General features: G+C 34.6%; 5 protein-coding genes and 1 long non-coding RNA gene across 13 annotated transcripts; 2 read left to right on the forward strand and 4 right to left on the reverse strand.

Annotated features, from left to right (window-relative positions):
- Nucleotides 1–26,497: 26,497 nt before the first annotated feature.
- On the forward strand, nucleotides 26,498–35,356 carry LOC112289750 (golgin candidate 5). The gene is made up of 18 exons (XM_024535258.3): nucleotides 26,498–27,201; nucleotides 27,457–28,238; nucleotides 28,502–28,573; nucleotides 29,177–29,251; nucleotides 29,744–29,858; nucleotides 29,981–30,090; nucleotides 30,429–30,713; nucleotides 31,086–31,145; nucleotides 31,354–31,437; nucleotides 31,716–31,781; nucleotides 31,967–32,065; nucleotides 32,367–32,585; nucleotides 32,856–32,964; nucleotides 33,250–33,497; nucleotides 33,677–33,736; nucleotides 34,285–34,398; nucleotides 34,581–34,655; nucleotides 34,904–35,356. Exons 1-18 carry the CDS (start codon nucleotides 27,066–27,068, stop codon nucleotides 34,937–34,939), a joined length of 2,745 nt encoding a protein of 914 aa, XP_024391026.1. The 5' UTR covers nucleotides 26,498–27,065; the 3' UTR covers nucleotides 34,940–35,356.
- LOC112289751 (uncharacterized) lies at nucleotides 32,778–37,401 on the reverse strand. Of its 4 annotated transcripts, none has more exons than XR_016505702.1 (4): nucleotides 36,432–37,401; nucleotides 35,858–36,039; nucleotides 34,262–35,566; nucleotides 32,778–34,000 (listed from the first exon to the last, which is right to left on the reverse strand). XR_016505702.1 is itself a non-coding variant. In XM_073537778.2 (3 exons), the coding sequence occupies exons 1-3, from the start codon at nucleotides 36,735–36,737 to the stop codon at nucleotides 35,551–35,553; spliced, it is 504 nt and encodes a 167-aa protein (XP_073393879.1). In that variant the 5' UTR covers nucleotides 36,738–37,401; the 3' UTR covers nucleotides 32,778–35,550. The 4 variants fall into 4 exon arrangements, 2 of the variants coding, with proteins under 2 accessions (XP_073393879.1, XP_024391027.1); XR_016505701.1 differs by having other exon boundaries at nucleotides 32,778–34,007; XM_073537778.2 differs by having other exon boundaries at nucleotides 32,778–35,566.
- Nucleotides 37,402–40,203: 2,802 nt separating this feature from the next.
- Nucleotides 40,204–43,343, forward strand: LOC112290038 (NADPH-dependent aldo-keto reductase, chloroplastic). Its single transcript, XM_024535935.3, has 8 exons — nucleotides 40,204–40,530; nucleotides 40,988–41,142; nucleotides 41,377–41,438; nucleotides 41,585–41,650; nucleotides 41,846–41,933; nucleotides 42,118–42,393; nucleotides 42,633–42,881; nucleotides 43,050–43,343. Exons 2-8 carry the CDS (start codon nucleotides 40,999–41,001, stop codon nucleotides 43,137–43,139), a joined length of 975 nt encoding a protein of 324 aa, XP_024391703.1. The 5' UTR covers nucleotides 40,204–40,530; nucleotides 40,988–40,998; the 3' UTR covers nucleotides 43,140–43,343.
- Nucleotides 41,807–44,493, reverse strand: LOC112290039 (uncharacterized). Its single transcript, XM_024535936.3, has one exon. It carries the CDS (start codon nucleotides 43,987–43,989, stop codon nucleotides 43,336–43,338), a length of 654 nt encoding a protein of 217 aa, XP_024391704.1. The 5' UTR covers nucleotides 43,990–44,493; the 3' UTR covers nucleotides 41,807–43,335.
- A 4,569-nt stretch (nucleotides 44,494–49,062) lies between these two features.
- LOC112289894 (uncharacterized) lies at nucleotides 49,063–53,308 on the reverse strand. 5 transcript variants are annotated; one of them, XM_090254624.1, is made up of 7 exons: nucleotides 52,576–53,308; nucleotides 52,329–52,418; nucleotides 51,965–52,165; nucleotides 51,466–51,590; nucleotides 51,172–51,261; nucleotides 50,716–50,908; nucleotides 49,063–50,570 (listed from the first exon to the last, which is right to left on the reverse strand). In XM_090254624.1, the coding sequence occupies exons 1-7, from the start codon at nucleotides 53,306–53,308 to the stop codon at nucleotides 49,204–49,206; spliced, it is 2,799 nt and encodes a 932-aa protein (XP_090110750.1). In that variant the 3' UTR covers nucleotides 49,063–49,203. The 5 variants fall into 5 exon arrangements, with proteins under 5 accessions (XP_090110750.1, XP_090110753.1, XP_090110752.1 ...); XM_090254627.1 differs by having other exon boundaries at nucleotides 49,063–50,558; nucleotides 51,213–51,261; nucleotides 51,466–51,593; XM_090254626.1 differs by having other exon boundaries at nucleotides 51,213–51,261; nucleotides 51,466–51,593.
- Nucleotides 53,272–54,958, reverse strand: LOC149987998 (uncharacterized). Its single transcript, XR_016505703.1, has 2 exons — nucleotides 54,762–54,958; nucleotides 53,272–53,809 (listed from the first exon to the last, which is right to left on the reverse strand). It is a non-coding gene; the product is annotated as an uncharacterized LOC149987998 (long non-coding RNA).
- Between the last annotated feature and the right edge of the window lie 17,131 nt (nucleotides 54,959–72,089).

The following is a 72,089-nucleotide window of genomic DNA, read 5'->3' on the forward strand; positions in this document are numbered from 1 at the left end:
TGATGTTTTACAAAAGTTAGCAATGATCAATGGCTGGACATAGTAGCAAAGAAGCATTGTCGTATTTCATAAAGTCTTGCTTGAGTATGCATCAGGCACTTGGTTATTGAAGGTAGAAGAAAAATTGCAACAATAAGATCCTAATAACTCTAATAGAATTTTAAATAAACTCTAATTAAATCTTAATTATACTAATCAAACATATCTTAAATCTTAAACATATCTTAGATAAATTAACCTAATCATAAGGTAGTTTAGAATCTCAATATCTATTAAATATATTATTGTTGTATTACGTAAAGCCTTGCTTGAGAATGCACTAGGCACTTAGCTATAGGAGGTAGAAGGAATATTACAACAACAAGATTCTAATTCTAATAGAATCTTAAATAACTCCAATTAGACTTTAATAATGTTAATCAAGTTTCAATCAATTTAAAGAAACTTTTAAAAAAATAAAAAAAAGCATGAAGAAATTCTAAAGAAATTCAAAAGAAGTGTTAAAATAAAATCTAAAATATATGTTAAATAAATTCCAAACAAATCTTATTTTAATCCTAGTTAAAATCCTAATGATATTTATTTAAATCCTAAGTCAAATCCTAATTAAATCCTAAATAAATCCTAAATCCTAACCAATTCTTAAATTCTAAATCAAATCCTAATCAAATTAACTTAACTCTGGGGCAATTTAGAACCTCAAGATCTATCAATTATATTATTGATCTTACTTAAGAAGATCAAACTTACCAAATAGAAGATCAATTCTAAATTCTACTCAGGTATTGGCCAGCCTCCTACTCTAATATGAATGTTGAACTACTAGTGCCAATATCTCTTTTTTAAACCATTGAATTGCCTCAAAAATATACTTAAATTGTGAAAAATCAAGTCTAGTTTCCATACAAAAAAAAAATACTTTAATCCAATTAAAAAATTAATTAAGATCTTAAAAATATTTACTTATCTTCAAATTCCAATTTTTGAAACCTCAACCCACAAAAACCCTCATATACTTTGATCTAATTGTTTCATTGTCATCAAAATCTTCACACATATTAACAACTAGAACATCAATACACTGCCCAAAATTCACTTATATATACATTATAAAATTCATAAAATTCTTAATTTTATAAATATAATTTTATTTTAAAAATCTAATCCAATTAAGAACATCACTAATTTTAAAAATCTTCCAAAAACTAAATATTAATTTGATTGACATAAAATCAATGCTCAAAAATTTCTTTGCTAGTTCGCTCTCAAATTCCACTCTTTGTTCTATTCAAGAATCCTAGAGTTACCATAAGTATGTAGTTTTGTGCCTTAATATTTGATTTTGATCCAAGTTGACAACCGGTTCTCTCTGAGTATCAATATTTGATAATTTAAGATAATTTTTACTTGAATCTATTGATAACTTCGTTCTAAATATGTCTATATCAATTACTTATCTTATTTATTCTGATTTGAGGCATTTATGCTCCTATAAAGAAAATAGCAGGTCCTTCTCAAAAAAACAATATTAAAACTAAATCTTTTCTTACCTTCTTATCGTTTATCCATGTTTTTCTATCACATCTTCTTATTAGGTTCTTCTAAAATAACATCCATATTTTTATTTTTTATCATATAATTGTATTATTATATGATACCATTGATCTTGTTTAAAATTTTATCTACATCTCAACAACTAAGTTGGCAACAAGCACACAAAATTTGAAGAAGATCAAACTTACCAAATAGAAGTTCAATTTTAAATTCCACTCAAGTATTGGCCATCTTCCTATTCTAGTCTAAATATTGAACTTCTAGCACCAATATTTCCTTCGTGAACCATTGAATTGCTCCCAAAATTTACTTAAATTGTTAGAAATTAAGTCTAGTGTCAACACAAAAAAAATTACTTTAATCCAATTGAAAAATCTCTAAAGATCTTAAAAATACTTTTTGACCCTCAAACTCTAATTTTTGAGACTTTAATCTATAAAAACCTTTACATATTTTGATCTAATTATTTGATTGACTTAAAAATTTATACATATATTTATAATAAATATACCAATACTTTATCCAAAATTTATCTACATACATAACACAAAACTCAAGAGTTCTTTAATTTTATAAACATAGCTTTATTTTCCAATCAAGAACATTATTAACTTTGAAATTTCTCCAAAAAATGAATATTAACTTGATTGATATAAAATTAAGGTTCAAAAATCTTATTGTAAGTTTTTTCACAAATCCCACTTTCTAATCTACTTAAGAACCTTGAAGTTGCTATAGATGTGCAATTTTATGCCTCAAGATTTGATTTTGATCGAGATTGACAATTGGTCCTCTCCAAATATTAGTATTTGATAATTTGAAATAATTTTTACTTAAATCCATTGATAAATTTGTTTTAAACATATCTATATTAATTACTTATGTCATTTTCTTTGATTTAAGACTTTTATGTCTCAACAAAGCAAATAGAAGCCTCTTCTCTAAAAGATAGTATTAAGACTAAACCTTTTATTACCTTCCTATCATTTATCCTTGTTTTTCTATTACATCTTTCTATTAGACTCTTTTATAACAACAACCATATTTTTATTTTTCACCATATAGACATGTTACTGTATAACAACAACTTCCTATGACTCATGGCATTAATCCACAATAATAGATTCCATGCCTACATGAGGTAAGTATGATAACAAGATTGCACAATTATAAGATAACTTTGCAATCATAGAACCACGATAACAAGGTACTATGGTCAAAGGCCCATTTGCAATAATTAGACTCTACAATTACAAGTTCTATGGTCATAGGACCAAAGTAGTTATAGATCCGTTCCATAGTTATAAAACATTCTTAAAAAAAAAAAAAAAAAAAAAAAAAAACACATTTACATATATAAACACACTTATTGTTCAAAATTCTTAAAATTTCAAGTTTGGAAGCTTACTTCAAGTACATATGGAGTCTAAATTAGATTATCTTTGAAGCAATTTTATACAGAAGAGATCCAAGTAGTCCATTAGTATATTCAATTTTTGAAGTGGAGGTCATTTAGAGTGTTGAAGTGGCATTTATTAAATGTCAATAGTTTTCTAAGTAAATTTTTGATCTTCTTTTACTTATCCTTATTTCATTTTATTGTAATTGTCTTTAATTGTCATAGTTTTTTTAATTTGTAACTATCAATTGTACGCAGGTGCTACTTGCTTTGGTTTACTTTTGACTTTTACTTATGTATTATTAAGAATGACGATCTAATATCAATTTTTAGATTTTATTTTTGATACTTTTTCTTAACTGTAAGTATCGTTCTTAGAGGTTTTTTGTAGTTATTCCATTTTGTATTTGTATTAGTTTGTATTGATAGTTATATTATAAAAATGAGATCAAGTTAATGGCTGACAAGATTCTTTTATTTATAGATATATTGGATTCATAGCAATTTGGAAGTGATTATTAATAAATTACAAAACTTGATGATTTTGCAAGCACAAGTTGTTCTTTTAGCCTTTAGATAGTTGAAAGTATCCAAATAGTCCCTTTCATGGTACATATTAGGAGTCAATATTACTGATCTTGTTCACCAAACTACTTCAATAGTAACCACACTAAAGACTTTAGGCCAAGGATGAGTCTTAATGAGGTTTTTCAACCTATTTTAACATTAGATACCACTCAGAGGCCTTGGGTCTTGAGAATAGATACATTTTATAAAATAGAAGATGATCTTCATAACATGATGAAAGATAGATTCTGAGGAAGAGTCGAGGGCATTTCTTTGCTAGATTAAAAACTTAGGTTTCAAATATGGATGAAGAAGAAGCATCAAAGATCTTTCACTTTCTATGGATGGTATGCCTTTGAACTTTTACTATAATACTTAGAGTATGAAGCACTTCAAATCTTTGAAAAATGGAATGAAGAACACTTATTTGAGTTGCGTGAAGTAGAATATTATTGAGAGATGTACATAAAGCTTATTTTAGCTCTTAAAGAAGGTACTATCTTAAGCTTCATGCCTATAGTGAAGGAAGAAGATCCAATCCAAGGAGAAGTTGATACATCTTTAGAAGATACTAAAGGAAAAACATATCTACTTCCTTAACTAACACTCTAATTACTTTGTCTTACATGGTTCAAGTAATGAAGGTAGTTTTATCTATAATGAAAGAGCTACCATCATTTGAACATCTCCAAATATTTATTGAGCATTTAGAATAGAAATATGGTAGTTTTAGACATGATTAAATGTAATGTATTTAAGACTTTTGCCATGAAAAAGAAGATACTCCATGTACAATGTATACTCATTTGGTTTAATTGTAGTAGAATCAAGAGGTGTATTTGTTGAAAGCCAACCTATTAAGATTTATTTATCTAAGATTGATAAAAGACTCTTAGATTTAGCTACATTAATAATTATTCTCAACTATGATAGCAAGACAACAGTGACTTAAGCATTTGTTGAAGTTAAAAAATGCAATAAGGCACTTTATGAATATGATGTTAATGAGATAGTAGCTTGGATAATAGATGTATTTAAACTCTAAAAGGTTGCAGCTACTACAAATAGCTTAGCAAAAACTCAATTTTAAAAGACTATGCATTGTTGGAGGTGTGATGAATCTAATTACACAAAAAATAATCCCAACTATCTAAAAAAAAAAAAACCTTATACATGAAAAAGTCTAAGCCAAAAACAAAGATGGCTAAAGTAGAAGATAAATTAAAAAAAAAAAATTAAAGAGTATTCATTGTAGTAAGCTTAATCACAATGAAGATAATTACTTCATATTGCATTCATCCAAATAACCTATTTTAGATTAAAAAAGAAATGGATTAGAAGCTAAAATTACTGAGCTAAAAAAGAGATTTAATAGTATGGCCTTATTAGGCCAAGTCATTGGATGTCATATGACTTCTAAAACTGGAAGAAGTTCTTCTTCTCCAAAAAATTATATGTTTGGTGGATCAAGACAAATAGTGGTTGCAATTGCGTAATGTTATCGAGGTAGAAAGAGTTTGCTTCAAGAAAGTGCTAGGCTTCTAGCTACCACTAAATGCTCAGTCAAGTCTAAAATATTAAAGTTCCAAGTTTATATATATAATATTTTTTTTTAGGACGATTACATCAAAATATAAGCCTAAGTACAAAATAAAACACCCAATTATATGATAAAATATCTTAAAACCTTATATATTCTTATCAATTTTTTTTTCAAACTTTAGCAGTTCATATCTCATGATATAATTATTCAAAAAAACTAAAATTTTATATAAAATATTAATATACTTTTAAAAACAACTAAAACAAATTTCAATTGCAAATTTATTACAAAACTTGAGATATTGCCAAAATCCTAATAGTAGTTTCAAACCCTTGCTTACATACATCCACATGCAATTTTTTTCATATTTCACAAATTAAGTATTAAAATACCATGAAACTTTGATTTAAAGCTTTTTAAGCTAATAATATATACTTATGAAAGTTTTGAGCCAATAATTTGTTTAGAAACTCAAGATATGGCTCCAACCATTACTATCAATAAAACAACTCACTTACTATCTTTGAATGACATATGCTATCTTCAATGCCTTATAACTCTTTCATTCAAACTTAGAATTCATCAAAAAATATATGAAAATTATAGCCAAAAAAAGTGTTCTCTCTAAGCCTAGTTGCCAATCCTTTGTTGCTCTATGTAAGTATATGTTATGCCTCAAAGAGTGATAGTAGATATGAAATTAATACCTTAACTTTGAGTACTAATAACTCCTTCATAAAACTCCAAATCACACAAAATTTGCACCCAAACTGTATCCAAAAACCTAAACTTGCTGATCTTAGCCTCTAAAGCTCAAATAACCTTAGAAGAAAAATCCTAATTCTTAATAAGGCCTGAGGCAACTTCTTTAAAGCCTAGTAGGCATGACATTCGACCAATAGGGATAAAGATCTTTACCCCTTGCCTTCATCCAATCATACCTTGTTTTCATCCTTTTCAATAAGCCTCTTAATAGTTTAGATTTTCATCTTTAGATTCCAACCTTCTCTTAAGCTTTATACTAAATATCTAAACCTACATAATATGAACACTATAAATCAAAATAGATAAACTTTCAAATAGATTTTCTTATATCAACTTTCTTTAAATTTGCTTATTAACCACTCTAACCTATATCAAGACTTACAAACATAATATATATTTTAATTAATTTTTACATACTATAAGCAACTACAATATGACAACGTGCTCAAACAATAGCTAAAAATATTACACCTACATAAGTGAGATATTAGAATCTTTGTTTGACTGTCCTAATAATTGTCAAGTTCTAATATTCATGTGAGATTACTTTTATCATTTGGTCTTGTAGATGTTAATTCTACAACAAAGTCTTTTATTTTAAGTTTAATATAAAATAAAAATACTAGTATTAAAAATAAAGTACATACTTTAATTTATAAAATATTGAATATGCATGTATTTTTTAATATTAATTTATTGACTTCAGAATTTAAACTAAAAAAGATATTTTAATTGGATAATGAAATTTTGGAAGGCAAAGTATTTATGTTATCATTACATGGAACTCAAGCAGTCACAAAGCTTTCAATATAAGAGGATTTAGCTAAGTTATAAGCAAAGCTTGCAACTAAGTTGTTGCCATATTTGATGAAGATTACTCAAAGGTTACAAATATAAATCCTTCAAGTAGATATCATTGATTACAAAGATATTATTTTTATTTGATATTACAGCTAGACATATTCAAAAATATCAAAATTTATGTCCAAGAGTTATATGGTTAGTTAACAATAACAATATTGTGATTGTTAGCCATACTAATGGCAATACCACTTGTGCTATACTTTTGCACGTTATGCTAGATTTTAAGGCTCATCCAGTTATGATTGATAAACAACTTGTTAAAGAATTATGTCTTGCTCCTACATACATGGAACCTTTTTTTTTCACCATTGTTACTTCAATAGGGAGTAAGGAGCAAGCTACTAGTTATACCAAGTAACTTTTGTAATTAATATTTTTTACTAGATCTAATCTATTTTATTCACACTTGTCTCTAAAGTATGCAGTAATTAGTGCCACCAACTATAATATTTTAGTAGATCAAGAAGCTCTTTATCTATTTTATTTTGGCTTAGATAATTGGACTGAAGTAGCATAGATTAGCATATTATTTTTATCTTTAATTTTAGCAAGAATATTGGAGGTTGGGCTTATTGTTTGATAGTACATTCAAGTAGATACTGAAATTGCACCTAATCAAGTAGCCAAACAGCATCTCTAAAGATTATTGGCTATATATTCTAAATAATTATTACTTCCTACTATTTTTTGGTTATTTTAGCCAATTTTCTTATGGTATCACTTTTATTAGTGATGAAGATTTGAGAAGATTAGGCAACATAAACTTATTGATTGCTTGATGGCATTATGAAGGTCATTCATGTTATCATGTGGTAATATGATTATATAGTAAAAAATAAAAATATAGATGTTATTATAGAAGAACATAGCAAAAAGATATGTTAGAAAAATAAGAACAAATGATAGAAAGTAAAAGATTTAGGCTTAATGTTGCCTTTTGTAGAAAAAACTTTTATTTATTTTGTAGAAGTATAAATAAGCCAAATAAAAATAAATAAGATAATAAATTAATATAAGCATGTTTAAGAGAGAATTAATAATAGATTAGGATAAAAATTACCAAAAATTATCAAAAATTGATAGCTAAAGAGGATCAGTTCAACTTGGATCAAAATTAGATCTCGAGGCACAAAACTATACCTATATAGTGACTCCAAGGTTCTTTTGGAAATTAAAAAGTAAAATTTGAAAGCAAACTTAAGGAGAGATTTTTGGGCATTAGTTTTATATCATTTGAATTAATATTGAAAATTTGAAGGATTTTCAAAGTTAGTGATATTCTTGATGGATTTATGTTTTAAAAAATAAAAATATGTTTATAAATTTGAAGATTTCTTGAGTTCTATGGCATGTGTATAGGTGAAATTTGGTAATTTTTTTGGTGTTTTTATTATAAATATCCTTGCAAAATTTGAAGTCAATCAAATCATTAGATTAAAGCATATAAGTATTTTTGTGGATTGAGGTTTGAAAAATTGGAGTTTGAAGGTCAACAAGTGTTTGTAAGATCTCTAGTAATTTGCCAATTAGATTGAAATAAAAATTATTTGTATGGATTATAGACTTGATTTTTAATATTGATATGAAATTTTAAAATAATTCAATGATTTAAAAGGAGATATTGGTATTGAAAGTTTTGCATTAATGTTGGAGTAGAAAATTGCCAAATATTTGATTGGATTATCTTGCATTTCTTTCAATTTATAAGTGCAACCAATTTCATCTTTCTTGTGTTTATTTCTAATTAATTTATTAAGAAGTATATAAAATTTGAATTTATACCAATGATTCAATCATTAATTCTTGGAATTTTAATATGTTATAGAATTTGTTAAGAATTTGTTTATGTTTTAGAGTTTGATTAAGATTTGCTTAGGATTTGATTTAGGATTTGTTTAAGAATTTAGGATTTCATTAGGATTTTAGTTAGTATTTGACCTATGATTTGGTTAGTATTTATTAAGATTTCAATTATAATTAAATTAGGATTTTATTAGCATTTATTTAAGATTTCTATTTTTAATATTTTTTTAGGATTTTTTTATTATTTCTTTAAAATTTTCTATTTATAATATTTTAAAAAGGATTAATATTATTTCTTTAAAGATTTATTTTATATTTCTTTAAGATTCTTATTATTTTTCTTTGACATTAGTTTAGGAATTTTTTGTATTTTTTTTATAACTTCTTTTAAGTTTATTTTGGATTGATCAAAGTTTGATTAAGATTATTAAGATTTACTTAATGTTTATTTAAAATTCTATTAGACTTGATAGAATTGTTGTTGCATTTTTACTTACTTTTGTTAGATAGATGTTTGGTATATTCTCAAAAAAGAATACATATGATATAACATTGTTGTAGAGCAAGTCAAGGATTAGATGATCCTTGATCTAATTTATTTATAGATTTGATGCGGCTTATAAAATGGAGATTTATGTATCAAACTATTTTAGCTAGGTATATTTTTTAAATAAGTGACATTCAAACATAAGTGTTAGAGTCTTATCAATATATTAACCAAATATTTGGTCTTTCAACCTATATAGATGATGCAGCTTTGGACTCTTATGTCTATTGACCTTGTTTGATTTGGACCAACTTGGCATTATTTTATGTACTTACAATAACACTTTCTAAAATTAAACAACTTTTTGGATGCCATGTTGATGATATCTTGGATGATAATCAAATTTCTTTGGTTGTCACTAAAATTGATGAACCTATTTTTGCTTTAATTACTAAGATGGAGGCACCACGTGGTACATTTCTTACATTTGTAATATTTCTAACATTATTTATATTTTGAGTATGTAGATTTAATATGGTTTGGGATGTCAATTCATAAACCTATGAAGAATCTAATACCAATGAAAGGAGGAATGCTATAGATTTTTTAATTGGCACTACAGTTGCTTATGATCTCAATAAAAGATATCATTTTTTTATTTTTTTATTTTTTAGCTAGGCTATAGATCTTAATATTTTAATATGAATTTTTAGCATATGTCTTACTATTCAAAAGTATTTTTTTGACCATGTTTGTACTTTGAAGTTAGAGAACAATAGTCAAGAGATAGAAGATCTTGAATTTTTTAAGGTTGAGGAATCTAAGTCATTTCTTTGTTTAAAGAGGCATACAATTGATGAGCTACAAGTTCAATGTGTTTTTTGTGGTTTTAGCTAAAGACTTAAATAAAACAAATATTCAAGGAACTCTTTTACAAAATATTTTTTAAAAAGACACTTTATGTTCTATCAACTTTTTTAATTCTCACAAACATTATGGTGATGAAGTCCTTCATCTGGTTAAAAGTGAGGATGTTAAGGATATAGGAGTTTTTTCTTCAATAGATTAGTAGTTAAAGGTTGTGCTAGCATATACTAGTGCTCTATTGGTAAAGAAAGAGTTTGATGATTGGCCATTGGAATTAGGACCATATCTTATTAATGTTGAAGAACAAAAGACATGAGCTTTTATTTGCTTGTATTTCAAATGCTTTGCTTTAGTCTTGAAGATCTTAAAGGTTATAAGACAAACCTATTTACATTCAATTGAAAGACGATCATCCAATGTTTTGATGACCATAGAAAAAACTATTGTTTAAACTTATTGTCAAGAATTATTAGCTAAAGACTTGATTGAGCTTTCTAATAGTGAGCATGCTTGTGCCACAGTCATGCCTTTGAAAAAGGATGTTTTTGGCAACTGGATATAGAAGTGGATGTGTAGAAACTACCATCTAGTTAATTGTAAGATTAAGTGTGATTGACATATAATACTAATGCTAAAAAAATTATTCGGTGTAGTAAAATTCTCTCAAGTATTCAACACTTTGGATTTAAGATCTAATTATCACCAACTACTATTATTTTTTGAAGATTGGATAAAGACAATACTTTAAGAAGTTATTCAAAATAACAAAGATTAACTCTATTATTGGAAGTTCTTTCTATTTATTCTTAAGAATGTACTAGCTAAGTTTTAAGGGATGTATTCAATACATTGAAGCAAAAGTTGGGATCAACTTCAATGCTTTGATGTTTGGATGCCAATAGATCTTTTTAATTATACACAAATTCAAGTGCAGTAGGATTGGAAGTAGTTTCCATACAAAAGAATGATGTAGGAGGAAAATATGTTATTAAATTTACTTCTAGAAGTAACAACAATGCACAATCAAATCAGTCATCTTATAAAGGAGAAGCTTTAGGAATAGTTTGGACTATTACTCACTCTCGACCTTACTTATATGGTCAATATTTTATATTGATAATTGACCATCAACCTTTAAAGTGGCTTATGGAGTTAGACAAGCCTACTAATAAGCTTGTAAGATGGACTTTTTTGTTTCAAGAATACAACTTTGAGGTTGTGCATTGAATATGCATTATTAATTTGGATGCTAATAGATTTTCTTATAATCCATGTCCTTCAAAAGAAAACTTAATCAAAGCTTTGTGGCATAGAAATTGAGATTGAGAGACAATTTGTAGATGGCATGTAACAACATACTTGACTTTAATGTCAAATTCAACAACCATAGTTTTTGACCAAAATTTAGTTGAGGAATTGGACAAGAATCAAGTAATTAGTAATGCGTGGGAAGATCTTATAATCTTATACAAGCTTCAACAAAGAAAATTTCTTTCAACTATCTCTAACATGGAAAGAGATAGAATTAGTCATGAAATATAAGATTTTAGTTGGAAAAAAAATTTGTTACTTTGTATGTGGCCTGATAGAGTTAGATGCATAATTTGAAGGCTAGATCAAAGAACCTCTTTAATATGCGAAGTACACAAAGAACTTAAATATTTTGACAAGTGCAAGATATATTCTATATTCAATAATCAATATTGGTGGAGTGATATGTATCAACAAGTTGTTATATATATTTCTCAAGATGAAGTGTGATTGAATTAGATCAAGCTTTAATACCTTATTACGCCAATTAAAGTTGTTACCTATCAAAGATTTATATTATCATTGAACTTTGGACTTTGTTGGACTACTTGTTCTTACCTCACATAAAGCTAAATACTTATTGGTGATAGTAGGGCATTTTAATAAGTATATTGAAGTTGTGGCTTTACCACAAAATTCTTTAGATTTGACACATGTGGCTTTTTTAAATCAAGTGTTGGTACATTTTGAAACACTTCTTAAAATCTTAATAGATCATGGAAGAGATTTTTTTGGAAATTTTGAAGCTTTATTTACTAAAGCTTTAATAAATCATCATACCATATCTAGAAATCATCTTGAGATAGATGGCCTCATTGAGCAAGTTATTAGATTGTCAAACATAGTTTACTAAAATTAGATTACTGTTAGGGACATAGTCCTTAGAACCTTCTAGAGACAAGTTTCTAGAATCTTCTAGAAGCAAGTCTATGGAACCTTCTAGAAGCTTCTTAGTTAGTAGAAGATGTTAGAGACATAGTCCTTAGAACCTTCTAGAAGCAAGTCTCTAGAACCTTCTAGAAGCTTCCTAGTTGATAGAAGTTGTTTGAGAAGCTTCCTAAATAGGAGTATATATTGGAATCGAGGCTGAAGAGTTCTTCAGTCTCGACAACACATCTCTTGGAGCTCTAGCTCACCTCTCTGGTGTTATTCTTGTATTCATTTGATTAATCTAGTTCTTGCCAATTCTTCTTGAACTTCTTGTTAGATCTCGAGTCTGTATTTTTGTATCCGTGATAATTTGTCGAGACTATACTCACTTCAAATATCAGAGTTAGTTTCTTCCTCATTAGAGTGTGGATTATCCCTCTGCTTGGAAGTGTACTAGCATTTCAGAGGTTGCGGATTATCCTCTTCTAAACTGATACTTCTTTTGTTACAATATTGGAGTCTTATTCTTCTTGAAAAGAGTGGATTACCCCTTTTCTTGAAGCTCTTAATGCATTTTAGAGGTTGCGGAGTACCCTCCTCTAAACCAATATTGTCTTCTTGTAGAATTATTTCTGTCCTTCTCTTAGAATCGCCGGAGGTCAAGACATTAGTATGATGAAAAGTTCAGAGTTCAAGTTGGATGCTATCATGAATGTCCTTGCTACATTATCACAAAGAACTGTAGATATTGAAGGAGTCATGGCAAGGCTTCATAATGATGGAGCATCTGGGATGGCACAATCTAGGTTGCACCAGACTCAAACTTCTCCACTTGGAGAAGCAACTTTGCCTCAGGTTCGATAAGCACCGCTGGTTTTACAACATAAAGAGCCATGAGTTAGCCTTTCGAACAAGTTCGATGGTACACGTTCCAAGTTTCGAGGATTTGTCAATCAAATCAAGTTAATAACAGTTCTACAGCCCGAACGCTATCCAACAGAGGAGTCACGTGTTGGGCTTGTTGAAACCTTACTTACAGGGCAAGCTCTATCATGGTTTGCTCCTTTGTTTGAGAAATGATCGTCTATACTAAGCAACTTTGAAACCTTTTTGGAGGCGTTTGCGAAAGCATTTGGTGAACATGACAAGGTTCGATGGGCTACAACAAAGATTCGATCACTACGACAAGGGATGCGCTCTAGATCAGTCTATGCATCGAACTTCAGGCAATTAGCATGTAACATCAATTGGGACGAAGAAACATTGATGAGTCAATTCTATTGGAATTTAAGGGATGATGTGAAAGATTTACAATTAACTCTTCCTGATCCAGAAACGCTCAACGAAGCTATTAGCCAAGCTGTGAAGTACGATAATCGCCTATTCCAATACCGCCAAGACCAACGTTCAAGACAACATATGATTTGCCACGCCCCAACTATGTCGGCAAGCAGCGTGAATTCACATTCAAAGATAGAAGACATGCAAATTGATGCGATACATGTCAAATCTCTTATCCTAGAAGAAAGAAAGCGGCGTATGGAGAAAGGTCTATGCTTGTATTGCGTTGAAGAAGGCCACAAAGTTGAAAACTGTTCTAAGAAGAAAAATCGACATATTGTCAAGACTAGGGGCACGTTTGTTCAAGAAAATGAGGATGCCCAGCCACAATAGGAACTGTGCGGCTGGACAGTGAAATATCGCAACAACAACCAGGTTCCTTTTTTTCCACTCAACCTGCCCTTTGCTTTATAATCCCTTTGCTTATTGGCCCTCAAAAACTGAGAACCTTAGCATTATTAGATTTAGGAGCATCTGCTTGTTTCTTAGACAAAGAATTTGTGAAGTGTCATAAGATCCCTTAAGTACAAAAATCCAAACTTGTTCACGTTGAGGTCATAGATGGGCGATCTTTATTGTCTGGTAGTGTCACCCATGAATCAAAACCTATAGAAGTGACGTTTAAGGGCCATAGTAGTCATATTATTTTCAATATTATTAGAACCCTATCAAATCCTATTATTCTTGGTCTTTCCTGATTGAAAAAGCATAACCCATCCATAGATTGGAGGTTGCAAAAGATGACCAAAGAGCAAGCCTAGTAGAAACCACCTAAGAGCAAGCCTAGTAGAAAATCCCACATAGAGAAATCCTTATTCATTGGAGCAAGAGCGTTTATAAGATCGTCTAAGGAAGGCACACTATTTGTCATTTATGCAGCTCCAACTATCGGGGAGAAGATCTTGACAACAAGTATACCTGAGCAATATAAGGATTTTAAAGACGTGTTTCAAAAGAAGAATGCCGACATGCTACCGGAACACCGACCATATGATTGCGCCATAGACTTGCAGGAAGGAGCACAATCGCCTTTTGGCCCAATCTACAATCTATTGCAGACAGAGTTGGTGGAGTTGTGAAAGTACATCGATGAGAATCTAGCCAAGAACTTCATCCATCATTCAAATTCGTCAGCTGGAGCACCCAACTTATTTGTGAAGAAGAAAGATAGCTCGTTGCGGATGTGCATGGACTATCGAGGCCTCAACAAGATAACAAAGAAGAATCGTTATCTGTTACCTTTGATTTCTGATCTCTTAGAACAACTTGGACGTGCAAGGAACTTTACAAAAATTGATCTAAGGGGAGCTTACAACCTCGTACGAATCAAGGAAGGAGATGAGTGGATGACAACATTCCGTATAAGGTATGGCTATTTTGAGTATAATGTCATGCCTTTTGGTCTTACCAATGCTCCAGCAATCTTTCAACATATGATGAATGACATTTTTTGAGAGCACCTTGACGATTTTGTTGTCATCTATTTGGATGATATTTTGATATTCTCCAAAAACGAGGAAGAGCATGAAAAGTACGTTCGTTTGGTCTTGGAGAAACTATGCGAGCAAGGACTATATGCCAAGTTAGAGAAGTGTTTATTTCACTAAATAGAGATGGATTTTCTGGGATTTGTTGCGACTACGGAAGGCTTGAAGATGGACCTCAAGAAAGTGGAAGCAATCGTGTCCTGGGAGGTTCCGAAGACGGTTAGAGATGTACAATGCTTTCTTGGTTTTGCCAACTTCTATCAAATCTTCATCAAGAATTACTCTCAAGTTGCTATTCCTCTCACTCGGTTGACATGCAAGGATAAGCTGGAATGGGGACCTCTAGCAGAGAAGGCATTTCAAGACCTGAAGATCGCATTTACTACAACTCCAATCTTGATACATCTAGACTTTACAAAGGCCTTTTATTTAGAAACTGATGCTTCGGATTTTGCTTTGGGAGATATACTTTCACAAATGGGAGAAGACAAGAAGCTCCATCTGGTTGCATTCTATTCTCGAAAGTTCTCTGCTGTTGAAATCAATTATGAGATCCATGATAAAGAACTTCTTGCTATAGTGGATTCTTTCCAAGAATGGCGTCACTTTTTTGAAGGAGCTATACATCCAGTGACCATATACACAAATCACAAGAATTTGGAGTATTTCATGTCCGCTCGAGTTCTAAATCGACGTTAAGCTCGGTGGAGTATGTTGCTATCTAGGTTCGATTTTGTTATCACTTATCGACTTGGAAAGTAGCAAAGACTATCTAATGCCTTATCGAGGAGATCGTATCTTGTACCAAAGGCTGGAGAAGTAGCGCTTCATCAACAATGTACGACATTGTTGAAGCCAGAGCAATTTCAGCTTTGTGCTATTATTGTGCCAATTAATGCTGACTTCCTGAATCAGATACGTGCCATGACCATTGAAGATTCAATAGCCATTGATATTAAGCAACGTGCCAATGACGATTAGTTCAAGGTGGAGGGAGATCTTTAATACTTTGAGGAGCGGTTATATATCCCGAAAGGACCAGCATGACTCCGAGTTCTTCAATCTCGCCACGATTTTCCAACTGCGGGACATTTTGGATTCAACAAGACCTTGGAGCTTATTTCTCGAGATTTTTGGTGGCCTCAAATGTGGAAGGATGTGAAAGATTTTGTCCTCTCCTCCAACATCTGTTCATAATCCAAGAATCCTCGGCATCACTTTTATGGACTCCTACAGCCATTGCCGATTCTACGTCGACTGTGGTCTTTAATTTCTATAGACTTCATCATAGAACTGCCATCATCGAACTCATTTCACAGCATCTCTGTCGTAATAGATCGGCTTACAAAGATGGTGCACTTTGTCCCTTGCAAGAAGACATCGTCCAATGAAGTCACAACAAGGCTCTTTCTCGATAATGTGTCAAAGACAAAGACTCGATGAGGGAAAATATACACAAAAAGGCTATCTCGATATAATAAATCAAAATATAAACAAGTATGTATATTAAAAGGAAACTGGAATGGCTATTGCCAGAAGACAAGAAACTAAAGACTCTTGAACCTGGACTAGGAGCAAGAAAGGAGTTGACAAGAGTGAAGAAGCCTTTACTCTTGTCTCTATATATACTATCTAACTAGGGGCTACGTGGCGACGTTCTATAGGACCTCCAATATGTGTTGACTTTGTAGGACACATGCCTTGACTTACAAGGCAAGTTTTTCTACGTGTGAGGCACATAGTTAGCTTGATCTTCAAGCTAACAACATGTGTGGCACATGGCCAACTTCTTGACCACGTTTCTAATCCAAAAAGTCAATTAAAGACACCTATGAAGTCAAAGCAGCGTCTAGGAAGTTTCTAGGAAGCTTCTATATTAAATATTATACAATTAACTTACTTTTATCTACTTTTACTTACTTCTACCTATTTCTATATGTAATTATTAGCTTACATGATTATGGCCATGACATTATCCCCCCTTCTAGAGACGAGTTCCACGAGGAGCGGTCATCATATGTTGAGGAAATCTATGATGTGACGAATTGTATTCGCCACATACTCTGATCTCTGTTCTCTTCGAAGATGATTGATAGGGCCTCTCAACCATCGATAGTGTCCCATATCAGGGCGGGAAGACCACCCAGTTATTTGATCATTGTTGAGGCCTTCGTAACTTCCTTCGAATAGAATATTCGGAAGACCATCAGGAGTTGTTCCTACCTCTAGCAAAATCACCAAACATCGAGAGTCCCTTCCCAAATCGTGATACCAAACGCGTTGTATCTCACCATCTATCCGAGGAAGAACATGTCGTTCTTGAAGATCTTCATCTCGATTGCGTCGTCTCGAAGGTTGTGACAATCGTAATGTCTCCTCTGATAGGTCAGCAAACGAAGGTTCTTGAGTTGAATCCGCTGGTTGTTGGCTCTCCATCTAATTAGCGTCATAAATGCAAAGAAGTTACAAACAAGGATAGGAAATTGAATGTTATCTTGCCTCAATCTTGTCTCTTTTATAAGAGAGATTTTCATCTTGGTTTTGATGGATGTCGTTGATGAAAAACTTTGACTTTAGCTGATGCATTTGCTAGATTCTTGGATGGCTCCCATGTGCGTTCACTAATATCATATCCGCGACAATGAACAAGATATTCCAGCTTATTTCGGCGTCGCCTTGAGTCTAATATCTCTTCCACCTCAAATTCTTCATTATTATCTACTTCTATAGGAGGCGGTGGCATTTGTCTTCTTCCTTGTATATCCACTGTCTTATATGGTTCAAGAAGAGACACGTGGAATACAGGATGGATCTTCATTGACTCCGGTAGATGTAACCGATATGCAACTGGGTTGATCTGTTCAGAAACAGAAAAGGGGCCAAGCCTACAATAGTCCAACTTGTCACAAGGTCGAGTAGTCTTGATATTGCGACGAAGTAGCCATACCTTATCACCCACATTGAGTTGTGGTTGCTCCTTACGATATAGATCTACGTTTATCTTTTGTCGTTCTTGAGCTTCCTTCAATTACGTCTTCATTATTGCATGTAACTCTGACAACCGATTTGCCATATCTTCTGCTGCAGGATTATCAACTTTTGAAAAATCAAAAGTATCAAGTCATGGATGATAGCCATAATTGGCAAAGAAAAGTGTTTGTTGCATGGAAGAATGTACCGTATTATTATAAGCAAATTCTGCCAATGGCAGAAGGGTTGTCCAATCATCTTGTTGGTAGTTGATAGTACACCTTAAATATTGCTCCAAAACTTGGTTTACGCGCTCTGTTTGTCCATTAGTTTGAGGATGGAAAGCCGAAGATAGCTTTATGTCCACTTTTAAAATCTTGAAAAGGGTCCTCCAGAATCTTGACACAAATTGAGTTCCCCTATCCGATATGATATCTTTAGGTAATCCATGATAGCGATAGATATTATCAATGAAAAGCTTAGCTGTTTCTTCACCTGTGATAGATTTTGTACATGGCACAAAATGTGCCATCTTGGTGAAACGATCTACTATCACAAATATAGAATCATAAGATCTTGAGCTTGGAAGATCTGTAATGAAATCCATAGAAACAGAAGACCATGGTTGTTTTGGTATAGGTAATGGCTGAAGAAGTACGTAAGGTCGATGACGAGGAATTTTTGATCTTAAACAAATATCACATGATTGTACAAAGTCTTTGACTGACTTCCACATTTGTGGCCACCAAAAATCTCTTGATATGAGTTCCAAAGTCTTATTATATCCAAAGTGACCTGCTGCTGGAAAGTCATGACGTGCTTCTCCTTCTGGAACATATAGGCGTCCTTCAAAATATAATAGATTATTCTTAAACTCAAACTTAGAAGGATCATGAGACTTGGAAGAATTATTCTCGATATCATGAACAAGAGGGTCTGAGGACATACTGGACTGGATTTGCTTGAGAAAAGTTGAATCAACAGTCAATGTTGATTTCATTGCTCGGAGATGAAATTGCTCCGGTTTCAAGAGGACCGTTCTTTGTTGCTCAAAAACTGCATCTCCTTCTTTTGGTGCAAAATAAGAACTTCTAGATAGGGCATCGGACAAACCTTGTTGTTTTCCTGGCCGATAAGTGATAATGAACTCGAATCTTGACAAAGACATACTCCAACGAGCTTGATGACGATTCAACACGCGTGCTGACATGAAATACTCGAGGTTCTTGTGATCTGTATACACAGTGACTGGACTAGAAGCGCCTTCTAGATAATGACGCCATTCTTGAAAGGAATCCACGATCGCAAGAAGTTCTTTATCGTGGATCTCATAATTGATCTCGGCTGCTGAGAAGTTTCTTGAATGAAAAGCTATCCGATGAAGTTTGTCATCTATTCCCATTTGTGATAAAACTGCACCCAAGGCAAAATCTGATGCATCTGTTTCCATAAAAAATGCCTTGGAAAAGTCAACACGATATAAGACTGGTGCAGAGACAAACGATGTCTTCAAGGCTTCAAATGCTGCTTCCGCTTCTTGATTCCATTGGAATTTATCTTTACTAGTCAAGCGTGTAAGTGGAGCTGCAACTCGTGAGAAATCTTTGATGAAGATCCGATAGTAATTGGCAAATCCCAAGAAACATTGGACATCTCTTACTGTCCTTGGAATCTTCCAATCCATGATTATTTAGACTTTCTTAGAATCCATCATGAGACCATCATTTGAAATGATGTATCCTAAAAAATCAACTTGAGTAGTGTGAAATACACACTTTTCCATCTTGGCGTACAATCTTGCATCTCTAAGTTTTTGTAATACTTGACGAACATGTATTTCATGTTCTTCGACGTTCTTAGAATAGATCAAGATATCGTCTAGATAACAGACGACAAAATTGTCTAAGAATTCACAAAATACATCATTCATGAGATGTTGAAAAGCAGTTGGTGCATTCATGAGTCCAAAGGGCATGACATTATATTCGAAATGTCCATACCTGGTTCGAAACGCAGTCTTCCATTCATCTCCTTCTTTGATCCGTACTAGATTATATGCTCCTCTTAGATCTATTTTTGTATAGATCTTAGCTTGATTCAACTGGTCAAGGAGTCCTGATATCAAAGGTAATGGATACCTGTTCTTGATTGTGATCTTGTTGAGTCCTCCATAATCAACACACATTCGTAAAGATCCATTTTTTTTCTTTACGAATAGAATTGGAGCTCCTGCTGGAGATTTTGAATGGCATATGAAATTCTTCGCTAAATTCTCGTCAATATATGTCTTGAGTTCAGCCATCTCATCTTGCGATAAACTGTAAATTGGTCCAAATGGTGGCTGAGTTCCTTCCTTGAGGTCGATTGAACAATCATATGGGCGATGCTCAAGAAGAATATCTGCATTCTTTTTCTCAAAAACGTCTTCATACTCCTGATATTGACTTGGAATGCCACTTGAAGTCTTTGCGTTTTCAGAAATAGGTGCAGCATAAATAGCAAAAATTGATCCTTCTTTTGCTGCGTGTATAAATACTTTTGCACCTATCAGTACGGGTTTTACTATACTAGACTTATAATTTTTTACTTGGTTGGTAGAACTATTAATAACGCTCTGGGAAAAATCAAGTTTACGTAAATTCCAATCTATTCGAGGGTTATATTTTTCTAGCCAGGATAAACCTATAATAACTGGATTAGACGGAGATTTAATTATGTTAAAAGCTATGTAGCTATCATGACCGTCTATTGTTACTTCCATAGGATGAGTTTCATGAGTGACATCTCCAGAAGACAAGGGACGACCATCTATGACTTCTACATGTACTCGTTTAGGTTTTTGTACAAAGGGTATTTTACGACTTTTAACAAATTGTTCATCTAAAAAACATGCTGAGGCTCCCGAATCTAATAAAGCAGAGGCTTTGTAATTCTTAGGTCCTAAATATAAGTCTATTATAAAACAAAGAGAGGGTTCTGAGGAGAGGATAGGACCTTCATTAGGAATTGTACAAGGTTCCAGCTGCACGGTCCCTATTGTAGCTGGACGAATCCGTTTTCCGACATGTTGTCTTCTTTGACCGCCGTACCCCTCATTTTATAGTTGCGTCGTTTCTTTGGACAATGTTGAGCAGTGTACTTAGGTTCTTCGCAATATAAACATAATCCTTCTCGACGACGACGAATCTTTTCTTGCTCAGTTAGGGGTTTAAAACGTACCGCGTCAATTTGCATGTCTTCTACTTCTGAATGTACGTTTGGCAAAGATGTTGATGTTGCCATTGAGTAATAACGTTGAGGTTCCCGTGAATGATTCTCGGATCAAAATTCGAAAAGTTGATTATCACATTTTACCGCAAAATCGATTGCTTGATTCAAAGTTTGAGGATCAGGTAAGTTGAGCATCAATTTCTTTACTTCATATTGCAATCCATAAAAAAATTGACTGATAAGTGCAGCATCATCCCACTTGATGTCAATTGCAAGTTGTCGAAATTGTGAAGCATATACTGTTACTGAGCAATTTTCTTGTCGCAGAATTTGGATCTTATTTGTTGCAACACGAGTTGCATCGTGTTCACCATACATAGATTGAAACTCTGCCAAAAAAGCTTTCAAATTGTCCAATATTGGATTTCGTTGTTCAAGAAAAGACGAAAACCACGATAATACAGAACCAGAAAGTAGAGTGCCAATAAACCTGACTTGTGATCCTGGAGTTGGATAGCTTTGCGGTTGAAGTTCAATTGCCAATTGTACTTGATTGATGAACCCTCGAAACTTTGATCTCGTACCATCAAATTTCTCGGGTAAGGCAATTCTTGGTTCTCTAGTGCTTACAGGGTGTTGTACAATTGGAGAAGGAACGTGATTTGTTGTAGATGTTGAAGCAGCTCCGATCATCTCTATATCTCCACTTTCTGCTATTCTTGTTCTTTCCTGTGTTGGTGAATTGAGTTGATGCATCGCAAGCATTAACTCCCTCATTTGCTCTTGCATTTGTGCCATTGCACTCTTCATTTCAACAAGCTCTGCCATAATGACACTAAGAAGAAAAATTTGTTTGATACTGTTCAAGACAAAAGAAAAGAAAGACTTGATAACAAAGAAGATACTAAGAACAATATCAGTTTAGAAGTGGCTAATCCGCAAACTTCTAATACGCATATGTCTTGTCAAGAGAAAGGGGTAATCCACTCTTACTCAAGAAAAACAAAGCTTTGATATTGTAAGTGTACTCTTGTCAATCTGTCAAGGACAAAGACTCGATGAGGGAAAATATACACAAAAAGGCTATCTCGATATAATAAATCAAAATATAAACAAGTATGTATATTAAAAGGAAACTGGAATGGCTATTGCCAGAAGACAAGAAACTAAAGACTCTTGAACTTGGACTAGGAGCAAGAAAGGAGTTGACAAGAGTGAAGAAGCCTTTACTCTTGTCTCTATATATACTATCTAACTAAGGGCTACGTGGCGACGTTCTATAGGACCTGCAATATGTGTTGACTTTGTAGGACACATGCCTTGACTTACAAGGCAAGTTTTTCTACGTGTGAGGTACATAGTTAGCTTGATCTTCAAGCTAACAACATGTGTGGCACATGGCCAACTTGTTGACCACGTTTCTAATCCAAAAAGTCAATTAAAGACACCTATGAAGTCAAAGTAGCATCTAGGAAGTTTCTAGGAAACTTCTATATTAAATATTATAGAATTAACTTACTTTTATCTACTTTTACTTACTTCTATCTATTTCTATATGTAATTATTAGCTTACATGATTATGGCCGTGACATAATGTGTATCGATATCATGGACTACCAGATGATATCATATTTGATCGAGGTACCCAATTCGTGTCAAAGTTTTGGAGATCTCTCTTTGGAATATTGAAGGTGGATATCAAACTTTCTTCAGCTTTTCATCCTCAAACTGATGGCCAAACGGAACGGGTGAACCAAGTCTTGGAGCAGTACTTACGATGCAGCATCAACTATCAGCAAGACGATTGGACTACATATCTACTGCTAGCCGAGTTTGCATATAACAAAACCCTTTATGCGTCGACTCAACAAACACCATTCTTTTCCAACTATGGGTATCAACCGAAGCTTGATTTATTGAGTTCGACAACAAATAACAATCCAGCAGCTGAAGGATTTGCGAAACAACTATTAGAGCTTCAAAATACATTGAAGCTTCAATTACAATCCGCTCAAGAATTCACAAGGCGTTTGCAGATAGATTTCGAAATCAAGCACCTACTTTCAAAATTGGAGATAAAGCATGGCTTCTTCGACAGAATATCAAGACCAAGCAACGATGTGATAAGTTGGACTATCGAAGATTGGGACCATTTATCATCTAGAAGCAAAACAATCCAGTGGCGTACCGTCTGGAATTATTGGCTTCTATGAAGGTACATCCAGGTTTTCATATTTCTCTGTTGGAGCCTTATCAAGAGTCGTCTTTTCTTGAAAGAGTGCAATGTCCGCCACCTAGTATTGAGATTGAGAACCACGATGAATATGAGGTTGAAAAGGTGTTGGATTCACGGCGAAGGTGGGATAAGTTGGAGTATCTTGTTCATTGGTGCCGCTACGACACTAATGAGCAAACGTGGGAGCCAGTTAAAAATCTCGCCAATGCGCCGCAAAAGGTACAAGAGTTTCATCAACAACATCCTCATAAACCTAAGCCGGTTTGATGATAGCTTCCTTCTGAAGCTTGCTCACCTAAGAATATAAGAAAGGGGTAGAGCACCACCAAAATTCGTAGTTGATGTAGTTATTTTTTCCAAGATAAAATAGATTTTTTTCAGTAGCCATAGTTTGGTCTTGTGATATGGATAGCTAAGAGATAGATACTATACCAGTCAGATTATCTCAACCGACTAGCTCACGAAGGCGACCTCAAGATGAAGAACCGCCTACACCACGATGACGACGGAGGATACCGAGTAACAGATCACTGGTGATTGTATTTGAGTCCGAGCCTGCTTATGATGGTGAGCCAAAAGGCATATTTACAGGACAATTTCACAATGAAGACACAGAAGTTCATGCTTGGTCAGAAAATGAAGGAGTAGGCCACTACCGTTGGCTTCAAGGACTGATGAACTACTTGCCTCGTGAACAACAGTTGGAGTTCATAGCAGACGTTATGCGATAGATCTTCATTTTCTTGCGTTGGTACTGATTAACAACAACATTGCTTCTCAGAGACTTCGAAGCTAAAGGAGGGGGTGATGTTAGGGACATAGTCTTTAGAACCTTCTAGAGACAAGTTTTTAGAACCTTCTAGAAGCAGGTCTCTGGAACCTTCTAGAAGCTTCTTACTTGGTAGAAGATGTTAGGGAAATAGTCCTTAGAACCTTCTAGAGATAAGTTTCTAGAACCTTCTAGAAGCAAGTCTCTAGAACCTTCTAGAAGCTTCCTAGTTGATAGAAGTTATTTGAGAAGCTTCCTAAATAGGAGTATATATTGGAATCGAGGCTGAAGAGTTCTTCAATCTCGACAACACATCTCTTGGAGCTCTAGCTCACCTCTCTCGTGTTATTCTTGTATTCATTTGATTAATCTAGTTCTTGCCAATTCTTCTTGAACTTCTTGTTAGATCTCGAGTCTGTATTTCTATATCCGTGACAATTACTTTATGGCAACCATTATGATTGAAACTTAATATTGTCATAGATTGCGATAAATTATTGCTTTAATAGATAAGCATCTTAGATATCTTATAATCCTTATCAGTTGTTATATGGATAAGAGCCAATTCTACCTAACTCAATATGTAAGAATCTAACTCCAATTCTGGACGTAGATGATCTTGATATTTAGGCTCAATATCTACATGACCAAGTAAAGTTCTTTCAATAAGCTCTACCTATGGCTATGGAGAACTTATGTATTGCTCAATATTACGATTTTTTATGATATGCTTGCATCTATAGTGGAACTTATTGACCTTCATTGTAAAAATTCTCTAAAAGAAATTATGTATATTTATAATGTAAAGTGCCTAGAATACTTGATATTAAGGCACGGTGCAAAATTCTATATATAAAGAATGTATTGCCTAGTAGTATTTTGTTGTTGGAAGACAAAGATGGATAAGAATATTGGAAGCATTTAAAGAATTGTGTTTCTTGTCATCTTTCTATTCATGACTTAATACATTCTAAATTGATAGTTGTGCCAATTGGTCTTCTTTGTTTTATATGCGGTAAAAAGAAAATGACTGCTACCATACTTTTGTATAATCATTGCCAACATGGGTGGCATATGGCATATTTGACATATCTTTTTTTTGACTCTCTCATCAAGAGATTGGATTTGTCCTTGTTGTAAGAAGTCTTCTAGCCGTGCCTCATCTCTTGATAAGGATTAAAGATTTCTTCTATTGTGTATGTCTTATATTTCAATAGTCTAATTGCTATAATACTAGTTTGAAGGAGTATAATTTGGTAGTAATATAATTGTGGTATTTATCTTCAATGATGTATGTTTTGTGGTCCTAATTGATTGGAGGGATTCTAATCAACTAGAAAGGGTACTTGAGAGTGTTTTAGGTGTGCACTTATATTTGATTTAAATTAGTTACTTTATAATTGGTTTATAGCACTTGATATATTGTATGTAATAATCTTTGTTTACATAACAAATATCACAAAATATGGCATCAAGAGCCAAATCCTATCAAATATATGTTGTATAATTTGGTTAGTAGTTCTTCATCCATTAATAGTTTTTTCATTAATTGATTTTATTTATGTCAATTAAGATTTGACTACATAAGTGGAAAAAAATTCTTGACTTAACATTCTTGTCAAATCAAGTCTTATGAGTAATTTTGAAAGTAAAAGAACTTGTTATAAGGGTTTGCTTAGATATGGTGTTTTAGCCATTTTAGTAAAGCTTTAGAGTTTCTCTTATTTCACACTTGCATTCTTGAATTTTCCTTTGTGGTGTGAGAGATAGCTTGACTTAATTTGGTATAGATTTCTAATCTTTCCTTGACAGTGTATTAGATGTGCATTTGTATTTGGTTTAAATTACATATTTTATGATTGATTTGTAGGACTCAATGTGTTGTGTATAATGATCTTTGTTTATACAACAACAAAGATTCTTATTAAATATAGGCTAAATTAGGTTCATTATATTTCTTTTTTTATTAATTTATATAGATATAGTTTAAAACCTAAAAATTCTAAAAGTAAAAATTACTTATATATATATATATATATATATATATATCTCTCTACAGCCACTTAATGTGTTTTTGCTATATGTTAAACTGTTAGCATAATTTTAAAGTTACTCTATTTATGAATATTTAAGACTATCACATTCATCAATCCTTCAAATTATTTCAAATCAAGCTATTGCTTTAATATCTAGTGATGAGCAATACATTTTTGAAAATGGAAAAAATGAGAACTTATTTTTGAGTCTACGTAGAATTCATCTAGCGGTTGAAAGTTTTTTCTATGTCTGACCGCACTTGACTGCCCAGCCCGCAACTTGCAGGGACCACAGCCACAGATCCACTGAAGGGCAGCATCACCAAAATACAAAGGGCGTACGAAGTATATATGATACACCATATATGAATACCAATCAGCTACCAATTGGATTGATCCCGTTTCTCACAATTAATCATGCACTAATCAGATGCTTAGCGGAGACTAGACGGGGTAGATTAGAAAGCTGACGGTGATGGCCATTGCCTTTGTCTGCTCAGCTCCGCCTTGCTCTCGCACTTCCTCGCAAGCCTTGCTGTCCGCTGTTTGCATAATGCATTGAAGCTTTGTAACTCGTAACTCGGAACTGGCCTTGGACTAACCTCTCGCATCGCAACCCTACGCGCACGGCACTCCTTGTCGATGCCGCTAATCGGTAATCGGGAGGCGCGATCGGAGACGATTACTCGCGGGAGGGGAGTTTGTGTGAAGTGGTAGAGATTGTTGGGAGCTTGGAGCTGCGGTGAGGAGGAGCAGGAACAGGGGAGACGAGGGATTTGCGAGGAGGGGGGGACAAGGAGGGAGGGAGGAGATGAGAGATGAGACCTTGGAGAGGATTTGATGCGGTGGATGGAGAGGGTGAAGCTGGTGATGGCGATTTGAGGGTTGCGCGAGGGTGGAGGTGATTGGGGTTGAGCGGTGTAAGAGTGTTTATCCGGAGCCGGGAAGCAGAGTAAGAGGGAGTGTAGGGATTAGGAGGGGGAGCTATGGCGTGGCTGGGTAATTTCACGGTGAGCGACTTTGCAGGCGCGGTTACGAAGCTGAGCGAGAGTGTGAAGAACATTGAGAAGAATTTCGATTCGGCTCTGGGGTTTGAGAGTGTGGAGGGCAGTGGTCGCGATGGTACGTGTCGCGGATTCCTGTTTTCTTATACGTAATAAAGGGTTGTTTGTCTGGGGCGTGGTTTCTGGTAGGGTGTGATGCTGGGGACCATTGAGAGCTGAAGCTTGATGAGCAGATTTGGGATTTTGAGTCCAGATCTACGTGTTTGTTTGGTTGTGTTAATGGTGGGATTTAGGGTATTGTAGTTGTGATAGGATGAGATTTCAAGTGAGCTGACGCATTGTGAATACATTGCATTATTTCTTTGTGGAAAAGCTCAACCGGCGGGAGAAAGGGCTGCTAGTGTGTTCCAGTCGTTTATTCCCCCTTCGATTTTGTCCAAGACGTCTGAGACAATTCTTGGAACATCGGCAGCGTCTGAGAGTACGCCCTCGCATTTTGACAGCGGTTTGAAGCCAGAATTGTCGCGCCAATCTAGTAAAGTCGTCACAACCGAGTTACTTGAAAACAAGGATAAAGGTGGCAGTTCTGTGGAAGCTGGTGTTCGTGCGACGGAGGTTGGGTCGTTGGATGCTTGGCCTCACGTGGTCGAAACACAATCTTCGACTCTGCCGGACTCGTCAACAGAAGCTGGCATTTCTGGAAAGGAAGCGTTGATTTCCAGCGTGAGGGAAAATAGACCAGGTAGTGACGACGAAGTTGAACACTCTGTAACAGATGGCATTGTCCATAAGGAGGAATCATCGAATACTGAGGCCGAGGAAAAGTCGTCTGAACAACGGACAGAAGTATCGGAGATTGTAGTGGAAAAAGCCGAGGATCTTGGCAATGGTGTTAGTGAGGTACACGTATTTGACAATGATGTGCAAGTACCGTCAAAGGATCAGTCAAGTTCTGCTTTGGTTGCTCCTCCCTCCTCTGAAACTGTTGAAACGAGCAGCGGAACGCATGCAGCAGAAATGGATTCGTTACGATCTAAGGATATCGTCGAGAATCCTAGTCCCATTGTCGATACATCTATGCAGGGAGATGATAAGGCGCAAAAGGAGTTGAAAATGATGGAAGCTGCTCTTTTAGGTGCAGCGAGACAAGCTCAGGTACCTTATCGTCCAACTCTAGAGAATAGAAATTGCTTTTGGTGTTAAGATTATTTTGTAAGCTTTTAGAATCTTACTCAAGTAGTAGCTGGATTATGGAGCCCGATTAGTGTTATAGGATCAATATGGTTCAAGGATGTCGGTTTTGGTATTTCGCTGCGGAGTGCAGCAAAATCTCTTTCAGAATTTTAGGTCGAATATGCTTCTTCTAATGTTTGGAACGTAACGATGTCATGACCTACCAAGTGTTCAATTTTTGGCAGTCAAAAGCGGACGAGATTTCAAGGCTTATGGTAGAGAATGAAGAACTGAAATCTTCGCTTGAGGAGCTCAAGGTAACTGCTGATTTAGGATCTTTCGAGTTGTGAGTTAACAATGCACGGACACTTAAGACCAACCCTTTTTATGAAAAAAAGGCTCGTTTGCACTAGATCTTAATCAACTGCTTGAAATAGTTTGGAAGCTTTAATTCGCACTTGTGTCACTAGATGGAAGTGAGCAGCATCTTCATTAGCGTTAGCGGTGTTTTCTAACGAGTTTAATATCCGAAAATAAGTGGGAGGCAAATGATTGCAACATTCACTTAGTTGAGTCATCTCTAATTGCACCAACTCTTTAGTTGCATTTTGCCTAGGTGCAATGTTTTGGCACATTTGTGGGTGTAGCTAAATGGTGAATTGCTCGCTGACAGTTTTTAAACTGTGTGCTCAAATTGCTGTATGGTGCCATCTTTCTATATCTTATTGGATTTTGCAAGTGGGAGGAAGTTTTAAGACACAGGAATGTATTTTTTCTTGGTTTTTTTGGATGTATCAGGACTTTCATTGAGCGGTAAAACTTTTCATACAGATAAGCATTGCTTTCACTTTCTTTTTGGTATGAGTTATAAGGAATTAATGGAGGAGGTTTGTGTGGGTTTGTGTTTGCAAATGAAACAGAAGAAGTCAAATGAAGCAGATTTAGATGTATTGCGAGAAGAGTATCAACAGCGAATAAGTTCTGCAGAACGCAAGGTAAGTTAGAACCTTCACTAGCACAGTTGCCTCAAATATCAGAACGCAGGAATGCTGAAATGTATTGATCTATTATTCTTTTTACAGATGGTTTGTGAAATGCCCAGTGTGATAAGTCTTTTGTTTGGAGGTTTAACTTAACAGTTTAGTTTCTTGTTGAGAACAAAGTATTCAATTGGGTTCTTCAAGACAGGAGGGACTGTTAGTACAATGTAGACATGCTATAGGTACTGGTCTCTGTTATCTTCATAAGAAGTGGCCATAGAAATATGTGGCTAATTGATCAGTCTGACAGGACCTAAACTTATAGACCAGTGCACCAATCTGGAGTTACCTTAGTCATTTGACCACTGTTTCTTTTAACTTGCTAAGTTTCATGTGATTCTCATTTCCTGGCGTGTGGCATCGGAAGCAACTCTATTTTCTTTTTGCTTACGAATGCTGGGCCTCTTGAACGTGAAGAAATTGCTCATTTTTATGGTTGCTTTGCAGGTGTATGCACTGACAAAGGAAAGAGATATGCTGCGGAGGGAGCAGAACCGGAAAAGCGATTCCTCAATGTTGTTAAAAGAAAAAGACGAAATTATTAAGGCAGTCATGGCTGAAGGTTATTCTATCATAACATATCTCTTTGCACTCTAGTAACGATTCTCTTAAATACGTACACAGTTACGATCTGTTAACTCTTGTGATCCTGATGTTTGTGCTTATGCCGTCTGCTCTGTACAGGTGAAGAGTTGTCCAAAAAGCAGGCAGCAATAGAAGGGACAGTAAAGAAGCTCCGTGCTCAGGTTCGGGAGCTGGAGGAGGAGAAGAATCGGTTATCCTCTAAACTTCAGGTAAGTTTCAACAAAGAAAAACATTTTTTTCTTTCACCGTTCTGTGCCCCATAATTTTGCTCATAGAATTATGCTTGTTTTTTTTCCGAGTTAAAGCAATTGCGTTGTTTATGGACATTTGCTGTTGGAATGTTGGGTCGTGGTTTCAAAGCTTGAATTCAGTTACATGCTTATTTCATATTCAATCATGTTGCAATCAAGTTTGACCTCTGGAATATATAATTTTACAAATTGTTGAGGTGCTTTAGAATGACCAGGAGCTATATTTGGTTGGTGTTTGATGCAATTCTGAACAATTCCAGAACTTATAACAATCGCAATTGAATCTATTTTCGTAGGTAGAGGAGGCGAAGGTGGAGAGCATGAGGAAGGACAAGGCAGCCACTGAGAAAGCCCTGCAAGATGCTGTGGAAAAGGGCCAGACTGAGCTGGCTGCCCAGAAGGAGTTTTATACCACTGCTCTTAATGAAGCTAGGGAAGCTGCAGCATTAGCCGAGGCTCGAGTTGATTATGAAGCCCGAGCAGATCTAGATAGGCGGTTGAAAGAAGCTAGTGAGCGAGAAGCAACCCTTGTGCAGAACATTGATGAGCTTCGTCAGGCTCTAACACGCACTGAGCAACAGGTTCAATTCTTGTCTTATAGCATTATCTATGTTATTATAGTTTTGCTTGCGTGTGGCTCGTATTTTTTGAGTAGTGCTTACAATCGAGTTTTTCTGGGAATTCTTATATTTCATCTTATAATGAGAAAGCCATTATTCTTTAAGACCAGGAGAAAAAATGCACCACATGTGGTTACCATCTGCAAAGCAACTCGGTAGTCATACATCGTTACGTCCCAAACGGTATTATGGTAGATTATTGAATTCAATGATTTTTATGTACCATGAAGAGTAGCTTCCTTCAGTTTCAGCCGTCACCAAGGGTGATGTTTAATTTTGTTGGTATTTACCGAATTATTATTCGATTTTAATTGTTGATATTTTACACAACAGGCTGCATTCCGAGAGGACACATTTCGAAATGATATTGAGGATCTTGAGAAGCGTTGTCAGGTGACTTGAATCCCCAAACTATTTTTGGACTGTGTCAAGTATCCCTGTGTCTTGGAAGTTCTATAATGCCTTCTTTAGTAGCTACGCCTGGTTCATGGTAGAATGTTTTCTTGTAATTGGTACCGATTTGCTTCCTTTCTATTTCTATTTTTGTTTTTTTCTACAGTGATTACTGCTGGCTGGATATTAAATTTCAAGGTTAATGTAGGCTGCTGAGGCACGATATGAAGATCTCAGTTCGCGCATGCCAGAATCCACCCGACCTCTTCTCAGACATATTGAAGCACTGCAGGTATGTGTTTATACCTTTTCTTGAGAGGAACTTGTAGATAAAGAAATCAGCCCTTGGTCCTTGATTATGCTGGACCAAGTAGCCACCTATTTCTGTCTTATACATGGACAATGGGGAGTCTTGCATGTTTAGAAGGCTGAAAATTGTAAGTTGTTAGGATTGCAAGCATGTATTATGCAAGCAATTGTAGCAGGCGTCTGGCCTATACCTCCAAGTTGTACTTGTTTAATAGGTGTTTACGCTGACGAATCGTTATGTGGAACACGAAATGCATACAGGAATCAATGACAATGCGCACAGAGACATGGAATGGTGTGGAACGGTCATTGAATTCCCGCCTTCAGGCAAGCCAACTCTTCTACACGTTTTTAATGCTACCCATCATTTACTAGTGAAGATTTTTGGTCAAGTTTCCTTGTCTTCAACTGTACTGAAATTATCATGCGTACACTCTCTCGCTGGTGGATCTGTGATGTGTATTAAGTGCCTTCATATTCACTGGAAATTTCGAATTTTGATGGAATTGCAGCAAGCAGAAGCCAAAGCTGCAGCAGCCCAGGAGAAGGAGAGAGTGACTAATGAGCGTCTCAATCAAACCTTATCACGAATGGCTGTAATGGAAGCTCAGGTTTATGTTGCTCTCTGGAAATAATGGCAACCGTTCGCTTTTCTCCGTTTTTTGGTTTTTTGTTTTTGTTATCCTCGTATGTTTGCTCTTCACTTCGTGACTCTGCAACCTTTCTTCAATGTGGCATGTTTTCAGAAAAGTCTTATACATTGAGAGTTGGGAGATTTGTAGCTCCTTGGTCTGAATAGTGTCCTCTTGTTGGTTCTTTAGGTGAGTCATTGCAGTCTGTCTGGAAAATAAAATTAGGAATTAATTTTCTCCATTTCAGTTGGAACTTAACGTTTTTGTGGGCATAACGCAGGTAAGCTGTGTGAGAGCAGAACAAGCGCAGCTTCAACGCACTTTGGAGAAAGAGAGGCAACGGGCATCTGAAAATCGTCAAGAATATCTGGCTGCCACAGAGGCTGCTGCCACTCATGAAGGCCGTGCTCGTCAGCTTGAGGAAGAACTCAAAGCAATTCGCAAGCAATATAAGACTGAGCTCAATGAAGAGAAAGCTCGTAGGGAGGCTCTTGAACAGGTATTACTGATGTGCTGCTCGATATAGAGTTAATCTTGTGGTTAGTCATAAATTTCTTGCACGTCTTTGCCGCACGCACGCACTTTGCACTAATACATTAAAATGTTCAATTCTTGTTCTTGTGCTTGGACGTGGTATCCACTGCAGTTGACATAGTGCTTTTAATCGAGTTTTTACAGGTTATTGCTAATCTTTCATTTTGCGAATAGGTAGAGTCCAGAGCTACGGGCTCTTATAAAATGAATCGTTTTTGTATTATTATTTTTTCAGGAAATAGAGCAAGAGCGAGCAGCACTGGCAGAATACGAGAAACGCATTAGAGCGGAGGGTCGAGCAGCTGCAGAGAAAGCTGTTGCAGCCGCTCAACCCAACGATCCTGGTGTGTTCCTTACTCTTTTCTTCTTCATTATGTTATTACCAAGCTTGTGCTTAAGGTGCCCCAGCCGTGAGGAATTATCTCCAGAAAAAGATCAGGCATGATGTTAAAGTTTGCCTTCCATGTGTACATTTTGTATTTAAAGTAGTTAATTAATTAATTGTTTGATTATTATTCATCGAAAGATTCTCATCAAGGACTGCTTGTGCTGAAAGCTTTGAATTTTCATTGCTTTCATTTAGTTTAAAATAGTTTACTAATCACTTAGTAACGGAATCGGCCTTTCAGGAAAGGGTTTAAAACGGTGGCCCAGCATGAGTAGTCAGGGAAGCATGGAGGAGAGTCTTCTATTACAGACCTCATTCGACACACCTCAAGACAAGTATATTGGGCATAGTGATAGACATAGTGGCAGATTCAGTTTTAGTGATCGTCCTCCCTCCCCAGCAATTCAATTTGGGAAGTTCACGTACGAACAGCTTGAAAGTCATCTACGTCAGAAAGAAGGAGAAGTGGCCTCTTATGCTTCTCGATTGGTATGCCCATACATCAATGTTTTTGGTTAGATACATCCGAGTTTAATCAGATATGCTAATTGCAGTGCATTCTTTTTTGTTCTAGTGAACTAATCTTGTCGTTATTTTTGTTCTCGTTCTTGAATTGATAGCAATCAATTGAACTTTGGATCATCCTGTGTCGTATTTTGGATTAACAGGCTGCTCTGGAGTTGACTCGGGACTCGTTAGCTGAAGAGTTAGTTCATGCGACTACTCAGGTGCTGCCATGTTTCGTAATCATTGTGTTTGTCATGTTTATTCTCTGCTGCTCTGTTTCTCAGTGCATTTCCATATATCCATAATGTGATTTGCTAGCACAGTCGATGTGACAAGGTTTCACTTTGTTGATGGTGGTGGCACATAATCTCTCATTATTTTTCTTTACTTTTCATGTCGGTCTGTGATGATTACTGATGGTTTTCTCCTAAGGATAGGTCTATCCTCTAAACAGAGAATGTATTAAAGCTTAGGATGTAAGGAATCTGTGAGCTGCCATACAGTCAATTTGTAATTCATTGGTTAGTTCTCAGATATTCTACATAACACGAACATTCAAAGTTCCTGCCACAAAGTGGCGCCCTGAAATTAAGCTCACTAAGTAAACTCTTTCTGAGATTGTGACTGAAGTGTAAGAGTATGTGTGCATATCTTATTATTAGTTCCCTGTCTTATAAACCTTTGTTTCTTAATTTGTGCATTGTAGTACACCAAACCTGTGAGGTATAATTGCTGTGTGACCTGACCTTCTCTTATGTGGGTTTGACAGTGTGAGCAATTGAGAGCTGAGGCCAGTTTGTTGCCTGGTATGCGGGCTGAGCTAGAGTCTTTGCGCCGCAGGCACACATCAGCCTTGGAGCTCATGGGAGAGCGTGATGAAGAGGTTACTTTTAGATTATTCTTCAAACTTTCTTTCCTTCACCGCTTTGCTCCTCTTTACTTTTATGGCTCAGGATTTTGACAGTAGCTAAATAATCTTCATTTAGAAAGAATAAAAGTATCATTGGAAGCGCTTAAACTGCATTTTATGTCTTACGGATACAATTCATCTTGTATTTGTTGCAGGTGGAGGAGCTCAGAGCTGATTTGGTAGATGTTAAACACATGTATCGAGAACAGATTGATATGTTGGTGGGACAGGTAAATTTTCCGAGTTGATCCAAAATTGCCGCAGTTTTGTGATGCCCTTGATTCTGCAACTACTCATGTAGATAAGACTATTTTTTCACTGATTTGGATTCTGATGTCTAGATTTTAGCGATTTTGCTTCAGCATCTACTTTCACATTCTGATAAGTATGGTATCGATAGATTATTTTGCACTTAGTTATGTAAGAAACATAAATCTCTTGCTGCTCTGAACAGAAGTAAATCTGTGTTGGCATGCAGATTGAAAGGCTCAGTGCAGCTATGGGGCGTAAGTAACTTCATTTATCCCATATATATATATATATATGCCTGCAGATTCTGACCTATGTTGCTGCATTAACGTTGATAGTATCTCTAAGCGATTGCCAGTACATCCGTACTTCAATCCAAATCTCACGTCATTAAACTTGTACTCAAGGCTGTGATCTGCCTTAGCTCAAGTGGCAATACTGTTTTAAGATACAGGAATTGGTCCCTATGCACAGGAATTGGTCCCATATTATGACCGGCAGTAGGTTGGCGTAGCCTAAATTCCACCTCAGCAATTGTTTACAATGTAGTGCCCTGGTTAAAGCTGTAGTGCTTTTAGCTGTAAGGTAATTTAAACTCTGATTCTTTTAGAATTGCGCTATCGCCATTCGTGATGCATAACTTGTATTTCGTGTTAAAGCAAATGATCCTTGCGTTGGTGTCTAGCTGACTCAGAATGTGGATGGAAGCAAGTGAACTATTTTAGGCTTTTGGTATCACTTGTTTACCCAAGAAGGTGATGAGGTCTTGGAATATGAGACTTGTGGTCGAGAGTCTTTATGTTTCATGAATGGCTGTCAAATGATCCGTTAATCACCTTCGATGAATCGTCTTGCATGAGTTAAGCCTCTGCGTTCTCATTGGTTAGAGCTCCTGGTCATTGGAGAGTTCACAGATGATTTGGATTGGGAAACTGTCTGGTTCATTTTTTTTAGATGACAAAGTGCACTTTCAGAGTTTACTAGGATAGACTTTTGCAATCTATTTTGTATCTTATTGAGGTTTATTATTATCTGGCAGCTCTAATAAGTTGCCAGTGCGGATGTTTCAACCAGTTAAAAGCGAGAGGCTGATTTCACATTCTGTGAAAAAGCATAGTAAAGCGTTACTGTTAGGGTGAAGGAAAAGTGTTTGTGACTTTGGATGATGGTATTAGCTCCTGACCATGGCAGATCTACGTCCCCCCAAACTGTCTCTTTATCAGCTTCATCCGTCCAGTCGGGTATTACGTAATCACTTGCATTGTAGCGAAATGAGCACTCAGAGCGGAGGTTAATTCCACCCCAGCAGCCAGATTCTTCACAGCACAATTCATAAATGCTTCTGATTATAGCGTTTAGACAACTCTGCACGCACCACAAGACAAATCAACTCTAGCTGCTATGAAATGTGGCGAAGAATTTGATTTTCTTCTGGCTCAGCTACCAAAACCCACTGAAATGAGGCACATGCTGTTACATTTGACTACTTTCTCTAAGGAATTTCACTTTGGCATTTCACACAGATGAGTTGAAATGAGGGGGTCAACTTACTGCTGTTCAGAGCAGATTTCTGGGTGCTCCTGGTGAAAACTATACCTGGCCAGGTCCAGTTCTCAACAAAGACGCCCAAAAATCTTTTCAGAACGGTGGTAGCACCGAACACATTCTACTGACTTCACTTTCAACTCATTTGCCACCATATAAACCTCAGCAAACTGCATTTACAAATTGAATTCTGAAGGTAAAGTCAAACTCACCTCGCACATTTTTTGCGTATCGTTCAGGGTGCACCATGCCCACATGGTAATTTTCCGATTTGTGTCTTTGCTCACCATGGTGTAGCTTAGTTGTTTATCTGGTGCGTCGAAAGTAGTTGTTCTCACCACCAGAGACGTTTTCTGGAATGTTCTCAAGAAATCGAAGTTGAATTCTTTGATGACATTTGGCATGCTGCAGTTGTACTCCGCTCTAACGAGGGACAGCAAGCAAGCCCACACCAGGATCACATTCCACATTGACACTTGCTTACAATGGCAGCCACTCAAACCCTTTTGCTTCTCCATGCAAATCTGGTCCTCAGATGATTCCTAGCAACTAGATTCCTAAACAGAAGAGATTGAACGCAGAGTACTAGCCATCAATACACGTTCTTCGCAAGCGTCATTAAGAGAGCTTTTGGGCAGTGGCCCGTCGACAATCGAACGTGATCGTCTGCTTGGTCGATAAACAAGATTCTGCCGAGAGAGTGGATGCATTCCAAAACAGGCATGGCTGCTAAACTGCAGATTAGGGTTTCTCAAGCCGGACATCAAATTACGGCAACAAGGGGACCCACAAAGGCCTGCATGTGTGATAGAGTTGATGCGACGTATATCGCTTGCTTCGAAGATTGCATCGACTTGCGAAGCCCTGCAACGAGAAATTTAGCTGCCTGTCGGGTTGAAATTTAGCTGCCTGCCGATGGTGGTCGTCGTCTCCGCCGCGAGAGGGAGTTGTAACCGTAACAATGGCCCTTCCACATCACTTCCACATCACAACAGGAGGCAATATCAGAACTACTTCTGGTAACGATGACGTGAGCTCCCTGATAGAACTTACTTTTCACGTGGGAGTGTCAGGAGTCCTTCAGATAACGGTGGTTATTTTATTTTATTTATATTTTGAATAGTTTTTATGAATAAAACGAGTCAGAGTAGAATTGATAATGTAGACTGGAGTAAGCCTGTGGAAATATTACAACACATGGTTGGGTATATTAAATCTGTTTCTAGTCACAGAAAAAGAATGTTTTCACAATGGTTTAAAGATTGAAAATCTAGACTTATGTATTCAATAATGGATAATTTGTTTGACTTAGATAAGACATATACATATATATATATATAGATACATAGAGGGTATTACTAATAGCGCCATAGTTTGTGCTATTGCCACCACAACTTACCACACATTCAACATATTTTTTGAGTATTTTTTTTATTCCAATAAAAAAATATTGTTAGTCTTTCTAATATATGCATTGTTTTGGTAGCAATAAAAACAATTGTGGTGGCATTAGCATCTCTTTTTCTCTCTCTCTTTCTCTAACTATATATATATATATATATATATATATATATATATATTAAATAAAAATTATAGTGATGTATTTAAATTTACTGAGCGGTGATTGGACTTGTTAAAAAAATTTGAATAAGAAAAAAAATATTTTTAAAATTATAATTGAATTTATTTTTAAAAAAATTGTAAAACATTACTCAAGTTATTTTTTATATTATACAACCTTTTTTTTGGGTGAAATAACTAAATATATGCCAAAATTACTAAAAACATATACCTTTTCACATTGTAAAAAAATATGTTCTTCTTCTCTAGTTACTTGATTAGTGAAACCTTCTTATTGGTCAAGATAAAAATGTGTTCTTATTAGCCAAAAAAAATTTTTGCCTTTTTGTAAATTTAAAATTAATGTTGCTCTTTCACAATGTAAAAATGCATATTGTCCTTTTATACATGTTTTTCTTTCTTATTATTTGTTACCATTTTGCACATGTTTCCCTTTCTTATTATTTGTTGTTCTTTTGCATATGTTGTACTTTCTTACTGTATGTTGCCTTATTTTGTGTCAAATTATTTTTCACAATGTTGTCCTTGCACCATTTAAAAACAATTTTTTCTCTTTCACAATATAAAAAATTATATAGCCCTGTCACATATGTTGCCTTATTTTGTGTCAAGGATAGTTTTTTATGCCCAAGGATATGGAGTTTTTGCAAGTACATGTATACATATATATATATATATATATATATATATCTTTTAAAATTTCTATTTACATTTGATTCCTAAAAGGTTAAAAAATTAGTAATAATTTTTTGACTTTTTAATAATTATTATTATATTTTTAAAAATTGCAAAAGTATGTGTAGACTATTTCTAGTTAGAATCTAATTCCTTATCCACAACTTATAAAAGAATATATATTTTCTTAAACACTAAATAAGAAATTAAAAAACAAGAAAAAAAAAGACCATCTAAACATAGTAGAAGCTTGCTCACAGGGAAAAATCTTTTTAACAAATGAAATTTAAATTATAAGTGGTTGAAGATTTGTGTATACAAATTATATTAAAAGTTTTAATAAGTAATAAACAAAGCATAAATTTTAAATTCTTGTATTAGATTATAGAATATTAAAGAAGATACTATGAAGAGATATATGCTTTATTTAATTCAACTACAAGTCTAATGTTATTTATTTTAAGTAGAAATATAGTAATATTTAATTAAAATAAAATTAAAGACATTAAAGTAGGTATAGAGTATTAGCAAGGATAAGAGTTTTTATTTTATCAATAAATATTTTTTATTTTTATTCATTTTATCTATATCACAGACATACTGATATATTATAATATTTTCCAAGTTCAATCTATGATTTTTTGAAGTAATAATTAAAAATTAGTTTTTTAAAAAAAATTAATAATTTTTTTGGAGTATATTTATATATACATACGTGTATGTATTTTATGTACAAAATATTGCTAATATCACCACAACTTGCAATCCACTTGACATATTTCTTAAGATTTTTTAATCTCAATATTTTTTAAAATTAATATTTCTAATATATATATATATATATATATATATATATATACTCATATTTATTTAAAAATTAAATATGATTTTAACATAAAATAAATGAAAATTTAATAAGAATAAGTTATAGTAGCAGTAGAAAAATCTATGGTGGTATTAGCAACACCTTTTATGTGTGTATATATATATATATATATATATATACACAAAAAAAAACTTGCTATGCCTAATATCATACTTAGTATATCCTTAAATATAATCTATAAGATTGTTTACTAAAAGTAATAATGTTAACCATCACACACATATATATTTAGATACAATCTATTATCTACTTCTGTTGCTTTTTTATGAATAAAGTTTTGGTTTCAATAAAACCTACTTTGAATGATAACATGTTAAACTTTATAAAAATAGGATTTAAAAGATGTGGTTGAAAAAAATCACTTGAGAATTTATATTTTTAATTTTAAAATTAGTAATTATTATAGATGTGAAAGAACCAATAGGATTTCGTTTAAAATTATAATTAATCTTAACTTATTTATATTAAGACTATTCTAAGAAGATTTGATTTGACATAAGTGATGAATGTTAAATATCTAAGTTCTTTACATTAGAAAACATAGTATTAATTTTTAGAAGGAATTATAGCTTGGAGAGAATAGACTTTGTTACATTTCTTAGTATTGCATAATAGATACAAAAATAAAACAAAATAAATAAATAAAAGAAATCTCTCCTTCGACAGCTACGCCGATGTTATGTTGATGGTCTGTTCTGCATGAGACTGACTTGATGTGGCGTTCATGAAATATACGTGAACCAGCCTAGAATGCGACTTGAACGAAAAAGCTTTATTGATTATATTGCCAGTAAGCGGGAAAGAGACAGACCAAGTATAAGAGGCCACCTTGTGTGTTGTTAACTTACGTCTGAACAGGTATTACTCTGCAAACCTTTCTCTTAAGTGCCTCGTTCGCACTCAGAGTCATTACCTTCCATCTTTTTAAAAGAAAGTGAAGGCGTGCGTCCGCTTCGATTCGTCTGCTCGCAGCTTGTTCGGTTGGGATTTAGTTTTCCATGCATTTATTTAAAGAAGTGTGGATAGAATGAGGGAGCAGTCCGGACGTCTTGGTCTGTGAATATCAGCGAAGGCGTGCGCGTTCATCGCACTTGTCTCGGCTGCTGTACATCGTTGCATTGCTCTGCCAATTCCCGATCAGGGTCGCGGTCGCAGCATTGGTGAACACGGTATGTTCCTTCTTGTTGTGGATTGCACGTATTGTTCAATGGTTAGTGTGAATCATTCTCCAATCGGTAGATCAGGAGCAGCTGGTTCATGCGTTCGACTAACTAATCCATTTCATCGTGTCGCATGCACTTGAGTCTTAATTTGGAGAAATACTTCGTCATAATGTATCAATAACTAGAGTGTTGCCCGTAAACTGAAGCGTAAGCTTGTGTACAGCATCTGCGTAGATGGATCTCTTAACAGACCTGTTGCATGCATCCGGTTCCTCACGGTATTGTGTGGAGGCATATCCAAGACAGAGAGAAAGTGTGGCAGTTTGATGCAGCGTAATTCCGTTTCAATCCCTAGTCAGTGCTCCAGCAACAGGGTTTTAGGGAGATTGTGGTTTTCAGGTCACCCGGTTCAGCGCCGATGTGGAAATCTTATTCTTCAATTGGTGTTATTTCTCTACTGCAGGAAATTCCTGCATGAGAGCTGATTCTTTCGAATATGGATTGAAGAACATGCCCATGTTCAAGTTGAACACGGGTGGTTCCATCCCCGCTATTGGACTTGGAACCTGGCAGTCGGAGCCAGGCCTGGTTGGACAGGCAGTCAAGGAGGCTATAAAGGTGTGGTCTCGCAACCTGCTTGTAGCAGTGACGCTGTTTCGTAGCAATCACATTTAAATCGCTTGCTGCAGTCTTCGATTTTCTCATTTCTGTACACTACCGCCACGCACTAAGAGAAGGGAGGTTCGACAGATGTTTGATGGACGGATTTGCGAGGATTTCATGGTGTATTTCACACATTTCCTGAACAAGCTCTTCGCCAGCTGATGCTACACCTCTCGTGTAACCGTCCAGGTTGGATATCGTCACATCGACTGCGCCAAGGCTTACAACAATGAGAAGGAGGTAAGTCTCCAGTGACCGCAGAAGCATATATTATATCAAGGTTTCATGTCGTGGACGGACAGCAGTGTCAAGCTGTCGCACGGTGGTTAGCAGATTGTGTGCTGTTATTGAGCAGAACCATTGCGACTGAACGTTCTATGGAGGTTCTGTGATGTAGATTGGCGATGCCCTACAAGGAAGGCATTTTGAAGCGCGAAGACTTATTTATTACGTCAAAGCTTTGGTAGTGATTCTTGGCCCATTCAAAGATCACTCGTGTCCGCTCGTGTCTTAACGTGGAGTCTCACTTGCCTTGTTTTCAGCAACCAGAGGGAATTTGCATAGATGAACACAGAAACAAACTGGACGCTAGAAGGTTGTATTTTCCCAGATTGCAACATTGATTTGAAATGACCTTTATTGACTTGAGCCGTGTCAGGTGCTCGGATCACAATCCTACCGACGTCATCAAAGCCTTGGATAGATCAATCGAGCGTTTACAATGCGATTACATTGATTTGTATCTGGTATTTAATCGTCCACAGATTCTATATGCTAAATTGAAGACAATCCAGTTCATCTCCATGATGCCATGTGTCCCAAAATTGTCAAATGCTATATCTACACAAAATCCGTGTTTGAACGATCAAGTGAAGCCCCTTCAGGAATAAGTAATCTGATTCCAGAGGTGTTTTTTTTGTCTCGCATCAGATTCACTGGCTGGTGGCGTTCAAGAAGGACGCGCTCGGTTTTGCCCCTGAGAATTTCGCACCCCTCGATATCAAAGCGACATGGGCAGCCATGGAGCAGTGCTACGAAAGTGGGAAAGCTCGAGCTATTGGAATCAGCAATTTCTCTGTCGAGAAGACAAAGGATCTGCTGTCTCATTGTAAAGTAAGGCCTGCAGTCAACCAGGTGGAATGCCATCCTCACTGGCAACAAAAGAAGTTGGTGCCTTACTTGACGTCGGAGGATATCCACTTCAGTGTACGCAAACAAACTCTCTGCTAATGTTATTTCACTTGCTAGTATGCAAATTGGTCACTGCCCTCTACTTGCTGCGTGCCGTCAAGTGAGGCTTCAAATGACATGCTCGTTGCAAACACGTTACGACAATAATATAGTCACGGCGCGATCTCGAATTCTTGCACCTGGCTCGGAGTAGTATTGTGTCGCTTCCGAAGGCTCCTTGCAAATGACGACCCCGTACAATGGTCCACGTACAGGCTTACTCTCCAATTGGTTCCTCCAACAGTTCATTCGCAAAAATCAACGTCCTACAGCTGCCAATAATTACAACGCTTGCCGAGAAATATCAGAAGACACCTTCACGGATAGCTCTTCGGTGGAATGTGCAACAAGGACATAGTGTGTTGCCCAAGAGTACTCACGCTGACAGGCTTGCAACCAACATTGAGCTTTTCGATTTCGAAATCTCTAAAGAAGACCTTCATGAATTTGACAACATTGAGCAGGTAAGCCACAATTCCACACCCACGTACTTTTGCAACTGCTGCTGAATCATGGTGTCCTTCTTTGAACACCTGATTTCCATTCGGGAAACAACTAGTTGAACCTTTTTTTCTGAATTGATACCATACACTTTGAAGCCCTCGAATGACACTTCACCGATTGACATGCAGCATCGTCTTCTCTCGGGCGAAGGGACGTTCGTGAATGATACAACCAGTCCGCACAAGACGGTGGAGCAGCTTTGGGATGGGGACCTCTAGACCCTTGCCGTCTAAATCCTAAAACAAATGTATACAGCAGTTTTGAGCTTGCTCCAGCCCAATAGGATGTGTAGCGCATAAATAATACGCTAGGGCGTAGAAACCAAAATAAGTCGGCAACATTTCGCTGCTGGCGCATGAAGCGCGTTCCCCAACTGTACCCTGTCACAAACTGATAAATAAATCACAAAATGCCTCACTCAATGCCGCTGCTTCCCCCCTGCGATGCCAAAGCTTGTGTAATGAGAGACTGCGTGAGCTCCTTCGACATACCCATCACACTATCTATCGTCCCTACCATGGCTTCAACCAGGGGCGACACCAACGGATGTTCCACCAACAATCCCCCAGCGGAATAGAACACGCTCCCTTCCTCGATCAGAGCTTCGATCACCTCGTTCGGGATCTCATTGAAGTAAACCTCCGCCTTGTCCACCCCACCCACCCGCACTCCGGTGGCCAAATTCGTCACAAGAATGGCTCCGACGGTAGTTGCCGGCGACCTGGTGTACCCTCGGATCACCCGTCGCGCCTCCTCCGCGCTCTTGGGCTTCTCCAGGATGACGCCCTCGTGCACCACCACCTGGTCCGCGGTAATCAGCAGCACCGGAGCATTTTTGTCCGCCTGCTTTCTTTCAGGATTCAACGCCAACTTCACCAGAATGGCCTCCGCTTTCGCATGCGCCAACATCTCCACGAGATCCTCTGCCAAGGGCGCTCGGATAGCTCCCTCATCGATGTCCGCCGTGACGACTTCGAAGTTCGCGTATCCCATTTCTCGCAGAATCGCGTGTCGCGACTGCGACTGAGACCCCAATATGATGCGCACCGCAGCGGGCGCTGGAGCCATGGCTAAATCACGGGTTCTAGAGCGCTGAACGAGGTTAAAGAGCACGGACGAGCTCCACGTTCAGCAGTGCAGAAGACAGAGCTCCACCCTTATCGAACAGCTCTGCAAACACTGGACACGTCACCTTCCAACAGGTATTGCAAATGGAAATTTCTGTATCTCGACAGATCCTGACTGGCTTCCGACGATGCTGCGGCGGAAAGTACACACGGTGATGCTCCCAGAACGATGCAGTCGAGATGGAGAGAACAATATTGCGAGGGAAACGAGCGTGCCTGGCCGGGGCGGTTCAGCCACCACAGGTGTACCCTAGCAGGGGTGTGCACCACCGCGCTGGCTCACAATCTTCATCGTCACATCAAACTACACGGAGCCCATTACTCCTCTCACGCACTTTCACCAGGCCCGCCGGCCATCGGTGCACTGCCCCTACCATAGGTGGCAATAAGCTCCACTCACTCGCCTCACAGTTGGCAGGGAAGGGAGCAGATAGGGTGGTGCGAAGTGGTATCGAAGGTTTATGGGCAAATCCCTGGACATCCTTCGGAGTCACATAGCCACCGGAATAGTTCATAATATCAGGTATCAAAGTCAATCAGAGGTCGAGTCAAGTCCTGGAATGGAGTAGAGAATGTGGAAGTTTAATCATTGGTTTTTGTTGTTGTTTGCTGCATGGGTTGGCCTCTATGTATTAAATCTCATACAATTTTTGTTGGCATGTCATGTAATTTGGATAGGTTTTGGTACTTGTTATTGGGCAATATTTTCAATACACTTTTTCCTTTTATTTTTCTTTTGATTTCACTTACAGTAATTACATTGTTATTTGCAATTTTGACATGTTTTTATATAGAATAATTTATAAGTTGAAAGTGTTTTTGTGTTGTCTAAAAAGGTAGTGAAGTATTTCTGGGCAGTTTTAAATAAGTTGCATATGTTTTTCTTAAATATAAAATAAAGCATATTGCTTGTAGTGAATATATTATTTTTTTAAAAAAAAACTATTAAATATAATATCACTTTTAAAAATTAACCTTAATTTTTATATCACAAGCCATGTATGAAATTGATATTTTTAATATTAAATTATAAATATAAGACATTATATATAGATTTCCAACAAGCTCTAATGTATTATAGAGAATACAAAATTAAATTATGATATATACTTATTTATGTTAATTTTGAAATGAATCTTAATTTTTTTTTACATATTTAGTTTTAAAGTAGAAGAAGAGTCATGATTTTTTTTTTTTATTTTTGATATTTATTGCATAATAGGTGATGTTTTCAATTGTGTCTTATTTTTCTAAGACTAAAAAGAAATTGATTTTCACCTAGTTGGAAAAAAATATATAATTAACATTAAAATACAGTTTTACATGTAGTCAATTCATAATCAATTTGATATGATAGATAGGAAAAAAAAAAGTACAAACTAACTAGTAACTAATAATAAACAAAACGTGTGATTTGGAGTAACTCCAATTAGTCACATCATCATTTAGAACCTTATTAGAATTTTCTTTGTGTTAAAAGTTAAGTGAAAAATTCTTTATGTTTCCATTTGTATTAATTAGATATATAGACTAATTGATTGGATTACAATTAATGGGATTTTTAAGTTCCAACTTTCTAACTAGAATTGTTAGTAATTTTAATTAAATGTTGCATTAATTCAAAGAATTTGCTATCAATAACATATTGATTAATTTGTATTATTATTATTATTATTATTATTATTCTATAGAGTAGATTAGCTAGTTGAAGTCTACTGTTGTTTTATTTGTCTTACACTATGAAAAGTCTGAAAGAAGGGAAAGAAAGAATCAACTAATAAGAACAATATGTTTTAATTTTTTGTTGAATTATTAAATATATTTTTAATAATAAATTGGAATATAAAGAAAATATATATTGTATTTATCTCTTGTACTAGATTAGAAAATAATCAATTGATATTTTATTTTATTTCATGTTAGTTTCTTTTCCAATTGGATATTCAGTTGGATGAGAATTAAAGAAAACTTGTACTCAATTGGAACCAAAGAAACACACATAGTTAAATTACGTAAAAATAAATCAAGATGATTTTTAGGAAGGGAAATAGAGAATGCTCTTTAAATTATTAAGATTCTTTATTCCAATAAATGGGAAGCATTAGATTTAAAGCAAGAGAATCTTTTAGTGGTGGAATAATTAAAGTCCTTTCTTTATCTTTTATGTATATGTGTGAGATTAATTATATCAACATAAATAAATAAAAAGTATAACAACACTTTAATATTGAATCTTCTAGATAATGTTTTTAGAAATTAATATATTTTTATTTATTGAATCTTAAAACTATTATTAAATAGCGAATTTGTTGAATTGGAAATAAATCCAACATTCATGTATTTAAACTTACTATTTATTGGCTTAAACTATCATAAAAAATGTATTATAAAAAAACGAATCTTGCAATATATACATACGTATATATATATATATATATATATACACACACTTGTATATATTATTTTATTAATTTAATAAAAATAGTATTAAAATATTATATTGCTTTGAAATAAATTTTGATAGATTAAAACATAATATTTGTGTGCTAACTTGTAACAAAATATTTATAAATAAAAACATTAAAATCTTGATTTTTTTAAATAGATTAATAATAATAATAATAATAATAATAATAATAATAATAATAATAATAATAATAATGTGAATAAAAACTATATAAAATAATTAAAAAATTATATTATCACCTAAAGTGGAATTAAAAGTATATTTATAAAACAAAAATTAATAAATAATCTTTACATATTTTATATTAAATTTATTAAATATTATATAATACAATAGAATTTGATTCATGTGATGAGGCTCATTTACATGAACTACTTCTACAAAGTTGATGGTGTTTACAATATATTTACAACACTAATTACAATGTCTCTCTTGCTTCAACTCTGATTTGACTAATACTTGCAAGGTTGCATTTAGACTCTTTTTCTCCATAGGCATGGTATTGCACCACCTATGCATAGAGCTTCAAGTCCAATTAACTGATAATATAGTTCCTCCAACCTACATATGAAGTTGCAAGTTTTATTAGAAATGTCACCAAGTATCTTTTATTCATTTTTCTTTCTCCATCCCTAAGCAATTCTAAGTTGCATGCAATAGCTTATACAATCAGAATTGTTAGGATTTGCACATCTTTAATATGATTCCAACAACAACAAAAAATAAATACATTGCTACCACTAAGAATTGTTGAGCTATTTTTTTTCAATGGCTTGGTGAAATTGAATTGAAGATACCATTGCAATACCAATCCAACATCATGCATGTCACTAAAAAAAATCTTGTGCTTTTTTAATATAGACAATTTGTCTTGAGAATTTATTTATTAAGAAACATGTAAATGATACCAAATCCTCAAGGAAAACCAAGAGAGTGTGTTCCAATGCAAGGGCAAGAAACTGTGGATAAGTCCAAGCAAAACAAAGCTCTATATGCTTGGCTCTACTCATGTTGAAGATGGAAAAAAAATTGATTGTTGGTCACCATCCAACATTGGTAAGTTTGTAGAGAAATGTTTCCATGGCAATGCACAAGGTTGAATCTAGTTAGAGTAAAATAGAATAGGCACTTAGATGATGATATGACCAGAAAAGTAACCCACTTAATTAAAACAATATAGAAGCCAATGGTCTTCTATATCTAAACTACATTATAAGAAATAAACAAATAAACACTTCTCTCTATTAGAAATAAAAAACATAAATTGGGCAGAACTTGTTTGAGTTTCAAGGATACAAGTAATCATTCCAAATATCAAGATTATTCTTGTACTAAACAATTCCAATCCTTCGATGTAAATGTCACATCAAAGTATTACGTTGCACTAACCTAGTACACAAAGCTTTCGTTCTTCTAAAACTGCTCAACCCCTAATAATCATACAACACAATATAACAAGCAGTCTCATTATTGTTATCACAATAGTATAAGATGAAACTAGACCCGCTCGACTGGAATACAATTAAATGACCAAGTTTCGTCGAATTTGTAAGTAATAACTTGCCAAGAACACAGACAAGTCTCATTTTAAAATTGGACAGAAGTGGTTCAATACATAATTAAGTTATTTGGGTTTACAATACAAGGTAACAATGTGAAACAATTTGAATAAAGTCATACGAAACTGAAATTCCACCACTAAAGCAGCAAAGACTAGTAGAAAGAGCCAATATATACAAGATCCATTATGTAGAATACAACTGAAATATAAGCAGGGGGAGAACCATTGAATCGAAATGCCAAAGATAAAAGTCTAATAAAACATTCTGACTGAATTCGTAAATATGAACAGCATCTGACAAAACCTGTGAAGAGCAACAAGTTCATATGTTGAACAGGATGGCAAAACCCAAAATTAAATACATAAGTTGACGTTGCCAATTCTAAATCTCTTAAGATATATGACGAAGTTCTCAAAATAGATACAAATTATGAATTCTCATGAAAGGGTGATACAAGACAAGCATGCAAGCCCAGAGAATATACAGCTGATGGAATAAATAAAAAATGCAAACATCGCACGGTAGGCTGACAATTCAAGCTCAAATTCCAAAACATACGAAAACGAACTCAAGGACAATCGACATCGACAAACCAAGAGCCGGGATAAAGTCTAAGTAATTAGATAATCTCCAGTGCTCCCATAACCTCCAACACGATTATGCAACAAAAACTCAAAAAATGTAACCAGAACATCACAATTAACAAAGTGCAGCAGAAAGGTACACCAAGGTGGCCATTGCATACTTCAGCAAATCCACCAAAGATAATCGAAAGTAGACTAATCAGTAACCCAGCCAGTTCCCATAAACAAACACCCACCCCATAGCAACCAACCAAAAAAGCTACCCAACCACAAACCGCTGACATAATTACATTGACAAGACTCTGAAAATGGTACACAAACAAACAAATAAATAAAACACCATCATAAATATCGCCAGACATAAACTCAACCAACCCACAACTTCAAACAACGACCTCAAATAAACCAAAATCAGAGCCACAAATAGAGCCCATACAAAATTCAAAAAAGTGTATACAGATAAACAACGACCCCATCCAAGCCCTGCAAAAATTAAAACCAGAGCTAAGCCGTATGACAAGCTAGCCTCCGAACCAGCCTCCTCAGTCCACCAACCGGGGCTGCTCATGGTACGTGAATAACTGCGCCGCCGAAGGCTCGAAGCTCTGCTCCGGTGCTGCCTGCTCCCCCCCAAACTCTTCGCTCCCTCCCCCACCGCCCACGAACCCCGCCTCTGCTGCCGAGTGCAGCACCTCGTTCATCGACCGGTACGCCTTCTCCTTCGGTGGACATGCCGACCCTGACATGCTCTTCACCCCGTCCTTCGCCTGCAGCCGCTCCCGCAGTAACCCCTGCGCCAGCGACGGGAACCCTTCGTTCGCCAAAAACCGCGCATCCGTCGGAGAAAACCCGTGGTCGCTCGACACCAGAATTGGGTTCATCGACACCAGAAACGCGCCCGATGTTGACTCTCGCCCACCCCCCTGCTGCTGCTGCTGCGTCGACACCGTCCCTACCTCCTTCGCTCCCTTCCCGTCCATTCTCGCCATCTCCGCTCCTCCTGAAACTCGTACCCCTTTCTCGTTTGTCCCCGTGCTCGCATTCGTCCGCCTCGCCCCGCCCCTCCCTGTACTCGCTCCGCTCTTCTTCGTCCCAACCACCCTCGCCTTTCCCGATCCCCCCTCCGCCTGCCCTCCACCCCCCTTCCCACCACCGCCTCCGTTCGCCTTGCCTGCCCCGCTGTCGCTGCTCTCTCCTTGTGACCACGCCTCTCCGTTCGCGCGCTTCTGCTGCTGCCCGCTCTTCTCCTTCCCTCCCCCACACGGGCTCGCTCCGCACCCCATCGCCACCTTCCCACTCTCTCCACCTCCCGGTCGTCGCGACCTCAGATGCGGCCTCAACGCCGAATGCTCCGCCAGGTGCCCTTGGAACGGCGGAGCCCCTTGCAGCCACAGCATCGGCGTCAAGCTCGTCCCCGCCTCTGCCAGCGACTCCGCGGGTCTTCCTTCCATGGTCCGAACCAACCGCGCCCCCTGATCCGCCGTCGGAAGCTTGTGCGCGAACATCACCACGTCCTTCCCTTCTCCCATCGCCGTGTACTCCAGCCGGCTTTGTTGCTCGTCCGACGAGCTCGTGTCCCCGCCTGTTCCGTTCGACGGACACGCTCCCTCTCCCTCCTCCCCCTCCTCCTCTTCTTCCTCCTCTTCCGATGCCGACACCGACATCGCCGGCGACCCTCCCTGCCCCTCCACCCGTCTCTGCTCTCCCTCCACTTTCTTCAGCAGCCGCTCGATGCGGCTCAGCTCGAACGCTTCCCTCTCCTTCTCCTCCTCCAGCTCCGCAATTCTGCTCTCCCGAGCTTCCTTCATCGACTCCAGCTTCGACCGCTTCGCCTGCAGCGCAGCTACAACAGCACGTTTCTTCGCCGCTGCCGCGTCCCGCACGTTCGCCCCTGCAACTGACACCAAACCTTCAACAACAAACACCACACCCGAACCAAGTCAACACACACCATCCCGCCTCCTCCAACCTCCACACCATCACCACGCCCATCCCACAACTTGCCCCTCCGCACACACACACTCATCCCACCAAAAAGGTACCCCGGATCTTACCACCCCCGCCGTTGCCCACCACCTTCGCCAGCTTCTTCGTTCCCTTCCCGGACTTGTTGTGCTCCTTCACTATGTGCGCTCGCAGCTTGTACTCCTGGCAGTACCTCTTGTCGCACCCATCGTATGGACACTCGTGGTAGTCGCCCGTGTGCGTCTTCATGTGCGACCGCAAATTGAAATCCAACGAAAACGCCTGCGCTCCACACCACCATCGCGCCAGTCAGTATCATCATACCCCCTTCCGTCCACACCCACACCCACACCCACACCCACACCCACACCACCTCCAACACCGCACACTCTACCCACCCCGCTTCATGCCGGACCTGCTTCCACCACCCAACATCCACGCATCTCCGGACCACAAACACTCGCACTCTACACATCCCCCCGCCCCCCTCCTACACCCCAAACTCCACCAAAACCAACCACCAACAAACGGAACGAAATCATCACCTTGCCACACCCTTCGTAAACACACAGAAATGGTTTCTCGCCTGTATGAATCAGGAAGTGACGCTTCAACTTCGACCTCTCCGAAAAGCTCTGCCACCACAAAAAAACAGAAAACACCCCGGTAAGCCCACACCGTTCGCCTTCCCATAAACCCCCCACAACCACACGCTCACCCCATCACTCCGCATCCACAGCCTCCGCCGCACCACCACCAAAATCACAACCTGCCCCACCCAACCTCGCATCATCGCAATGCACTTCATACTCAAAAACTCCACAGTCCAAAGTCACCACCTTGATGCAACCGTCGTAATGACACACGTATGGCCGATCCCCGTGCACCCGCGCATGAGCATACAATGAAGCAGCTTCGACGAATCGCTTCTTGCATCCTTCCGCGTTGCACGCAAATATCGGGCCTGCTAACCACTCGCCATGTCATCACGTCAACACTTCCAGCTACGTCACACAAACACCCACACCCCATAAACCAAACATTTCTCACATCCACAACCCTCCTCCTCACCATACCACACGCTGCACCTAACTATCTCCCACCCCTACCATCCCCACACCACCGTCCCCACGCTGCGGGGAACGTCTTCCTACCCCACATTCCACCACCCCCATGGCCTCCATGCATCCCTCCCCTCGACATCCTAATCCATCCCACCACCGACCGACACTGCGCATCCATCGTCATCATCCAGTAACCCTCTTCCATCAGCCATTTTTCCCCACCCATCCACACGCCGCCAACCACAATGCACACTGTCTCCCACGTTTCCAGTACCGTTTCTCCCGTGACAAGCCCACTTCATGCTCTCCGAATCCAGAACCGCCTCGATCGTCTTCCTCTTCCCGCTGCTCGGAACTGCCGATACCTCCGCCTCGTCTGCCTTCGCCACACCCTCCACTCGATTCCCCCTTCTCGGCCTCCCTCGCTTCCTCGCTGGATTCGCCTCCACAGCTTCCTCCACGCTCATATCCTCACCTGCATCCCCACCGCCACACCATCACGTCAGTCCACCACACACCCCCCCCCCTTCCACTCCAAACCGCGCCAGCTCACACCCCGTCACGACCACCACCGACTCACCCTCCGCAAACCCCTACGCCCAACCCCCCCCCCCCCAATTTCCAGCTCCGTCTCGAACCTTTAATCGGCTGTGCAAAGTCCCCGCATATATTCGTGATGCTCCGCACACGAACCCGTTTCGGCAAACTGTCGTCCTCCGATTCGTCACCTGCGCCATCCCGACACCACACACCGTCACCTCCCGCATCTCACACCCATTGCATTCCATGCTCAACGCTTCCTGCAATTCACCCCATTCCATCTCAACAATGCACGCAAGCCAGCTGTCCACAAACCGCCCACCAGTCCACGAACGGGCCCTATACCAGGATATCGTCGCTTCACCCCACGATTTATCCGCACAGACCTCGGCTCTTCTAGCTTAGGGGTGATAGGACCTGCCCGTATGCTCGTCTGCCTTTCACTCGATTTCAACGGCCGCCCCCTCTTCCGACGCAACGTTGGCCCTCCCTGCACTCCTCCGCCCTCGGGATCGCACTCGCTCTGCGTCACACTCTTCTCCGCTGCGTCCACCCTATCCCTCGTGCCCTCTGCGCTGTCCGTGTTCTCCCTCTCCACCGCCAATCCTTCCACTCCACCCGAGTAGCTCTCGCTGTTCGCCGCCTTCCCCTCATCTCTCTCATCCAGATTTGCGAACCCATTCTCCGCAACGCTCGCGCCACCGTGCCGCTGTTCCCCCTCTTCCCCCTCCTCCTCGTCGTCTCCATCCTCCTCCTCTTCCTCCCCCGAACTCCCCCCACCCTGCTCTTCGTCGCAGCTCTCCCCGGACGCCTCTCTCCTCTCACTCTCGTTCCCGCTGTGCCCCGCACTGTCTCTTACCTCCACGCCCACGCTCTCACCCAATCCATGCCGGCCCCCTCCCCCGTGCCCGCCTGGCGCTGCCGAATCCGCGCCGTTCTCCCTCCCCACGCCTTCCTCCTCGCCGCTGCAGTTCTCGCCGTCTTCTTCCTCCACGTAGTTGCTGGCTATCTGTTTCAAACAGTTCTCCCCCTGCACTGCCAAGTCCGCCCCACCGGACGCTTCATCCAACCGGTCCATCTCGCCGCACTTCCTCTCCGTCGCATCAATCACAACGTCCGCCACATCATCCCTTCCCGCAACCGGGGCCACTACCAACCGCACACCACCCACCTCCGCGAATCCGTCTACTATCCGCCTCGCTCGTACCCCTCATCACACAATCGTGTGTGCCACTCCTCCCACTTCGTACCGCTTGCTCTGAGCTCCCTCACCGGCGCGGCTTCCTCCGCCCACCCGCTCTGCACCCGTCCAGGCTTCCGCTCAATGTGCTCCGTGTGTACTCCGCTCGCTTTCCGTCCACGTTCCGCGCCAACCAGCGCAAACTTCCCAACTTATCCTCTTCGCCTCAATGTGCCCATTGCCTCTCATGCGCGTCCCTCTACTACGTGCACATCTCGCTCACAACTGCGGACGAGCTGCATCGACCACTCTCCCTCATAATCCACCGGGCTCGCGTCCCACGGGTACCGCGCTCCTCCACGCATCCCAGCTGGGCACAAAACGCCCGGACGATGCTGCCTGCACCAACCACCACATACCACCATCGTCAACATCAAGCGACCACCCTCTGCACCACCATTCCCCCTAATTTCCACCTCTGCACACCCCACCCCTGCGCCAAGAATACTCCTCAAAGCTTCTGCTTGCACACAAAACCACGCGCCAGACATCTCCGCATCCCAACACCCCAACCAGGCCCTCAAAATGCCTCCCAGTCCGCGCACCCCATCATGCTAAGCGATGACCGCAACACAGAAACTAAACAGCAAATCGCCTCTTTCTTCCTGCACACATCACCCCCCTGCTCTAGCACCACTGCTGCCGTGTTCCCTCACACGCCTTCCCGCGACATACTCCACCACGTCCAAGCCATCAAACAAGCCTCCAATCAACCATCTCACGATGCTGCAATTCCTCTCACACGCCAACAACGTCACCAGTTTCCGCACATTAGGTCACCGCAACCAATCAGACACTTCGCGTTCCGACTCTCTAGCGCAATCATGCAACCGCACCCACCCACCCGTACCAGCTCCATGCCAAATCGCCACCCTCCCACTCACATGACCATCAAGGACGCGTCCTAAGCTTGCATAACAACGTGCGCTCCTCACACAGCGAAACCGCATGTGCCCACTCACAACCCCTTCTCCGCGTGCTGCTTCGTCGACTGCGCTTTCACCAAATGTACCCGTTTGCCCCCGACTCTCGTCCCATCCTGCGCCTCTCCCACGCTCTCGCCCTCCACCATCCCAAATGCCAACCCCCCCTCGTAGCAATCCCAGCTCACTTCAACTCGCACACAACCGCTCCATCCCCCCTCACCCGTCCTACCCTCACTGCTTGCTCACCCTTCCTCTCAGAAACAGGACGTCCCCCACCACAATCCGTCGCAGGAACTACCAACACCACCCCGCCCTCGGTGCCCCTGGCAACCTTATCTACTCAAATCTCCTCAGCCGAAAATTACCCCCGCCCAGCCGTTGAAGCAGTCGCCCTACTCCCTTCCGTACACTGCCACACGCTAATCCTACTCCCGCAAGCACCCACCACGGCAGCCCTGATCATGGGAATCCGCCCCGCCCATGTAGCCATACAATTGCGCACAGAGCCCAGATCTGCGCGACAGCGGCAGCGACGCCCTGTGCGAGCATCGATGAGGAGTAGTAGTACCTGGCGCGCCGGAGTCGTTCTGGAGAGCAGCCCACACGCGATGCTCCTGCTGGACTCCCCAGCGTCATGCCCGACGGCGAACTCCCTTCTAAACCTGGTCCAGGCTCATGGGCTGGGCGCGCGCCATATCCTTACTGGGCAGAAGCTACACAGAAGAGGAAGAAGAAGATCGTGAAGAAGGGAATCTGGACGCGAGGCAGGTGAGCAGATGGTGAGCACAACAAGTGAGGGTGAGGGGAGTCGGAAGCGGAGTTGTGATGAGAACCAAGTGTAGCCCCCGAGCGCGTACAAGCGCATGCGAGGGTGATGATGCCGAAGGTATGTGCAATACGCTATGTCGCTTTGTTGATATCAGCGGTCAGAGTTAGTCTCTCACTTCCACCCTTTTCTTCATCAATGACATGGTGCATTTCGTTTTTGCTTCGGAGCATGGTCTCATGATGTCTCTCTAATCTCCTTAATGTGGTGACCAGGACTCAAGCTTTTTAGGTGGCCATGTAGGATCTTTTGATTGCTGGTGCGGGAGCTCGGTCTTTCTCATGGTCCGTGGAACGGTCGTCTGCCTATGGTTTCGTGATTCTTTATATGTATGTATGTATGTATGTATGTATGTGTACAATATCCGTATATATGTCAAATACGCGGATAGTTGTCGGGATGTGGGTGAGAAATGAAACGCATGGTCTTCAAATGTGAGGAATTGTTTTCCTCAGACATCCTGTTTTCTTTGTGATCATAATATATGTATGGTTTAGAGATATTTTACTTAGTACCAAACGTAAGCATTCATCTATACCACCAAAACTCACATGAATCTGAAGTCTTTGTAGAGTTCTTGTGTCTTTCTTTTATTGCAAAAAACACTGAATACACTATCCAAGTCCGTTCTCTCTCTCTCTCTCTCTCTCTCTCTCACACACACACACATCAAATTAAGTAGATTCCCTTTAAAATCTTTTACTTCATTGCAGAAATTTGACACGGAAGTAGTGTTTAAAAATTGTGGTTTTAGGGATGTTAATGCAGTTGTAAATTTATGAGAATTTCTTTACGATAAGGTAGGATTTTTAAAATATTAAAAATTCTATATAAAAAACAGAGAAGTAGTCAAATCAATTCTTAATAGCACAATGTACGTCTTTATGTTTTAGGTGTCTAGTAAGATATCTAGAAAATTTAATTTTAACCAATCCTTCTTCTGTCAGATGAATACACAACTAATCATAAAAACTTTGTCTATTTTATAAATTTTTAACTTCAATTTCTTTACACAAACAATTAAATTTATGTTATAAGACTCTACAGAGTATTATATCAATTCTCTTTAAACGTATATATATATATATATATATATATATACGCACACACATTCTTACTTTTAAAAAAATAAAAATCTACATATTGTAGTAGTTATGTTATCAATGTTATTAAAAACGTTTTGAAAACACAATCTAAAATTTTGATAAGTAATGTATAGATTAAAATTGATTTTTCAAAATTTATTATGTATTTATTACTAATTTTGTATATACTTATGAAAATACACATCAAAAAATATACAAATGAATAAATATACAAATGATTTTTATGATTCATAGTGGTTCTATAAATTTTTTGTTTTCTAAATATATCAATATTTTTTTAAAATTCATTATTTCATTTAAATTTTAAGATATTTTATTTTTAAATAAAAAATAATAGATAGTATAATTATATATTCAAAAAAAAGAATATTATAAAATATTTGAATTATTAATAGATATCAAAAAATTATTTAAATTAGAAATAATTTTTAAATTTTAAATTTTAATTAATAATATATATTATTTATTTATTTATAATAATTAATCCTCCAAATTCTAATAATCTTCAATAATTAATCAAAACTTTGAAAACCAACTTTGTTCTATGGTACATAATTAAAAATCTTTCATTTTCAATCATTATTTGATTATGATTGACTTTTTAAATTAATTGAAATAACTAATAGATATCAAATGAATACTATGACTACTTGGATATATATCATTAGACAAGGCAATACCATATAGTTGCTATAGCAATAATAATTTCTATCTTGCCTTCAATGCACCACTTATATTGATTAATAATATTTGATAATTAATATTTTTATCTAAAAAAATATATTATTTAAAAAAATATTATATATAGAAAGAGTTATTAAAACTACACATCCATCTTGCTATCTTATAATTAATTCTATCCATCATGTGTCCTTTGTTCCCAATTTCGTATCCTTGTTGTCTTCCTTTATTCTCTAGCTCTTGTCTCCAAGTCCTTCTCGTCCTTATTTTCCTCCCTCATTCTCTCGCTCTTATCCTCAACTCCTTCTCCACCTTATTCATGTCTCTTATTCCTTGTGCCGACTTGTCATTGCCTTCTTTGAGTCAAATATTGACATTTACAAGGAAGATATCTAGATATTATTTGTATTACTTAGATACTTCTACTATATGTTACCTAGATCAATGAAGAATGGAGATTAATTTCTTTGCAACGAAATCTTCTAAGGAGGTTTTACAATGGGTCGTTGAGTATTATATGGTAAACTAGCTAATAAGGATTACAAATCTTGTTGCCAATTTTTGGTTGTAAATAATTGAAAAAGACAATTGGTCTTGTATTGATATGCGTTGTTGTATTACGTGTTGTTTTGCTCAGGAATGCACTGGGTACTTAGCTGTGGAAGGTGAGATTATGTTTCACAAGTAGCCAAGAAATCCTAATAGGTTTCATTCATGCAAGAAGAATATAATCTGAATTTCAATTCAAAAGTGCTTAAAACACTCTTATTAGTAGTCTTAACCATACATAAATCCCAATTACCTTGTTACTTTCATATTTAAGCAATTTAGATTTTTCTTGTAAATCCCAATCCTAATGAGTGAACTTTTACAAGCTGTAACATCCAATCCGACTGTCCACTTGATGTGGAATTTTGCATGCAATTTTCAATGCAAGTCTTCTAAATTCTCAAGAATTTTTAGCCCAATCTAACTTACAGATTGTAAGAAAACCTCTAAAGTTTGCACCAATGTCATTCGGCCACCAACTTGAAAAGTAAAGCAAAAATCCCAGCAATGATTTCTCCTTCTCTAACCGTTAACTTTGTCTCAAAATTGGTGTGTAGCTTGACCTTTAAGTCTTCCAACACCATGCCAATTTTTATCTTAATCCAACTGATAGATCTTCAGATATCATAGAAATCCTACCCAACCTCAAACTGCCACCTTCTAAAACCTTCTTGTGCTAAAAACTAGATATCTCTAAACCTCGCCATTAGATTATCACAAAATTTTGTATACACTTAGCACACTTAATAATCCACACAATAAAAAATTTTCAATTGTAGATGTTATGCCAATTGCACGAACTAGTCAAAATTGCTAGCCTTAATTATATTATATAAAACCCAAATCACTGATACAAACCTTGACTTTGAACAATAATTGCTAAGTCCTTCAAAACCCTTTCAAAACAATTCCTATGTCTTTGGAAAGAACTTCAAGCCAGCTCTCAAATCCTAACCTCCAATCTTTGAATGAAACCCTATTCTATCCTAGGGTGTCGTTTTAGTAGCCAAAGGTCTGATTTTGACCTTGTCTCACAAACGGTCGATCCCCGGGTATCAATCTATCCTATCCTAAGGATTTTTTAGCCCAACCCTACTCTCAACTTAATCCTAGTACCAAATTTACTAATTATTTACCTCTTCTAACCTAATTTCATCAATTTATGGTCTTTCTAAGGTAGTAAAAGAGTCTCTATAACCTAGAAGGTAAAATTACTAACTAACCTTCAACCTACTAATTATTAAGTTAAGAAAATAACCTAAGAGGCTTTTATAAAAGCCATGTTTAGATACCTCAAATTATAATTAAATTAAGATAATTAGATATTAATTAGAAATTCAATTTTGATTATAATTTCACTATATAGTTGTATTACATCACGACAGCATAACATTACAACAAGTCCTAAGAAGTAGTAATCATTTTTGGTGGAAGATAATAGCTTTAGTATTGTTAAGCCATTTTTTCATTTTCCAGAATGTGAAAAAGGTGAAGTGTTAGCCAAGGCTGTTCAAGCTCCGCTTACTTGTCTACTACTATGACCACTATTGTAATTAATCTCTATTATAAGTTTAAGTAAAAATCCTCAATAAAGTTTGAGGAGGTATAGGATGCATTTGCAATGTAGGTTGAAGAGTCATAATATCTTAGATTGAAATGTGAAAATGGAATTGATCAATACATTATGATGCATGGAATTTGGAAGAATTAAAAACAAAGTGTCTTTGTTTATATTAATTTCTTACAAAGAATATTAAGGAATAAAGAATGAGGGACAAGAATGGAAAAAGAGAGAGAGAAAAAGGGATTTGAATTGAAAAAAAAAGAAATAACAAAGGAAAATAGAAACATGGATTTAAAAATAGAAGCCAAAAATAAGAGATAGACAGAACCAATCATAAAATATCAAGGGAGGATGTGGCTTCAATAACATTAGAGTGTGGCTTTAACAACTCTCTGTCTCTGCCTTTCTCTCTCTCTCTGCCTTTCTCTCTCTCTCTCTCTCTCTCTATATATATATATATAGATATATATATATAATTAATTTAAAATATAAAATATATCAAAAATAAATAATATTTATTATTACATAGTTATATTGGATTAAAAAAAATATTTTATATTTTATATTTTAAAACCATGTTTATATTAAAATAATGTTAATTAGATTTTAAAAATAATCATATGTATATATAAATGAATTAAAAATAATTAATATTTTATTCATTTATTCTTTGTATTTTTATGATCCTTTAAAATTGATACAAATTTAATTGATTCTATTAATTATAGTTTTATTTTATCATATTAAAAATTATAATAAAGTATTAATTTTTAATTATTTATAATAATTTTTTAAGCATTGTCTTTAAATTTTAAATATTCATCAAACAACTATAACTTATTAGTAATATTTTATTATTAATTTATTATCATCTAATTTATATATATATATATATATATATATATATTAAATTAAAAAAATTATTTTTTATATCTCACATATTTGAGTTTTAAGCTTAGAATTAATTTAACACTCTTCTAGTCATTGTAACAAATAAATTGTTGATTTAATTTTAAAATTAATTTTTTAGTACCTTAATACTTTTACAATTTGAGAATAATTACTATGGCTTTTATCAATAAATTATAAAAAATAAAAGACACATAATTTATAGTTATGCCTTTTGATTTTATGAAGAAGAAGAAGAAAAAACAAAAAAACAAACAAAAATAAAGAAAAAAAAAACACAAAAAAATTATATAATTCATTACACAAAAATAATATGGTAGAAAAAGAAAAAGAAATTTACTTAATTACTACAAAACCAAACTTCAATAAAATTAAATTGACGCATGTATATCTTAAAACAGTCCACCTTTGTTCTTATGTTTCATTTCAATGACTTGATAACTTTTTCTATTTACTTTGTGGTAGCATTTTATTCTTTCTAATAAATCAAGCCACTAAAAATGAAAAGAAAAACCCTCAATTGATCTGGCCTCTCATTGGATACATAGTAAAATCATACAATACGATTTTAAACTGTGAATAAAGAAAAGAACTCTAAAGATGTGCAATTGAGGGATTACTGAGGAAAGATTAATTTCTTAAGATGGTTAAGAAATAAATTAATCGGTACAAAATATTAAAATTAAAGATATTTTAAATTAATTTTTATTAAAGTTGATTTAATATTATTTAAAATTATTGCCTCCAATCATATTTATTTTTACAGATAAATTTTAAAAAATTATTTATCTATATTTTTTATAAAAGCATAAAAAAAATATTTATATTAATCATAAGTAAAATTAATTAATTAATATATTTTATATAATTATAACAACTCAATAGTATTAAAACTAAGATTTTTGAATGTATTATTGATTTTCAAGTTGTTTTGTTTTAAGGCTAGGAAAATAATTCATGTTTTAAAGAATATCAAAAGACTTTCTTCAATTTAATTCGTCATACTATTGATTGTTGAGGGAGTTTTGTTTTTTAAAATTATTAATATGTATTTTATTCTACATTTTAGGGTTTTTAAAAATTTTCCTCAATATATTCTTGAATTGTCAAGGAGGCATTTTTTCATTGTGTATTTTGTTTTGGAGTTGGAAGCATAATTCATGTTCCAAAAAGTGCTAGAAGGCTTTTTTAAATTTTCTTTAGCATAGAAAAATTAAATTATTTTTATTATTTTTATTATTTTTAAATTTTTAAAATTTTAGTTAGTAACAATCTTAAAAACCATGATTAGTATAAGATTTTAGTATTCTATTTCAAGTGTCACCAATATAAATCAAGTACAATCAAATTATAGAGTAATTGATACAATATAGAAAAAGAAATGTGAATAAGTTGAAAAAAGTTTTTATAAAAAAAACTTAACAAAAACTAAATGTAAAAAATCACAAAAATAACATGCAAAAGATTTTTAAAAAATTGATTATAGGACAATTGCCAAATAAGAATGTCAAGTAAGAAAGATAGCAATTCAACAAAAAGTAGAAAAGAAATGTAAAAGACCTTAGCTTAATTATAGAGCAATTGCTTGACAACAAAAAGGGACATGAATAATAAAGGCAATTCAAGAAGTTGAAATAAAAATGATGCAAGAGTATATAGAAACATAAGAAAATAAATATGGTTTATAAATATTAACAAAGAAATTTAAAAAAGTACATATGGAAGAATGTGAATAATATTTTGTGCACTTAAAATCCCTATAGATGTAAAATTCATCCTTCAATTCAAATTACAAGATGACCTTAATTTAAAATTATTTGTAATTGGTATATGAAGTGAGGGATGCCATCAACAAAAAAAAAAAAAAAAAAAAAAAAAAACACAATAAATACAAAACAAGTAAAAGAAATATAATCAAATAATTTCACACTCTAAAAATTGGTCATAACTTTTTCATTAGATTTTTAATCATATATATATATATATATATATATAATTTTTTTCATATCTAATTATATAATAAAAATATAAATTCAATTAATATGAATAAGTTACAAAGATATAAAGATAAGAAATAACAAATATAACAAATGTTTTATATTAAAGATAACTTGCTTCAAAGATCAAAGATTTGATTCTCACCAAAGCTCAGAAGTAGTGTATATAGATCTTTTAGAGAGGCCAGAAGGCTTTAGTCTTGTACTCCTATCTACACCTAAAGTGCTACAATCTATATAAGAAATGTATATGTCATTTTTTACAATTACTACACTAGCTATTGATCTTCTTATTTTTTAATAGTAAAATAAATATTTTTAATTTTTTAATACTTAATTATGTTCTTTAAAAATATCTAATTAGTATAGAAACCTTCCAAGGCCTTTAAATCTTGCTCAAATTCTTTAAAATGGCCTCCCAAAGTAATAGATTTATTTAATACTTATTAATTAAATTTATTTATTTTAAATAAATAATATATATAAATGTAAGGCTAATATAGATATTAGTCTCAATAATTTAATAATTATTATTACTTTGAAAAAAATACTAAATAAATAAAAATAATAGCCTCTAAAATTCATTAAATGTTTATTTTTATGATTACTTTGTTATTAAGACCATTATAAATCACAAATCCTTTTAAATTCTAATAAATACTCAAATAATCAAAAAGACTTAAAAATATTATTAATATATAGTTTTGTATTTAAATGACTAAAACCTATGTTATTATTCTATTAATTATTTAAATTTTATCTATCTATCTAATCAATATTTATCCTAATTTATAAAATAGATAATATCCTTATTTTTTCATTGATAGAAACTATTACATTAAAATTAATAATTTTCTTGAATTATTACATACATTTAATTTTTTTTATCTATGACATTTTTACATTCTTTTTAAGCTTTTAACTTAAATTCATTCATATTATCTAATTATTAGATCTATAAAATCATCCAAGTAAAATACTAAAAATTTTGGTACCTTGAAACTTATTCATGTATCCTTCTTTACAAAATAATTTCTTCTATTTTTTGCTAAGTTCTAAATTAAATCTAATTAATTTTGTTGAAAAAAAAACTTAAACTTCTATCACCTCAAATCTATTTAAATTTTTTTTGGACATATTTAAAATTATTATTTAATATTGATGTTCTAATTTATAAAGAAATCTTACTATTTTTTAAAAAATAAATTCTTACACAACCTTAGTCTTGTTGATATTGCCATTTGAAGTTTTAACTTTAATTCATAACTTTAATTTATAGGTATTAAATTCTTTTCTACTAAAATTAATACTTCTTCTATATCATGGCCTAAAATTATTGATTTTTAGTTATTTAAAAATTAAAATTAATTAATTCTTCAAAAAAATGGTTTTTTATTCAATATATGATAAATAAATAGCCTTTTAAAATAGAGCTACCAAATTATAAACATAATACACCACCTTTTACTAAAATAGATGCTATTTTCTTATCCAAATTATAAATTTAAGTATTTTTATATCTATAAAATTAAATATTGAATTTATGTATTTTTAATTTTTTTAAAGTTTTGTTTAAAATTTTAAGAAAAAAAAAACAAAAAAGACCAAACTTACTTATGAAAGCCTAAAAAAGATTTGGTATGGTTTTATTGATATAACAAAAAGAACTTCCAACCACATAAACACATGAGACTTCTTATATTATTTCTTTAAGATTTAAAAGTAGCATCCACATCTCTATCCTTGAATTTCCATGAACTCAAATCAAGATCTATGGTCTTAATTGATTCAAAGTTTAATACTTGAAATAAAGATTTATAACTATTAAATACTTCCTAAGATATTTTTTTTAAGCTAATTTAACTTTATTATTGTATTTAAAATATATTTTTTAATAAAAATTGACTACTCATATACTTTGATTTATAAGAAATTATAATACTTATAAAGGTCAGAAATATGATAATTTAGATTGAAATTATATAACTTCTAAATATCAAGGACATGAATCTCAAAGAAAGAAAATCTCAATACACTCTTATATTGCTAAAAAAGACTAAAAAATCATTCAAAGATAATATTATATTGAACTAAAATGACTATTGTCAAAGAAAAGAAGACTAGAAAGTCTTGAAATAAAACTAAGGACTAGAAAAGGATTGACAAGAATGAAGAAGGATTTACTCTTGCCTCCATATATACTCTCTAATTAGGAGCTATATGGCAATATTATATAGGACCTCCAACACTTGATTTTGCTAGACACATGACTTAACTTATAATGCAAGTTCTCTATATGTATACCACATAATTAGTTTATTCCACAAGATACTAACATGTATATTATATGACTAATTTGTGGATGAAATTTTTGGCCTATCAATCAACTAAAAATACATGTAAAGTCAAAACAACATCTATAAAGTTTCTAAAAAGCTTTTTTAGAAAATATTATGAAATTAATCTACTTTTACTTATTTCTATTTAATCATATAAATAATAATTAGAGTAAATATGTATATCTATGATACTAAATTACTTCTAAATCAATTCTAATTTATTTATGAAATATTTGCTATCATTATTAGATTAAATAAATTTTATAATTAAAAAAAATGATAAAAAAAATAAATATTAGAACTAAAAAATTTAATAAACTATAAATATATTCATATAGAGTAACAAACTTAAAAAGATAGAGATTAAATTTGTATATTATTAGGCATTCTATTGGATAGAAGAAAAAAATATATAATTATTGAAGTTTATGCCAAAATTTGATATTTATTATTTACATGAAAAGATTTAGTTTTCACTTTTTAAATCTCTAACAATGACATTTAAATAAATTTTTAATAAAAAAGATGAATAAGTCAAAGAATTTATATATATATATATATATATATATATACAATGATATACATGAATATACTATTTTTAAAATTAGAGCCAATAATATTACTCTATAAGATCACAATTTATATAATTTTTAAATACTTGATAATTTTTGAATATAAATTAATGTAATATGATAAAAAAAAGAATAAAAATAAGTTATGCATAATTTTTTATAAATGATCTAAAGTTATATATGAAATAAAGATGGCATATAATAGCAACTTATTAGCTTAAAATATATTTTTTTTACGAATATTTTGAAAAAAACCAAGAATTATAATTTTTCTTTTATTAAGTATATAATAAATTGGAAAAAATAAGAAATTATGAAGAAAAAAAATAATAATAATAATATACACCTTTATTTCAACAAGAAAATTAATAGAAGAGATTACAATCTTCTAACATCTAATGAAGTTATAGCTATTTTACTTGACAATAGAATAAAAGCATAAGAAACAAAGATATAGTTATTAGACAACATAGTGTTAAGGACATGAATTAGAAATAATCAAATAATCCATACACTCTTGTGTCACTAAATAATAATAAAAAATTATTTAAAAATGATATAATATTAAGATAAGAATAGCTATTGCCAAGAAGAAGAAGAATGGAAGCTCTTGAAATTAGACTAAGAATAAAGAAGGCATTGATAAGAGTGAAGAAGGATTTATTCTTGCCTTCATATATATTATTCAATTAAGAATTACCTGGTAACATTCTATAAAATCTTTGACACATATTTATCTCTCTTCTAAGATTGTAATATCAAACATATTATATCTCACAATTTATTTATGATAGAATATATTATTTTTGAGGATCTTCATTTCTATTATGTTATCTTAAAGATTGTGACAATCTCAATGCCATATTCAAACTTAGCAAATAATAGAGCCTTGATTGAATCTATCTATTTTTTATTCTTTACATCTTTAGCACCACAAATACATAAAAATCATAATTAAAGCTAAAATATAGAATGAAATCTTTACTTAATCTTATTTCTTTCATAGTAAAAAAATTACTTGACCTTTTATCTTAGTTTTGATAGATGTTGTCAATGAAAAATATCAACCTTCTTTATTGTATTTGTAATATTCTTTGTTGGCTCTCATGTAAGTTCATCAATATAATATCATTACTAATGTATAAGATATTCTAACCTATTTTGGTATTACCTTATCTTTAGTATTTCTTTTATTTTAAATTCTTGATTATTGTCTATTTCTATACAAAAAAGTGGTATTTGTCTTTTTTTTTGATATATCTATTTTTTTATATGGTTTAAAAAGAAACACATGGAACTTGAGATGAATCTTAATAAACCTTGGTAGTAATGATTCGTAAGAAACTAGATTCATTTGTTTACAAATAAAAAATAATTTAAGTCTTTGGTAATTCAACTTATTATATAAATGACTAGTCTTGATATTACAACAAAATAATCATATTTTGTCATTAAATTAGAGTTGAGGTTATTCTTTACAATAGATATTTGTATTGATCTTTTTTTTTTCTTGAAATTCTTTTAATTATATTTTTATTATTGCATGAAGTCTTAATAAATAATTTACCAAATCTAGTGTAATAAGATTATTAAATTTTAAAAAATAAAAATATTAAGTTATCAATGATAATTAAAATTAATAAAAAAAAATATTTACTAAGTAGAAGAATATATTGTGTTATAATAAGCAAATTTTACCAATAGAAAATAAGTTGTCCAATCATCTTGATAGTTATTGATGGTACTCCAAAATTTAATTAACTAGTTCTATTTGCCTTTCAATTTAAAGATAAAAAGCCAAAGATAGTTTTATATCTACCTTCAATATCTGCAAAAGAATTTTCCACAATCTTTATACAAATTAAGTCCCTTTATCTAATATAATATCTCTTAAAAATCCATCATGGCAATAATTATTATCAATTTTTTTTAATTATTTCTTTATATGTGATAGAATTTGTATATTGTGCAAAATATGCCATCTTGATGAAACAATCTACAATAATCACAAATATAGAATCATAAAAACTTGAGATAGAAAAATCTATAATAAAACCCATAAAAACAAAAGACCATGGTTGTTTTGGTGCAAGTAGTGGTTGAAAAAGTCTATAAGGTGAATGATAAGAAGTTTTTGATTTAGAACAAACATCACAAAGTCTTTGACTTCTTTTCACAATTGAAGCCACCAAAAATCTTTTAATATTTTGGATTCAACAAGATCTTTTAGATTCTTAATATAAACATGTTTAAATAAACTTTATAACAATTCAAAACATGTATTAACATAAAATATTTAAGATTCTTCTGATATGTATAAATAATTACTACATTCAAGTTGTCTTCTAAATAATGGTGCTAATTTTAAAATGAATCTATAATTGAAAAAATCTTTTTATTGTGGATTTTATAATTGATCTTATCTTTTGAAAAAAGTTTGATAAAAAGCTATAGAATAAATTTTATCATTTACTTTTATTTGTAATAATATTTCACCTATGACAAAATTTGATTTATTTTTTTTTATAAAAGATCTTTAAAAAAATTGACACAATATAAGATTGGTGTAAAAACAAAAGTTCTCTTTAAGCTTCAAATATTACTTCAAATTTTTTATTCTGACTCAATTTTGTCTTTATAGGTCAAATATATAAGTGGAGCTATAACTTGAAAAAATTTCTTGATAAAAATCTAATAGAAATTGACAAATCTCGAAAATATTGGATATTTCTTATTATTCTTAGAATCTTCTAATCTATGATAGTATGCACCTTTTTAAGATCCATCATATGGAAATCATTTGAAATAATGTATTCTAAAAAATCAACATTTGTAATCTAAATTATACACTTTTTTATCTTGACATATAATATTTTATTTCTAAATTTGTATAATATGCATAAAACATAAATTTCATGCTCTTTTATATTTTTAGAATAGATTAAAATCTTTTCTAAATAAATGTAAGCAAAAATAATACTCTATTAATTGGTAGTTTATTATAATTCATAAAAAACTTATTAAATTTAAATATTTATTAGTTTACTTGCCTTTGTAACTTAAAAACTATCTGAATTGATATAATTAATTTTTTAAATTCACATAAATTGAAATAATAATTAATAAAATTTATCTATGTAAAATATTCATCTTTTAAAAAAAAAATTAAATAACATTCTATCTCTTAATAATATTTCATCTTTTATTGTAATTTCAATTAAATCCTAATTTTTTGCAAAACCTTCATTTTCTTCAAATTCTAATTTAATTTCATCCAATGTAAAAATTCATCGTATTCAACATTATTTTTTAAAGGTTTTTCACCAATATATAAAAGATATTGAAGACCAGCCTAAAGCACCTATAATAGTCTTGCTATAAGTATTTAAACTTATTTGTTAAGACCTTGGCTATTCAATGGTGATTCTTTCTTGGATCCAATAACTTATGAAAATAAGGAAGGAGAAATGTCAACAACAACTTCAAGAACTAGTTGAATTTGTAATAGAAACCAAATGAAGTTGCAATCAAAATAATGGTTGCTCATGCAAAGTTTGAATAGCCTCTGCAATACTTTTTTTTACCAAATATAAAGAACATTGATGATGTATGAAAAAAAAAATCATAATAAATAAAATATAAAAAATACAACAAGAGAAGTAAAAGTTGCTATTATATAATTCCATAGATCAAATCATGAGGGTGGCGGCCTTGTTTTAATCTATTAAAAGAAGAATCATCATATGATTTAAGATAATTCTACTTAAGAATTTACAGCTTCAATATCTTATTGGTGCATTGTAGCTAAGATTGCAAAATTACTGCTTCTTCATAGACAATAGTTGTAGCATGTGGAAACATACGCCAATATGCACCATTTATTCTTAGCCTAGTTGTGTATATATTTTATAAAGTAGATTATAATGTCATGTGATAACACAACTATATAGTGAAAATTAAAAATATAGATGTTATTATAAAAGAACCTTGTAGAAAGATGTAGCAAATAAATAAAAATTACTGATAGAAAGGTAATAAAAGATTTAATTTTAATACTATCTTTTTATAAAAGGAACTTTTATTTATTTTGTAGAAGCATAAATGATCCAAATCAAAGTAAATGAGATAAGAAATAATATAGGTATATGTACAAGGGAGTTAAGAGTAGATTTTAGCAAAATTTACTTGAAGAAGTCAAGAATTGAATAGGTCCAATTGTTAACTTGAGTCAAAATTAGATCCCAAGGCACAAAACCACATAGCTATGGTGACTCTAGAGGTCTTTGGAAGATTGAAGAATGAAATTTGAGAACAAACTTCAAGAGAGATTTTTAAGCATTAATTTTATATCAATTGAATCAATATTCATTTTTTAAGGAATTTTTAAAGTTAGTAATAATCTTAGTTGATTTAGATTTTGAAAAATAAAAATATGTTTATAAATTTGGAGGTTTCTTAAGTTTTGTGATATTTGTATAAATAAATTTTGAACAAAGTATTGATGTACTAGTTATAAATATGTGTACAAATTTTGAGATCAATCCTATGATTAGATCAAAGTGTGAAGGTTTTTGTAGGTTGAGATCTCAAAAATTAGAGTTTGAAGGTTAGTGAATATTTTTAAGATCTTTAGCAATCTATCGATTGGATTGAATTATTCTTTTAAAAAAATATAGATATTAGATTCAATTTCCAACATTTTAGGTGAAATTTGGAAGCAATTCAATAATTGAAGAAGGAGATATTGGCATTGGAAGTTTAGCATTTAAATTGGAGTAGGAGGCCACCTAATACCTGATTAGATTGTCTTACTTTTATCTCAATTGGTAAGTGCAATTGATTTTATCTTTCTTATACTTGTTTCTAACTAAGACATTAAGAAGTATGCAAAATTTGAGATGACATCAATGGTTCGATTATTAATTATTGGTGTTCTATTTGCTATAGAATTTATTAAAATTTTGTTTAAAATCTAGACTTTGATTAGAGTTGGTTTTGAATTTGGTCTAGGATTTGCTTAGGATTTGGTTTAAAACTAGTCTAGGATTTTTTTAGGATTTAGGTTTTCATGAGAGTTTAAATTAAAATTTGACCTAAGATTTAATTATAGTTCAATTAGGATTTGACCTAAGATTTAACATAAGATTTGGTTAATATTCAATTAAGGTTTTAATTAAGGTTTAATTAGGATTATATTAAGATTTTTTTTTAAAGATTTTTATTTCTAATTTTTTTTAAGATTATTATTATTTCTTTAATGGTTTATTTTTATATTTCTTTAAGATTTCTTATAATTTTTCTTCAAGATTAGTTTGGAACTTCGTTGTGTTTCTTTTATAATTTCTTTTAAATTTATTTTTCATTAATCAAAGTTCAATTAGGATTATTAAGGCCTACTTAAGGTTATTTAAGATTCTATTAGATTTGGTAGAATTTTTCTTGCGTTTCTACTTACCTTCCACAACTAGGTGCTCGGTGCATTTTCAAGCAAGAATATATGTAATATGACAACAAAGCTAAAAATGACCAATAAGATATATGAAATAAATCAAGTAGTGCCAAGTTTAAAGAATGTTCATTATGAAAATCTCTTTTACTTCTTCAATCAACTCTTATTGCTCCTAAATCTTAGAAGTAGAACAAAGATAGTTGTTGATATATGAGTTTCAATAAGAACCACAGGTTCACAACAAGCAAAGAAATCAGATGGAATTATGTGAATACAAAGATTTAAGAATAAAGAACTTGAGCAAGTTATATGATAGTAAGTACTAAAGGAACTCGCTTGTAGCTATAGACCAAATACTTATGGAATTAAAAAAAAATATCTGAAAAAAAAATAAAAATCAATGACACTATTATAAAAAGAAATACCAAGTCTCTTTTCTTGCAACACCAATAGTAGAAGAAAATCTAAAGATGTAATAGATTAAGAATTAGAAAAAACTAGATGAACCTATATTGTTGTTATGCGAAATGTGACTCAAATGAATCATTTTTTGAGCCAAAGAATATTTTTCAAATTCAAATACAATACAATACAAATAAAAAGAAATAAAATTCACAATAGAGCTTTTATCTATGAAGTAGGATAGATAAGTCCTTGCCATTGTCATAGATAATATGCAAAAAAAAAATAGTTAATTTTATTCAAGAAAATACTTATAAAAATATATAAGAAAATTATATTAAAAAATCATAAAAATGTATTAAGATATTCAAAGATGTATTAGAGTTAATAAATAAATTAATTAGAAATATAAAATATAAAAATAAATTACTAGTATTTATCTAATTGAAAATTTTTAAAAAATAGTATTTAGCATAGAATTTAAATTATCATTTTTAGAAAAAAGAATCTTGATAGAACAAAAGGAAGTACATTGAAAGAGTGCTACATAAAGTTGACCATTGAAAAAAATAGATTGTTATAGATCCAAACCAATATGCCTCAGTAATTATCTTTGAGATTTGTTTATTGTTATTACAAATATAAGATAGATTAAAAAAAAAATTATTTTAAAATGAAGAAAAGTTCTTTTGTTGTTGAAGTTAATGTAATTTATGGAATGAACATTAATTTCTAGTAAATTTTTCTCCAAGAATTCTTGCTTTAAAACTCTATCTATTAGCCATGTAATTATCAATTGGATTCCATTGCAAAGTCTTTAAGAAAGAGAAATATTTCTTAGTAATAACATTAGAGTTGCAATCTTAAGACAAAGCCCTGATCTGGCTATTTTAGATGAATTAAGTGACTTGATGAATTTGACTAGATAAATATTGTTATTTTCAACATCATCTTTGATAATAACTTCATTTGTGCTTAGATATTCTTGTTCTTTTCTAGAAAATATGGCCATAATCTTCTCATTAATATCTTCTACATCATCATTCTATATAGATAAAATGATTCTATTTCTTAAAAAGGCATCATTTGCTACACCCTCTTTTACTAGCCTTAGATAAATAACATTAAGTAAGGGCATTAATTCTTGATCAACAATCAAATAATCACGAAGTACAACTACATTATTGGGCAATAATTTTGTAATGTTTTTAATCTAATAAGTGGAAAATAGAAATATTAATCAATAATATTACAACCATAAAGAATTCAAATGTACCACTATTAATATATACAATGTGT

This window comes from Physcomitrium patens, chromosome 12 (genome assembly GCF_059467195.1).
Source record: "Physcomitrium patens ecotype Gransden chromosome 12, ASM5946719v1, whole genome shotgun sequence".
Lineage (NCBI taxonomy): Eukaryota > Viridiplantae > Streptophyta > Bryopsida > Funariales > Funariaceae > Physcomitrium > Physcomitrium patens.

Bases quoted from the DNA above. Each gene is read 5' to 3' on its own strand.
- LOC112289750 (XM_024535258.3), top strand. From the start codon at position 27,066: ATGGCGTGGCTGGGTAATTTCACGGTGAGCGACTTTGCAGGCGCGGTT. The intron at 31,146-31,353 runs GTGACTTGAATC...AGGTTAATGTAG, and splicing joins ATCTTGAGAAGCGTTGTCAG to GCTGCTGAGGCACGATATGA. The intron at 33,498-33,676 runs GTATGCCCATAC...TTGGATTAACAG, and splicing joins CCTCTTATGCTTCTCGATTG to GCTGCTCTGGAGTTGACTCG.
- LOC112289751 (XM_024535259.3), bottom strand. From the start codon at position 36,737: ATGGAGAAGCAAAAGGGTTTGAGTGGCTGCCATTGTAAGCAAGTGTCA. The intron at 36,040-36,431 runs GTGAGTTTGACT...TGGTGCGTGCAG, and splicing joins ATACGCAAAAAATGTGCGAG to AGTTGTCTAAACGCTATAAT.
- LOC112290038 (XM_024535935.3), top strand. From the start codon at position 40,999: ATGAGAGCTGATTCTTTCGAATATGGATTGAAGAACATGCCCATGTTC. The intron at 41,143-41,376 runs GTGTGGTCTCGC...GTAACCGTCCAG, and splicing joins CAGTCAAGGAGGCTATAAAG to GTTGGATATCGTCACATCGA. The intron at 42,394-42,632 runs GTACGCAAACAA...GTCCACGTACAG, and splicing joins CGGAGGATATCCACTTCAGT to GCTTACTCTCCAATTGGTTC.
- LOC112290039 (XM_024535936.3), bottom strand. From the start codon at position 43,989: ATGGCTCCAGCGCCCGCTGCGGTGCGCATCATATTGGGGTCTCAGTCG.
- LOC112289894 (XM_090254623.1), bottom strand. From the start codon at position 53,308: ATGGACCGGTTGGATGAAGCGTCCGGTGGGGCGGACTTGGCAGTGCAG. The intron at 51,262-51,465 runs GTGGTGACTTTG...TTGTGGTGGCAG, and splicing joins ATTACGACGGTTGCATCAAG to AGCTTTTCGGAGAGGTCGAA. The intron at 50,909-51,171 runs GTGATGATTTCG...TGTGGAGCGCAG, and splicing joins TTTACGAAGGGTGTGGCAAG to GCGTTTTCGTTGGATTTCAA.